The sequence below is a fragment of the Bidens hawaiensis genome, unplaced genomic scaffold (genome assembly GCF_021521415.1).
Source record: "Bidens hawaiensis isolate Kalapana, Puna unplaced genomic scaffold, B.hawaiensis_p1.1 tig00001582_1, whole genome shotgun sequence".
Classification (NCBI taxonomy): Eukaryota; Viridiplantae; Streptophyta; class Magnoliopsida; order Asterales; family Asteraceae; genus Bidens; species Bidens hawaiensis.
Genome location: NW_027491091.1, coordinates 88,095 through 158,777, shown reverse-complemented (window position 1 = coordinate 158,777; position 70,683 = coordinate 88,095). Strand labels below are relative to the sequence as shown.

The window sequence follows — 70,683 nt, the reverse complement described above, 5'->3', positions numbered from 1 at the left end:
AACAAAAGTGAAGCCGAACGCGCCCGTAACCAAGCTCAAGCTGCCCTCCAGGAAGCTCTGGTTACCAAGGAATGGCTTCTTCGAGAAGCGTTGTCTCAGGTATGCGTAATTTCATATCTTTACACTTTTCTTTGCACATAGAAAAGGTTTTGACACTTGTATTTTTTCTTGTAGGTTGTGCATCGAGTCTTCACGGACACATCATACGACGATGCCATGAGCGCAGCCCTCAACGCTTCTCATGAGGATTGGGAAAAGGCCGGCTTCCTGCTTGGTCTAGGGTTCGTTGAGAAAGGCATCCCGCCTTCCAACTTCCCTTTGTATGATGTGGATACTGAAGCTGTTTATGACCAAGCAGTGAACCAGTATGCCGCCTTCCCGCATCCGGTGGTGGAGAAGGTGAACGAAGTTGCTGCTGCTGATGATGGGCTAGCTATCCTTAAAGCTTTCCTTGAACCGCCACGCTCTACTGATGGTGCGGGTCCAAGTGGAAGTGGTCCTGAAGCTTGATCCTGAAGATCCCTTTCCACCATTAGAGTAGATTTTTATTTTTGTATAGCTTCTTTTGTATGCGGGTATGCACCCAGCAATCTTTGTAATATTTGAATTTTGATGGAATAAAGATTATGTGCTAATTCCTTGCCTTGTTTATTTTACGCATGTTTTGATTTAACTTAGCAATTTCTTTAGTACTTAGATAAGTTAACTTTTTAACGTGGCAGATTATAAGTTTATGCTTCCTCTTTCATGATTGTGCGGGTATGACCGTCACTTACACTTAGGATGGCTTAACTTTACTTATATCTGACCTGCGTGGAAGTTTCTAATCTTTTCCTTTGAAATTTTCTAAGTGTTTAGAATAAGTTAACCTTTGAACGTGGTAGATAATAGGTTGAAGTTTTGCTTCCTCATTCGTTATTGTGCGGGTAAGACCGTCACTTGCACTTAGTAGGATGGCTAAACTTTGCCTACATCTGACCTGCGTGGAGGTTTTCCTCATTCTTCTGTTAGAAATTTTCTAAGCATTTTGAATAAGTTAACCGTTCGACGCGCGGTTGTCAATAGGTTAGTTCAGTTTCCTCTATCATGATTTGTGCGGTTAGGACCGGCACTTTCATTTAGTTGGATGACCAAAGTTTACCTATGACTGACCTGCGTGAAGGTTTTCCTTTTCTTTTGAAATTTTTACCGTTTTGTGTTTATGCGGGTTTTGCCGCCTTCCACACGTAACGATTTACTTCTTCCCATATTTATGCGTTGAATACCGGCACATCAGTGTGGGAAGTTCATAAGTATAAAGGTAAGGCTATCAACACATTGTGAAAGGAGAATCATTTCCATTAGAAGTGGCTCTAGGCCTTTTCTTTACAAGTTTGGAATTGATCTACATATAACATTTGCGTAATTGAGCTCCATTCCATGTTCTTGGGATGGGAGTGCCATCGAGCCTTTCGAGCCGGTATGCGCCCTTTCCCAGAACTTCTTTGATAATGTATGGCCCTTCCCAGACCGGGGCCAGTTTTCCTGGGCGTTGTTGGTTCGAAGCCTCGTTGTTACGCAGTATGTAGTCTCCTACATTGAAGTTGCAGAGTTTTACCCGCGTGTTGTAGTACTTTTGCATTTGTCGCTTGTAGTTCTCTTCACGCACTGCGGCTAAGTCTCTGCGTTCCTCGGTTAGCATAAGGTCTAACCGTCTTTCCGCATCATTGTCTTCTGGCTGAATCAAGACCCTTGGTGAGGGTAAACCAATTTCGACCGGGACCATGGCTTTAGTGCCATAAGTGAGACTGAACGGGGTTTCTCCCGTACTGGCCTTTTTCAGCGTTCTGTTTGCCCAAAGGACGTGCGGAAGTTCGTCCACCCAGCCGGATCTGTGTTCCAAGAGTCTTTTCTTTATGCCTTCGACGATGCTCTTATTTGCTCTTTCTACCTCACCATTACCCTGCGGGTGCGCCACTGAGGTAAAAGTGTGGGTGATTTGAAGTTCTTCCAGCCATTTTTGTAGCTTCTTGTCAGCAAAGTTGGTGCCGTTATCGCTCACCAAATTCTGTGGAAGTCCAAAATGACAAATAATAAACTCCCAAATAAATTTTTTGATATGTTTCGCGGTTGTTTGGGCTAAGGATTTTGCTTCTATCCACTTGGTGAAGTAGTCGATGGCTACCACTAGGAACTAAACATTTCCTGCTGCTGTAGGAAATGGGCCTGTCACATCGATGGCCCACTTCTGAAATGGCCATGAAGAGGTGACTGGAACAAGTTCATTCTTCGGGCGATGCGTGTTGGGTGCGTAGAGCTGACAAGACCTGCACTTTCTGATGTATGCCAGCGCATCCATATGCATCCCCGGCCAAAAGTATCCCGCGTTGTTTAGCTTAGCTACAACAGCGCGTGGACCTGCGTGTACTCCACAGATGCCTTCGTGTACTTCCCTTAGGAGGTAGCCAGCATCTTGGTTGTCCACACATCTTAAGAGTGGGCCAAGAAAGTTACGTCTGTAAAGGATGTCATCGATGAGTTGATAATTTAGTGCTTTACAGCGTAGTTTTCTTGCCTGTGTTTTTGACTCTGGTAGTGTACCTGCCGCAAGGTAATTTATTATTGGTGTCATCCACGTTTCTGTGCCGGTTTGGATGACACAAATTTCCTTGTGCGGGACTGAAGGTGCCTCGAGGAGTTCAATGCGGATGTCCTTTCCCAAGTGGGTGAAGGCTAATGATGCAAGCTTGCTTAACGCATCCGCAGATTTGTTTTCACTACGCTTGACGTGTATGACTTTGCAATCGTTAAAATCGCGCATAAGGGTTTTTGCTTGTGCGAGGTACAGGGCCATTGTGTCGCTCACAGCCGTGTACATCCCGTTGATTTGGTTGGCTACTAACATGGAATCCACGTGGGCTTCCAAGTGTTTCACCCCCATCTTACGCGCAATTCTCAGCCCGGCCAAGAATGCTTCATACTCGGCTTCGTTATTCGTACTTGGAAAATCCAGTCGAATAGCGTAAGTGTATTCTTGGCCTGCTGGGTTGGTTAGTTTCAGCCCTGCGCCTGAACCCTCGTTACTGGCTGCTCCATCAGTGTAGAGTCGCCAGACATCATTGATGTCCTGTGCTGGAGAGGGTTGAGCCTCTTCCTGGCACTCTTTTTCCCGTGATGCAGGCACTTCCGCAATAAAGTCGGCCAAAACCTGGCCTTTTATGGCTGGTCTTGGCTTATACTTTATCGCGTATTCCCCCAACTCAATTGCCCATTTGGCTAGGCGTCCCGATAACTCGGGTTTGCGTAGAACGTTTGCAAGTTTGAAGTTGGAGAGAATGGTGATTGGGTGACCCTGGAAATATCGTCTTAACCTGCGTGAAGCGTGTATAAGTGCTAAGACTAATTTTTCGAGGGTAGAGTACCGGGTTTCTACGTCTGTTAGGATACGGCTGACATAATAGATTGGCATCTGGATGCCTTTCCGTTCAACTAGCAGGACCGCCCAGGTTGCTCTATCTGTTGCGGAAAGGTATAGGATTAACTCATCCCCCGCTTTTGGTGCTGTGAGCGTTGGGAGTTCGATCAAGCGTGACCGAATCTCCTAAAAAGCTGCTTCCGCTTCTGGTGTCCAGCGGAAGTGCGTTTTCTTTAAACGGTTTCTCAACGTTGACACGAAAGGAAACGACTTATCCGCGTGGTTTGCCAAAAAGCGATTAAGTGCGACTAGTCGTCCATTCAGTGTCTGAGCCTGTTTGATGGTAGTAGGTGATTCCATTTTGATAATGGCTTCGACCTTTTCAGGGTTCGCTCTGAAGCCATCTTTAGTGACGATGACCCCCAAGAACTTCCCTTATTCCATTCCAAAGGCACACTTGCTCGGGTTGAGCTTCATGTTTATCTTCCTGAGCGTGTTGAAAGTTTCTTCGATGTCTTTCAACATCGCTTCTGCGTCAGGGCTTTTGATGACCAAGTCATCCATGTAGACTTCCAAGTTCCTCCCAATTTGGGCATGAAACTGGTTGTCCATCAGGCGTTGGTATGTGGACCCGGCATTCTTAAGTCCAAATGGCATCATTTGATAACAAAATGTGCCATCGGGCGTCCGAAAAGCGGTTTTGTACTGATCATCAATGGCCATGTGGATTTGATGGTACCCCTTATACGCATCCAGGAAGCATTTAAGGCGAAACGGTGCTAACGAATCCACCTTAAGATCAATTTCGGGTAACGGATAACAATCTTTGGGGCATGCTTTGTTTAAGTCCTTGAAATCTATGCACATGCGCCATTGTTTGTTATTCTTCGGTACCATAACGGGATTTGCAACCCATGTTTGATATCTGCTAACGCGTACGATGCCTGCGTCAAGGAGTTCCTTGACTTGGGTTCTACACGTGTTAGTTTGTTCTGGCCCCATTACTCTGCGCTTTTGTACGACTGGCGTGACAGCCGGATCGCACTTGAGCTTATGCTCTGCCTTTCTTCGGGGTACACCAGTCATGTCAGCTGGTGTCCACGCGAAGATGTCAGCGTTATTTTCTGTAGTAAGCGTTTGAGTAAGGTGCGTGTGGGATCAACAACTGTTGGGCCAATGGTAACGGCCTGGTCAGGGTATTTGCCATTTAAGGCCCATCTTTCTGGTTCGGTGATGGTTGGTTTAGCCATCTTTGGTTTGGGTTTAGATGAGACAGATGCGATGCATACCTGGGGAATGCCGGTGATCATCGCTACACCCTCAGCTGTTGGCCATCCCATCATGCCGTGGACTGAAGATACCACGACGTTGAATCTTGCCATCCCGTCTCTTCCGAAGAGAATGTCGTATGTGTGGTGTGGCTTCCTCATCACGACAAAATCCACATCTTCTGTGCGTGAGTGATTCCCGTCCGTAAGAGTGACGGGGAAAGATAGGATACCCAGGGGGGTGTTTGTGCTGCCGTCGAACCCTTCCACCGAGGCGTAGACCGTTTCCAGGCGTTCCTTGTCTTCGTCATCTAGCTTGTCGAAGAACTGCATGTACATCACCGTTGACGAGGCGCCGTTGTCAGCAAGAGTGCGAGAAGTGATGTAGTGCCCCAGCTGGCTTTTGATGACGATAGGGCCTTCTTTGCTGGGTCCTCCTGGCACTCGCGGGAAGCGCACCTCAGCTTCCTTCCACGCGCATGGTTCTGTCGCTCGCCTTTTTCTTCCTCTAATGTTGCCATGAACCATGTTGATGCTGATGTCAACGGGCTTTCATCCGTTGCCTCTGTACCGGTTATCATTCCTTCCTCCCTTCTTGATTGATGCCACGAGGTGTGTAAGTCTTCCATCCTTGACGAATGTTTCGACAATATCCTTCAAGGATGTACACTCCTCCGTACTATGACCCTTTGTCCTGTGGAAGTCACAGGATTTGCTTTGATCCGCATTAGGTCGCTGCCGGATCATTGGAGCTTTTGGCCATGGTAGTTTTTCGGTGGCAAATATCTCCGTGACGCTTTTGGTGAGTGGCGTCCATCGGTGTTTTCGGCTTGAAGGGTGTGTGTTATCCCTTCCGCCAACAAGAGGGCGAGAGCTGGATGAGGTGTCAAAGTTCACCCTTGACTGCCAAATACCTAGCTTCCTCTTTTTGTTCTGCCGGGCGATCCGAACATTGTTTTCTCTGGTCCTCTGCGTGTAGAGGTGTGTACTCTGGGGAAGATCCCTACCCAGTTGCTTCTCTGTCTCGGCAAAGCGCTTGGCCGCCGTCATGATGGCATCCCATGTGGATGGCATGCCGTCCTTACCCGTCAACGTGCGGATAAGCTCTGGGTATTCGGCGCCCTGGATGAAAGCGGCGCGAACAAGATCTTCACTTATGTTGCCCAGACTCAGTTTTTTGGAGTTCAAGCGAGTGATGAAGTCTAGTAAAGATTCATCTTCCTCTCTAACGCAGTTGAGGATCGTCCACTGTTCTTCAGTATATTTCCTCTGTTGGCTGAAGTGTTGGCTGAACTTGTTCTGAAAGTCCGCCCAATCATAGATGTGGTGGACCGGTAAACGATCGAACCATGCCCTGGCCGCTCCAACCAGTGTCATCTGGAACATATAACACCACGTGGGTTCCGTCCAGTTACTGACGGTTGCCCCCGCAATGAATCTGTTCAAGTGATCGTCTGGGTCGGATAGACCATCATAAGTGCCGATGTTGGACATTTGTTTGGCACTTCTCGGGGCGATTGCTTCCGCAATGTCCCTTGCAAACTTGGACTTTCCTGCATTTGTAGCAGTTGGTCTAAAGGTTTTGGAGAAGTCACGTGGGTTTCTCCCCGCGTTCGTTGGTTTAAAGGTTTCTCCAAAATTCCTTGTCGGTTGGAAGTTCGTTTCCTTACGCTTCCCTTTTGCCTTATGGCGAGGGTTTGCGTCGGTATCGGATTCTTCCCGCTCATCGTCTGAGTACTCGCACTCACTGTTCATGTTGAGATGTTGGCGAGTACTGCCGAATTCGTCAGCCTGTTGAAGTGAACGCAAGCGTTCATCCAACTCAGCTTGGAACTCCTTCTGACGTGCTTCGGCCCACGCCTTAACTTGATCGAGTGTTTGGCGAGGGACCCTCGTCCGTTTCTCCAACTGGGCATCAGTGAACCCCAGTGAAATATTGTTTACTGCACTTGTCCCGGCTTGGGTAACCGGGGTAGTGTTCGTAAAATTTGTATAACCGCCGGTGTTCCCCCCAGTTGCTGGGGTTGTGGTTACCGGGGTTTCTTGGTCACTTACTGGCTTTGGGACCGGAGTAACGTTAACCATTTCTTCAGAAATTTTGAAAAAACTAAGAATTAGTTCTAGCTTTTATGCACGGATGGCGCCAATGAAGAAACACTAATCGACCCCGGGCAGATTACGGACAATCTGGGGGTTAAATAGATGTTTCCCACGAGGATGAGGTCCAGCAAAGAAAGTTGTTCTTCAGGTGACCTGCAAAACAGACACCGTAAGCTCGTCACTGAGAAGGGGGGGTTCCTCCTTGTGACCACCCTCCGGCGTGAGAATCAGACTAGATTGCTCTGAATATAAGTGTATATTAAGAGATTGCTAGAGAAGATAAGATAATGAGATATCAGATGATGTCCTTACTATTCCAAGGTGTTGGAGTATTAATAGCCGAAGGTAGGTTTCCAAGAAGGTACAGCCGGCTGAATAGTATCCCTGTTCTACCAACAGTGGGCTACGCACAAGCCATGCTGGTTGGTGGATAGGCTGCGGCCGATAGTGACAAGGCCGGCTGTATACTGTTCCTTTACTGCCGGCTATGCACTGTTCCACCAACTGTAGGCTACGCACGTCCCACAGTGAGGGTTGGTGAGTAGGCAGCGGCTAATAGTGACAAACAGTACTAGAGGGTGCTCCTCCTCGTACTGTTGTCGGTGAGCTGTCACTCTGTGATTGGTTCATGGGCTGTTTTGGTCAGATCGTCTATTCTGCCCATACCTTGGCAGGTATAGTACAAAAGATCTTCCAGAAGCATACGGACTGGCTCATTTGGGCGGGAGTATTCCCGCCTTGCTCATTCCTTCAGGTGACATTACTGAAGTATCGAGTTAGTGCCTTGTGCGTGTAGCCTTGCTATCAGTGCGGGTAGCCTTCCATGATGGCTTGTATCCGCAGCTGCGGGAACAAGCAGGGTACTTCACCATTGGGAGGCTTTCCCTGCGGGAACAGCTGGCGTACTGCGCGTAAGGTCTTCTCTGAGCATGGTGGGTCCTGCGGAAGCAGTTGGTCCTTGCGCAGACATCCCTCTTCAAGGTGAGTCTTGCGGGTCCAACTGGGCTCTGCTAGGACCTACCTCTTCATTGACCATATCTAAACTTAGGTAATATTGGTAGTTCTTAAGATCATAACTCAAGGGGTTGACCATTGACTTTCATAGATTCAACTCATGTGGGCTCATAAAATTAGATTGTGTAATCAAAAATATGTTTGGACCACAAAATATATCAATATGAACATCTAACATCAAGGGGGACAAAAGTGATGAGACAATCTTTAGGATTATGACATGCTTCTTCATGGTTCATGTTTTGTATGTTTGACTTTGACCCAACAAGATAAATAGAATCTAGGGCCAAAATCTTTGAACACTTTTCACTTTTTGATTCGAACATTCTTGTAATTTGGATAACTAGGATGTTATAAGCATGTTTGGTACAACTCAAATGAAATCCTAGACTTCATGTTTCATAGATACGTTTAGATTTAGTGTTGGGGCTAGTGGGTGTTGGGACTAGCGTATCAAAGTTCAATACTAATTATGAGATTAGGACTTAAAGTTATCATAATTATACAACTTTAACGTCATTCTTAGTAGACATTTATCTCGTAACCAACTCTAGATAATTACACATTTACACTACTAGAAAATATACTTTTACCAACAAATAGAATAAAAACCAAGAAAGAAGGAATTTTTTTAATATGTCGGTTATCAAGACGTATCACTGTGAGATTAGTCAACTTACCTGACGACTAGACGAAAGTTAAGGTTTTCCAATAGTTACATATGGATTATGGACATCCCCAATCTTCATCGACGGATATGTGTGTGATTTGTATTACAAATAAAATTTGAAGGTAAAATGAAATTACACATATGCTAATCTTGTAAGTTAATCCTAATTTTCTCTAGTTATTCACAAAAATGTTTCAATTTATTATAATTTTATTATGCTTTATGTATATTTCAAATGATTTTTTTTATTTACCGAGTAAAATTTGAATAAAACTACCTCGTAAGATACGTATGAAAACAATATGATTTATGGTTATGAACAAAAATGTCTCTCAGTTTGGACGTGATGAAAAACTCAAAAATGCAATTGGTGTGAATTTTGAATTGAAAAAAAGGCAATCATGTCGTGATTAATTTTTAACAGAACTCCAACACGACTTAAATATTCATTTGTATCAAAGACATCAACTCCAATTTAAGCATATTTAAAATTGTGGATTCAAGAGACTACTCATGTAACCCTATCTATCTAATCGAGTCAGGTTGGTTGGCATATTGTAAATGGATTGTAATCCAACTGTAAACCAGTTAAACGTGCTGCCGTAAATGGCCTGAAGAGTTGAACTTTTACATATATTTATTTTTATTTTTTCAATAATATTATTTTAAACAGGTTGACGTGTTTTAGCTTTAGTTATAGTAAAACCCAAATTCAACCTATTGTCACCTCTTGAATACAATTTTGTTTCCCTTTGAAAACCTTATTTTGATTCCGACGTCTGATTTTAATTAAATTGTAAAACGTGTGAATCATGAAGGCTCTTAATTCACATGTTTAATCAATTCTTTCATCCTATAAATATTTAACTTTGAACATTTAAGTTTCTCTTTTCTTATTTTACTCCTAAAATTACATTTTTTTTTCACTTCGATGATTATACGTTAACACTTAACATTTGAGAAAACAAAGTACTATCCAACCATTATAAAAACAAAAATAATGTATCATTTAAATACTTAGAAATAATATTATTTTTCTCAAACAAACTGTTTTTAATTTTTTTTTTTCTAATTCTGTTCGTCATCAATTATGCTAAATCATTTATTAAAAAAAACAATATAGAACAGAAGATTTTGGACCACTGAGCATTCTCCACTTGGGAGTACTTTCTAGATACATTGTAACTGAAATTGCAAATATTTGTGAAGTTAAAAAAAAAAAACATTAAGTCAACAACTCTTAAAAATTATAAAGTCTACTCGTGATGATGTAATTTAAATCTTTTATAGTTGATTTGATGACGCTATTAATCAAGTCTTCTCTTTGCCGGCTCTATTTAACTATGGTAACATTTTATTTATTTATTTATTTATTTAAAAATAAAGATTTTAGATTTATGACAATTGCAATATAGAAAAGTACTTGAGAATTATTATGCTCGATTATTTGTGACAAACTTCTGAAAAGGTTAAAAGGATTCAAACATTTATGTCAAAACATTTTATAATGTTAGTATATCATAAAAAAGTTTAAAATGTTTAAGGAAATAAAAATCACTTTAGATTTTAAAAGTTACTAACAAACACGCTGGTTGAAAAATAACCGATTAATTTTCATTTCAGAGGATAAGGTCATGTTCAAAAATTTACTAGAATTATGTTTTTCATTAAACTTGTATACAAATAAAGACATGTAATCATCGTTAATATAGCTATTATTAGCGAGTTTAATTACTTTCTCTTCCAAGAGAGCTTTACAACGGACTATTAAGTATCTAAAATAAAGTTACAATGAATAAAATATCGATGCTCAAAATAGTGTGTTTGGAACAAAAGAGTGTTGAAAAAAATGAGTAGGAACTTGTCTCATATAGAATAATAGAATAATAAAGTAACGTGTAAAGTGTAAAAAACATGATATGCACACATTTTTATGTAAAGTAATGGTAATTTTATTTTAAACATTTACCAATATCTATACTTCCAGTCCTTTTAATAAAAAGCTACAAGTTTTGACACTTGTCACACTCACGTTAATTTCAAAATTTATCTTAAGTTATATTTTTTATCACAACCTATTAAAAAGGGCGGATAATAAAAAAACATATCGGGTACTCCTTAGTCCTTACTTACCATTACTAAAATTTATGTTTTAAAAGTTGTTAACTTAATATTTACTTTTTATTTATTTGCAAATATGTGAAATTATAATTCTCTCTTTAACTTAGGAAAAAATAATGTTATTCAATATATATATATATATATGTATATTTATTGAACGTGTAGCACACATATTTCTTTTATAATATTAATTTATTAAAAATTATTGGATTTTTTCAATTGTATTGCGCTTAATTATTGACTTTCATGAATTACCTGTGCATGTGGTACACAATCAAAAACTAGTTTATTCATAAAATCGTGTACTTAAATCGCGTGCTACAAAACATTCATATTCATACATGACAATTTGTATAGGTGTATTCAACGTAATGCTAAAGACATCACAATATATTTTCGCATTCATTTCCAAATTACAGTACTATGATATTGATTCGGTTGAAGACATTAAACATCATATCATGATGCATTGTCGTTTTCAACATTGGTTGAAATTATATGATTCGAATCTACATCATATACAATCCGATCTTTTTGAATAACTGATGGATGTTTGTTTATAAATGCTTAGATTGTTACTTTAAATACAAACAATTATTGAGTATTGAATTGAATTTAGGTTACATTGGCCAAATCTTTGAACATGATTTGCTGGCATCGACACATTGCAAATATCCATTGTGTGTCATTGTCTTGATCGTATATTGACGTTTGCCAAATTTCATAAGATCTACAAATATCTTGGACTTTTGGGATTATTATATCAACTTTATAATAACTATGTCCCACATTCCATCAACGGGGATACACAATAAATCTTTATTGGACCAACATGTGAAGCGAGCTAAATGCATTAAATATTTGAAAGCTATCATGTGTTGTGGTATTGTGATAGAAATACGACGGGAGTTAGTTGGTATCGGTTCGATACGTTATAGTAAAAATAGGAGTGTGCAAGAAACCCAAAAAACCTGTTAGATATATTTGTAATTTTAATTTCTTTTTAACCTGGCAGAGATTAATCTCCAAGAAACTCAAAAAAACCTACTAGATATATTTTTAAAATTTTTAAACGTTTACATACATATGTGGAGTTATGTGTATGTAATTTACACCGCACATGATTTGCGCATGTGTGTGTTTTACAACATATATAACGGATTTTTAACCTATTAACAAAAGTGATTCCAGCCTTGGCATACCTGCTATATATATTTGTTATTTTAAGTTCTTTTTAACTTGGCAAAGATTAATCTCCATCTAGGCTGACATTATCTATCTAAATAAATTTAATCAAAATCAACTTAAGCCGGTAAACGAATCTTTGAATCTTGATTTAGTCCAATCAACTATAAGAAAATCTTCAATTAAAAAAAAACAAGAAGACTCCCCAATTAATTAGTTGTATGATGTTATCTAAATCTTTTGATGTAAAACTTTAGCGACTTAGCGACTTGAACGGAGTTATAAATGTAAAAAAAAAAAAACGTTTTTGTTGATTGAAATATATATTATACACAAAGGTCAATGTTTTGGGTAGTCTTCTTTTAATACCAAAAAAATAATAAAAAAAAGTCTTTAATTCTTATTCAAATATGATCCGATATTTCTGGTAAGTAGTCATGAGATTAAATCAAGCAACAAAGAGATCTAAAAAACATTATTCTAATCCTCTAAAACTGTTTGCCCTTCAAAAATTATGTGATGAATTTTAATCCTTGCAAGTGTACCTTCAAAGAATTTTAAGTTATGTCTAAGTTATAACTAGTTAGGGTGTTAGTGAGTAAAGCTCAAACTCGCATCATAAGTTACTTTCTAGCTGGAGTACGGCTTGGATTCGTTTTGTCTATTATTTATTAAATATTTTACTACTATATATACATATATAGTTTATTACGTTATATAAAAAACTAGTATACATATGTTAATTGTATGCTCGCAAACTCAGTTAACTAGTCAAGTTTGACAAATTATACGAAACTCCACTTTAACTTAGGTTTGAGCTTGAGCACCATTGGAGTTTTGAACAAACTGATCTCGGGTAGTTATGACCAACGGCTTGGCTCATTAGCTACACCCTTACATTTTACATTTTTCAGTTATGTAGATATTATCCTAACTGTTGTCTATTAATGTAGTTATATGTTTATTATCAATAATTAATCTAGGATATTGTAAGGTCTTGTTTCTTATCTAGAAGATCTTTTAGCAATATTATTGATTATGACCAGACCTAAGGTCAAGTTAGAGGGAAAAACTCCACTCATTTTGTATTCACATTTCACACAAATATATTAGTAAGATTATGTAATTTAAGTAGTAGCTAAACAACTTTTAATTTATTAGTAGCACTTAAAAAGTTAAATTTGATATGATTTAATATAATTACTTTTATCCAACCCTAGAATTACATAATGATACTTTTTACCAAATTTAATTTTCATCCTACTATTGAAACTTTTGAATTTATCACTAATGATACAAAAATATTATCCTTTTGAAATATTTTGAATTCATAAGTGATGATGTTGCGTACTATTTCGAAAGGAACCTTTGCTATTCCCAATCATTTCGGGTTAAGAATATGTCAAACCACAAAAACATGAATATATAGTAGTGTTATGATTTTACGTTTTATAAATGTTACTTTTAAACGACTTAGGGTATGTTTGGCAAAACTAGCTGGTAGCTGTTAGCTGTAAGCTGGAAGCTGAAGGCTGGAAGCTAAAAGCTAGAAGCTGGTTGCTGTTAGCTGTAGCTTTTAAATATTTAGGTGTTTGGCAGAGTAGCAGAAGCATTTAATAAAACTAGCTGGGTGCCCGTGTGGTGCGGCGGAATGGGCGCACAACCTAACATCAACCGCATAATCAGTGTCGGTACATGATTCACCTGACGACAGTGCATACATAACCTAAATGTAGACGTGTAATTCATGGAAAAGCAGTAAGCTTGTAAATGATGTCGAAAATCAAGAAACAAAGCTGAAATATATAGTAATTTTCAAATAGATAATTTTTTTAAACCAACATATTTTGATATGAATCCCTTTCTGAACATGCACTGTTTTAATCTGAAATATGTTCTGACCTGACTCCTTTCGACTCTAACCGATAATCACGTAGTATGTTAATTTTTTAAAGTTAAAGAAGTATAAGAATATCATACTCAAATTAAAGAGAATAAAATGCTCGTTTTTATGATGTAATTTGTTTTAAAAATTATTAACGTGTGAACAAGTTATGACTCCTAAAAAAGTCATGTGGGTAGTTAGTTTTGAATAAGGGTTGAATGTGTAACTATTATATAAATTAACAAAAATTGATATAAGTTCAAGTACCAAACTTGTAAATTCAAATGTAAAAGCTTGTAGAGCTTTTTCTCAAACGCTACCTATAGTAGCGTTTCAATTTAGAGCTTTTTCTCATCCTCTAAAAGCTTTAAGCTCCTCTTACCAAACAATACTTTTTATTAGATAGGAGCTTTTTCTAAAAACTTGTAGCTTAAAGCCTCTAAAAAGCTCCTAAAACCCTTTGCCAAACACAACTTAGTCTTGCTATAAAAAATGACAAGAGGTGGCTTTTGGCCTGCCTTTTATGTATAGATGAAAAAGAAAAATAAAAATTAATGCATACAGGAGGAAGTCAATGATCATATGTTTATTCTAGATAGAAAGTGAGGGGAAAAAAAACAGGTCAAGCATGGAGTCTACCAAAATAAAAGATTATTTATTGACTATTATTTGCATTTGAACAAACTATTATACTATTATATTATATCTTCTTTTAAATAGTATAGTGTACAATACTATGTAACATTCGAAGGGGCAACATTTTTCCTTTTCTATTGTAACAAATTTAATTCACATTTAATTATGTTATTTCTTTTCTTCTTTTTTAACAACACTTTATAGATTTTAAAAATATATATATACATCACAACTTGCACTTGCACTTATAATTTAAAACCTCAACCTTTTGGTTGTGGAACATATTACTTAACCACCACGAAGCCCTCTTAAGGACTATAAATATCTTTTGATAAATCAAACACGTTGAAGAGGTATCTACCCGCCTCAGCATCGAGCGGGGCGGGTCAACCCACAAGATATATACAAGACATTAGAAATCAAAGATATTATCAAGGCACAAAGCCAAAACTTATGCTCAAGCATCACATGCTTGCACATATCACATATGCTCAAGCATCACATATGCTCACGCATCACATGTGCTCATGCATCACATGTGCTCGCGCGTATCACATGCTCACGCATCATATATGCTTATGCATATCACATCGTGCGTGGCGCATCCGCGCGCGGCGCATATCACATGCTCGCGCATCATACATGCCCACCCATATCACAGTTGCGCATGGCGCAGCTGCGCGTGGGGCATCCGCGCGTGACGCGTATTACATGCTTGTGCGTATCGCATCTGCGCATGAAATATCTGCGCGTGAGAATAAAGAGAAGACCTCGCGCATCCTCAGGATGGGCGCATATCACACGTGCACATGATCAACCTCGTCCTTATCCAAATCAGGATTAGGGCAACCTTGATTGTGCACGTCAGACAACCTTCCAGAAGGCATCTTTTTAAGGAATAAGGATATGCTGATGTTGACAGCTGCTAAATGAAAGGTGGACAGCTCAGCATGACTCATGGGTTACCACGTGATCATAACCAATGAAAAAGCACCAGGTGTCTCCAGGGACACGTGGCGCAAATCGATTGGAGGAGGCCAACAAAACCCTAATTTGGTCTCAGCTCAATCAGTGGAAACCCTAGCACTATAAATACATCATAACGTACACAGTTACAAGAACACACATTGATTCACATTGAAGCATATTCAATTACATTCACTGACAGGCAGCCCTAGTCAGTTACTTTCTCATACACAGAGAGACAATCATAACAATCATACAGAGTAACATACAGTATTCAGCTATTAAGCAATACTTTCCCATTTCCTTACTCACACATTATTATCTTCTCCTACACATGCTTATTCTCACGCCGGAGGGTTACCCCAAAGAGGACCCCTCTGTCCCTTTCTGAGGGGTAAGTAACGGCGCTGTTCGTTTTGTAGGTGGAAGAACATTGATCCAGACGAACCATCGGTGAAATAGTACAATCACACCCGAGGAAAGTAGATCTGCTACCAGTGAGTAGATCCACGTTTCTTCATTGGCGCCATCCACTGTTACAAACGGCAATCAGATCTACAAAAAAAAAAAAATCAATCACCATGGTTTCTGGCGTTCATAACGTTGATCAAGTTCTGGAGGATATTGAACGTGGGGATGTTAATGAGGGACAGCAGTTCCTGAGGGGGCCGCGTAATTCTACGCGCCCCACCAGTAGCCGTCCCTTCATCACAACTCCTCACGGGCAGACTGAAACTCCTCCAGACGATCTCACGTTACAAAATCTTGCCGGCGCAAAACAAAAAGGACCAATGGGTCCAGAAGATGAAGCTAATGATCCTAAAGAATGGCTCATAAACGAGCAGCGGCGTCTAATGGAAAAGTACAATGAAATGGTCAAACAGAAAAAGCCAGCCGACCAAACACAAAGGCAAGCGTTTGATAAGCAGACTACAAAAAGGCCGCGCGCGCCGGAAGACGGACATTCTGTTCACACTGCACAGACTGAGTTCAGTGATGAAGAAGTGCATAGCATGAGGAAGACACGGGATACTCATGCAGGAGGCTCACAGCTCCGCGCGCCTGTGAACATGGCGCCTGGAGCCAGAGCAGACCTGGATCTGCACATGCCGTACAGCCCGCCAGTGAGGGGGCAAGTGGACGTAACCACGCCGTACAGGCCGGCCATCTTAGTGAAGCACTCAAAGTTTACTGCGCGCATCGCGCAGGCTCCCATCCAGCACAAGACCAAGATGCCAAGTGGTCTGGGCAAATATGATGGCACAACAGATCCAGTTGACTTTTTGCAAGGTTTCTATAACACGGGAAACCTAGAGAGCTGGACGATGCCAACATGGTGTCATATGTTTGCTCGCTGCCTCACGGGCGCAGCGCGGGTATGGTTCGAGAGCTTGCCGACTGGGCAAATTGATGGGTTCGAGGAACTATTAGAAAAGTTCCAGGCCCACTTCGTACAGCAGCGCAGGCATATGCGCGATCCTGATGACATCATGCACTGCGTACGCAGGAATGATGAAACGATTGAAGATTACATCACTCGTTTCAATCAGGAGTCCCTGGCAATCGGGGGTATAACTGAGCAGCTCCTGCGCGTGGCCTTTATACAAGGCGCGCGCAGTGATCAACTCCGCCGAGCTCTCGTAAGCAAAGATGGTATGCCCACCACTTGGGCAAAATTAATGGAAGCATCGCGAGTCTTCGCGAGAAATGAAAAACAGATTGCCCAAGATAGGGCAAGAGAAAGAGCGCATCAGGCTGAATCACCGCGCAGCAAAGAGAAGAGGGCCAAACAGAACTCTGTATGGTCCAGGTTGCAGCCAACAAGTTTTTCTTCCGCAGAAAAGCAAGTGCAACCAAGCTCACCCCAGCCCCAAAAATATGTTCGTAGTCGCGGGGAGGGTGACAAGAGGGAGGGCGACAGAGATCCTAGCAGACCTCTGCCAAGAATATGGACTTCCCTCACTAAAACACCTTCACAGGTGTTAAGTACTGAGAATGTCCAATTCAAGCCCCCAAAGCAACTACACTACAAGGGACCGCAAAACAGTGGCAAATATTGTGAATTTCACAAGTCCCCGGGCCACAACACCGACGCATGCCATCATTTAAAGGATGCGATCGAGAAGGATGTAAAGTCAGGCAGGCTGGCTCACTTGGTGAAAAACCCAAGAATAGAAGATGAGCAACCGGAAGGAGCCTCTGCCAGCAAAAAATACAAAAGAATCTGTGTGGCTGAGGGGGGACGACAAGGGCAGACGTCAAAAAAGAGAAGCGCGCAAATCAACGGAGATTGGCGCGAGCAGCAAGTTATCTTCCCAAGAATCAGGGGAGGCCCTTCAATCAGCAGCCCTCTCGTCATCACCGCACACATTGCTCATTACGAAGTGTCAAAGGTCCTGGTGGACACTGGAAGCGAATCTGACATTATGTATGAGCAATGTTTCAGAAAGTTAGACCCGGCAGACCAAGCGCGGCTCGAAATTGTGAACGCACCAATCTGTGGTGTTTCAAATGAAATCATCCATCCCCTTGGTCAGATTCAGTTTGAACTAACTATGGGGGATGATGAGCACAAGCGAGCCGAAGTTGTCAACTTCTTGGTCTTGCCCACCACGTCATGCCACAATATGATCCTGGGTAGGGGAACGATTGCCCAATTTAATGCTGTACCGTCGCCAGCGCACGGCGCATTGGGGTTCCCTACACCTACAGGCGTAACATTTGTTTACCGCGATCATTTGTGCGCAGTGACAAGTGCGCCGCGGGAAGAGAGAATGAAACTTCCAATGGTGGACAATGCGCCAGAGAAGTGGATTTTAAACCCAAAATTCCCAGAGCAAACGGTCACAATTGGCGCTACCATTTCAGACGAAACGAGATTGAGAATGAAAAGGTTGCTCACAAAATACACGTCGGTCTTCGCGTGGCAACACTCCGATATGACTGGGGTCCCGCGAGACTTGGCGCAACATTCTCTTAACACGTTCAAGTCGGTGGAGCCAATTGCTCAGAAAAAAAGAATCATGGGGGATGAAAAGGCGAAGGCCATGAATGAGCAAGTCGAGGACCTGTTGCGCGCAAACATCATCCGCCCGATCCGATACCAGACGTGGGTAGCCAATCCTGTGATGGTAAAGAAAAGCAACGGGTCATGGAGGATGTGTATTGACTTCAAGGACCTCAACAAAGCATGTCCGAAAGACTGTTACCCCCTCCCAAACATCGACGCAAAGGTGGACTCCGTGGCGCCATTCAAGCTCAAATGTTTCCTGGATGCCTACAAAGGCTATCACCAGATTCAAATGGCATCACAAGACGAAGACAAGACTGCCTTCAGAACCGACAAGGGTGTTTTCTGTTACACAAAAATGCCCTTTGGTTTAAAGAATGCGGGCGCCACCTATCAGAGACTTATGGATTCGGTTTTCGATGAACAAATTGGAAGAAATCTGGAAGTCTACGTTGATGATTTGGTGATCAAGAGCAGGGAGGAGAGACAAATGCTCAAAGACATCGAGGAAACTCTTCAGCGCCTAACGGAAGTTAACATGAAGCTCAACCCGAGCAAATGTACTTTCGGCGCGGAAGAGGGGAAATTTCTTGGTGTAATGGTCACTAAGGATGGTTTCAAGGTGAACCCTGAAAAGGTGGAAGCCATCCTTGACATGCCTTCACCATCCACCATGAAAGAGGTTCAGAAGCTGAATGGTAGATTGGTGTCAATCAACAGGTTCCTAGCGAACCACGCCAGCAAATCTACTCCATTCGTTAACACTTTGAGGAATTGCTTGAAGAAGAGCCAATTCAAGTGGACGCCTGAGGCTGAGCAAGCTTTCAGTGAGATAAAAGAATGTCTCATAAAGCTGCCCGCGCTCACAGCTCCACTTCCTGGCGAAACCCTTACATTGTACTTGTCAGCTGGAGACCGCGCCATCGGCGCAGTATTATTGGTGGATCGCAAGGGGATCCAAACGCCAATATACTATGTGAGTCGGGTGCTGACAGACCCTGAGACGCGCTATTCCATCATGGAAAGGTTAGTTTTGTCACTAACACACGCGTCGCGCAAACTTCATAGATACTTCAATGGTCATCCGATTGAAGTTCTGACTGGTTACAACATCCAGCAAGTCTTGCGACGCCCCGCGCTCTCCGGAAGGCTGACAAAGTGGGCGCTGGAGTTAGGTGAACACACGATCACCTATAAGCCCCGCCCAGCAATAAAGGGTCAAGTTCTGGCGGATTTCATCACGGAAATCCCAGAGGGAAAGATTGAAGAAGCTCAGCGCGAGGTAGATCCTCCGCGAGCAAATGATGAAGAAGATGTTTGGAGGCTATTCACTGATGGAGCCTCCAACAGCGAAGGATCCGGCGCGGGCCTCAAACTGGTGGACCCTGATAATCATGAATATACTTATGCTATTAGGTTGGACTTCAAGAGTACCAACAATGAGGCTGAATATGAAGCCCTGCTGGCCGGTCTGCGCATTGCGCGCAAGTTTGGAGTTAAGAAGCTAGAGGCCCATGTTGATTCGTACTTGGTAGCAGCACATGTCAATGGCCTTTATGATGCCAAGGAGAACACCATGCCTCTATATCTAGAGCAGGCGAAAAAGCTCACTGAGCAATTTGACAGCTTCAGAATCATTCATATCCGCGCAGTGAAAACAAATCTGCAGATGCGCTGAGTAAGATGGCATCAACCAGTTTTGATCACTTTGGCAAAGATGTCAGGGTAGAAGTGATGAGCAACCCGTCGGTGGTAGCGAAGTCTGTCTTGGTAACCCATATAACTCCTTCATCATGGATAACTCCAATAATGGAATTCTTGAAGGAGGGAAAGGTACCAGATGATCGAGCACAAGCGAGGAAGATAAGACACAAGGCGCAGAACTATGAACTGCTTGACGATACGTTATATCGACGCTCTTATCTTGGGCCGCTCATGAAATGCTTGGATGCTGAGGAAGCAAGCTATGTGATCAGAGAGATACACGAAGGAATCTGTGGAATTCATGCTGGCCCGCGCATGGTGGTTGCCAAGGCAATGAGCGCAGGCTACTATTGGCCAGGCATGTACTTGGACGCTTTAAAAGAGATCCAAAAGTGCAAAGCATGTCAGAGCTATGCGCCAAACACCATGCGGCCAAAGAACAACTTGATTCCGGTAACCTCAGCATGGCCTTTCCACAAATGGGCAATCGACATTGTGGGTCCCCTACCGCAGGCGCCTGGGCGAGTAAAATTTTTGGTTGTGGCAGTAGACTATTTTACAAAATGGGTTGAAGCCAATCCACTAGCAAAAATAACGGCCGAAGCAATGAAGCAGTTTATCTGGAGCCACATCATATGCCGTTTTGGCTTGCCCATGGAAATTGTTAGCGATAATGGCAAGCAATTCACTGACAAGAAGATTTCCAGCTGGCTCAAAGAATTGCGCATTAACCAAATTTTCACTTCAGTCTATCACCCTCAGGGGAATGGACAAGTGGAACGCGCAAATCAAAGTTTGTTAAATGGGCTGAAGAAAAGGTTGGAGGGAGAATCCCATTCTTGGGTCGAAGAGTTACCTAATGTCCTGTGGGCGCACAGGACATTAAGCAAAACTAGCAATGGCGAATCCCCGTTCAGCCTAACCTATGGGACAGAGGCTATGATCCCAGCAGAAATTGGATGCCCATCCCATAGGGTACTCATGATGAGCAAGACTGATAACGAGCGCGAAAGAAGATTGGACCTCAACTTGCTTGAAGGGCGCAGAGAAGCGGCTATCATCAATGAAGCCAAATACAAGAAAAAGATGGAAAAATATTATAATCAGCGCGTTAAAGAATGCCACTTCAAGAAAAATGATTTTGTCCTTCGAAACAATGAAGCTAGCCGCGCAATACCCCCAGGAAAAATGTCCCCCAATTGGGAAGGACCTTATCAAATCTCAGAAGAATTGGGGAAAGGCGCGTACACTTTAAAAGATTTGAATGGAAAAAAGATACCGCGCGCGAACGCAGCACAGCTTAGAAAGTGCTTCATGTAAAAATTCAAACATGTAATCAAGGCTTTTAAGCCATCATGAATGATGATTCGCGCTATCTTTCAATATTTGTTCTATTACCTTTGCATACATGGTTCACACTTCCTTTATTAATTTGGAGCAATATGACAACACTATATTGACTTCAAAACAAAATAAAACGAAGTAAAACATACATGCGCGAGCCTTAGCTCAAACGCGTTAACGAGTCTCAACTCTAAAACGTCAGGGCCTTAGCCCAAACCTACGAGCCTTAGCTCAAACACGTTAATGGGTCTTAACTCTAAAAACGTCAGGGCCTTAGCCCAAAACAAAGAGCCTTAGCTCAAAACACTCACAAACATCCATCTTACATCCCGCGCAGCCTGATCATAAAAATCCTTAAACACAACTAAGGCAAAGTACATGCCCTATCATAGTTGTTAAGGTCTCAGGTCGAGGTCGCGCGCGGAATCATAGTGGATATCTGAGTAACACATGCTGACATGTAATGGCTAAAACTCATACTTCCATATAAAAACCGCGCGACAACGACGCGCAAAAAAAGGAGTAGCGAAAACTCATCGCGCATGTCAGCATAAACAAGATACTGCAAAACCACTTACAAAATAGGACTATGGTTAAGTGAATAATTTCCTTACAACCTTGTTCTTATTTTAACGTGCAAGCATATCTTATATCTATACAAGCAAACATGAAGAGATGAATGGAAATGCGCAAGATGTGAAAAAGAGAACAAGTTTCATTCCATACAATTGAAATTTACAAGTATGATGAGTTACAAATTACAAGTAAAAAAAAAAAATATATAAAATTTGATGAAGGGCTTCTCAAGTCTCCACGTCGACGTCAGCCGCTTCATCACCCTCATCATCTCCCTCAGCATCTAGCGCGGCCCGCTCCTCATCTCCGAACTGACCATAGTCAAGTTCTTCCTCCTCAATGGAGTCTTCTATCACGACGGTGTCAGGAGCAGATTCTTTCGCCGCGCCAGAGCTGCTGGCAGGGGCAACATCCCCCGCGCCACCATCATCGCCACCAGCCCTCTCGCATTCATCAAGCAACTTCTTAAGCGCGCCGAGGTCGGGCTGGTCAGCAAGCGCAGCTATCTGCAAATCAATAGAAAAGTACTGAGTACAAAACACTTGGAAAATTAATCAAGTAAAACTCATTAAGGTCAAGGTACCTGCATAAGGATGGGGATGGGAGTATTCATATACTTCTCCCCCACCGCGGCCATGTCCGCGCAGGCCGCCTCGCTCTTGTAAGGGTACTCGGATGGGTTCTTCTTCAACATACCATATTCGTACCCATCCGTAAACCCTTCAGCTCGACCCACCAAGCGCGCGGCAGCATTGCAGTCCATCACAAGGGCCTGAAACTCGCCAGAATATTTCATCGCCAAAGCGCAACGAGTCATGCCCTGTGACATCAGCCATTGCCGATCCTGCGCGAGGCCAGCAACAGACGTCTCGAGGGCAGGAACCTGGGAGTTTAATAACTCCACAGTTTCCTTGGTCTTTTTTAGCTCCTCTCTATCAGACGCTGCTGCCGCCAAAATTTCTTCTTTTTCCGCCTGCGCAGCATCAAGTGCTTCCTGGCTAGACGCTGCCGTAGCCAGGGCCTCATCTCTATCGGCCTGCGCGGCCGCCAAATACTTCTTCAGGCGCGCAACCTCGCTCTCCAGTGATGATTTCTCAATGATACTCTGGACGATAGCTTGGTCACGCGCCTCCGCCTGCTGTTCCAAGACACGCACTCTCCGCGCGTACTTGGCAACTTCGGCCTCTGCCACCTGCTGCTTCTCCCTAGCAGCTTGGAGCTCATGCCCGCGCTTAGTAAAGGCGGTGTTGGCACTTGCTCGGTTTTCGCTGAGCTCCGCCTGGAGTTTCTCAGCTCGAGCGCGAGCATCAGAAAGGTTCCAGGCGGCCACCTTAGCCTCTCGCTGGGCTTCCACAAGAGCATCGCGTACTTTAATATAATCACGATGAACCTCTTGGGAGGCAGCAAAGAAAGCTGACCCAGCGAAAATGTGATCATTAAGCAAGTCAGCGCGGGTGCGCTCCTCCTGATACCTCCTTTCAGTAGGAGGCACGGCAAGAGCCCAGAAGTCCTTGCATACGCCCATGGATTGGAAGGAACTGTCTTCATTAATATTCCATCTCGGGCGGTAAACGTGGTCACCTTCCTGCAAAACACAAGAAATTTTCTAAGTCATAAACATACTTATATGGAGGTACGCGCAGCGGAGCAACAAATTAAAACATACCTGCGGGGATGAAGCAGAAAAGTCAGCGCCAGCCCCACCAGAAGTATGCGCTGCGAAGACTTGTGGCATCGCAGGGCTGGCGCGGTCTCCCAAGGAGTCCTCAGCTTGAGCCCCCTCATCCTCCTCATCTTCTTCAATAGGCCTCTTCTCCTGCGACCTGGGGGGCTCCAAACCAGCCTCGCCGAGAGGGCTGCGCGTAGGAGGAGGCGAGGGAGGTCTCGACGCCGCCAGTTCGGCGCGCAATACGGCTTCCTGCTCCTTTGTAACCCCAATAAGGGGAGAATCAGCACTAGCAGGAGCAGGACCAGAACCAGCGGCGCCGCCAACGGCGCCAGGAGTGTCACCGGCAACTTGTACGCCAGCTACAACTCCTATGAACAAATCAACAAGGAAAATTGGTTTATGACTAAATCCAAAAGAAAAAATTCAGAAGACAAATGTGCAAAACATACCTTGGCGCAATTCTGTTCGCGAAGCGAACATCGCCATAAAGTTCATTCTACCCTTCTCAGAGGGTAGAATGGGGGACTTCGAAGCAGACCCCGGCGCAGCCTCAGCACCTTGTGGCGCCTGCGGCTGATCTGCAACCGTCGCCGGTCCTGCAAACATTCAAAGGAGCAAAGGTTTAATAATAATTCAATCAGATGAAGATAAGCAAAGTATACCTGTCGCAGGCGCGGCACTGCTTCTCTCTTCAGCCGCGCGAACGGAGGAGGTGACGCCACCATACCTCAAGTGGACAGGAGGTCTGCCCACTTTCACAGGCAGGGAAGCTAAAGAACCCTTGATGGTAAACACCTGGGTTTCCTTAGGTCCCTTCGTTTGAGCATGGGGATGAGCGACAGGGGTGTCATCTTTCTTTTGTCTCTTACTGCCCCCTGCGCCAGATTTCCCCTTAGCTTTGCGCTTTAGTAGGGGCGCCTCCTCTTCCTCCTCCTCCTCCTCCGCGAGCTCCAGCTCGTAGTTCTCCAGAGCATCTACAATACATGCAACACAAGTGTTAGCAAAATTTGGTATTCTAAAGGAATAAGCGTAAGTGCGAAGGCTTACCAGGCGCGTCGCCATCAAAGTCAAATTCCAGATCCACTGGGATGAACATGTCATCGAAGCGATCTGGGAAACCAACCTCCCCAGCGCCAAGCGCGACGGAGCCACCCTCCACTTGATCATCATAAGCGGCGTGGATATAATCCTTGGTGACTGCGCAAAAACAAGTCAAGTGATATCAGAAAAAGAATTATGTTCGCGCAGAAAAAGAAATAAAGCAATAAACTTACACAACCCGTCGACTTGGATAACGGGCTCAAGTGAGCTGTCCGCCCACCTCTTGCTCATACCAACCCCCACCAGCGCCTCCTCACGAATGCTCTTGGCGGGGGATGGTTCAGTGGACAGCTTCTTAACCCAGGCGCCAGTTGGGTTCTTGAGGACACCCACATCCGCAGGCGCAGAAGAGATGGAGCGCATGGTCATACGGATGGGTATCACACCAGCCCTAATGTAGAAGAACCTCTCAGACCAGTCATGAAGGCTCTTGAATGAAACAGTGGAGCACTTCACCTTCTGACTGCGAGGAATAAAAGAGAACCAATTGTCTTGGATCTTGGCCTTATAAAAATACTGAAAGCGCCGAGGGGTAGGCTCCTCGCGCTGGGATTTGCACATGAACTCAAAGTGAGTCATGCGCACAAGTCCAAAAGGATGGACTTGGGATATATGAATCCCATAGAACTGCAGCAGTGCACCCACAAACCTTGTCATCGGGAGACGAAGGTTGCAGTTGGTGAAAAAATGGCTATATAAGGATATATAACCGGCAGGCGGGTCCGCCGCCGATTGCCCGGCCTCAGGCAACATGCAGCCAAACAGGGTGGGAAAGCCCTGAGAGGCGATAAGGCTGTCAAGATCAGCCTGCCTCAATTTGCAGGGGATTTCATTCCACCTCCTCACCACCTTGGTCGTCCTTACCTCCTCCGATGAGCCCTCAGCAACCTTCTTACCCTTGCCTTTCTTCATCAACGTCGACATCACTACGGATTTAACGCGGCGTTTTCGGGAGACGATTGAGGTGATCGACAGGTTCGACGAGTCCGAGCTATCAGACATACAACTGACAAATCTAACAACGGAAACTTCTGAAGAACAGATATTTCAGAAGACAAAGAAAGAAACTCAGAAGAGAAAACAAGAAGATGAAGGATAAAGAACTCCAAGGGCTGGCTTTTATAGGCCGAGGAGAGAGAAATTTGGGTGCTGAACGGACTTCACGCGCCCCCACTCGCAGGTAATAGCCAACGCGAGCGCGACACGTGTCCCTGACAACTGTGTGAGAGGACACGAAAAGAAAAATACGGCGGGTGCCAGAGTTCACACGCCCCCACTCGCAGGTCTTGGCCAACACGAGCGCGACACGTGTCCCTGACAGCTTGTGAGGGGACACGAAAGGCAACTGTAGCACCTCGAGCACACGAAATGTCTGACACGTCTCCATCACTGACCCACGTCAGCAACCGTCACGTACATGGACGATTCGTTTCAACCAAATGGATAGAACTTCGCTTAATGATGGAAACAACCAAGAAAACGACAAAACCCCTTTTAAAAGACCAAATCAGTAAGTCTAATATCTATCTTACCGCGCTCGCGCGAGATAAGACACACATTAGACTGGGGGGGCTTGAAGAGGTATGTACCCGCCTCAGCATCGAGCGGGGCGGGTCAACCCACAAGATATATACAAGACATTAGAAATCAAAGATATTATCAAGGCACAAAGCCAAAACTTATGCTCAAGCATCACATGCTTGCACATATCACATATGCTCAAGCATCACATATGCTCACGCATCACATGTGCTCATGCATCACATATGCTCGCGCGTATCACATGCTCACGCATCATATATGCTTATGCATATCACATCGTGCGTGGCGCATCCGCGCGCGGCGCATATCACATGCTCGCGCATCATACATGCCCACCCATATCACAGTTGCGCATGGCGCAGCTGCGCGTGGGGCATCCGCGCGTGACGCGTATTACATGCTTGTGCGTATCGCATCTGCGCATGAAATATCTGCGCGTGAGAATAAAGAGAAGACCTCGCGCATCCTCAGGATGGGCGCATATCACACGTGCACATGATCAACCTCGTCCTTATCCAAATCAGGATTAGGGCAACCTTGATTGTGCACGTCAGACAACCTTCCAGAAGGCATCTTTTTAAGGAATAAGGATATGCTGATGTTGACAGCTGCTAAATGAAAGGTGGACAGCTCAGCATGACTCATGGGTTACCACGTGATCATAACCAATGAAAAAGCACCAGGTGTCTCCAGGGACACGTGGCGCAAATCGATTGGAGGAGGCCAACAAAACCCTAATTTGGTCTCAGCTCAATCAGTGGAAACCCTAGCACTATAAATACATCATAACGTACACAGTTACAAGAACACACATTGATTCACATTGAAGCATATTCAATTACATTCACTGACAGGCAGCCCTAGTCAGTTACTTTCTCATACACAGAGAGACAATCATAACAATCATACAGAGTAACATACAGTATTCAGCTATTAAGCAATACTCTCCCATTTCCTTACTCACACATTATTATCTTCTCCTACACATGCTTATTCTCACGCCGGAGGGTTACCCCAAAGAGGACCCCTCTGTCCCTTTCTGAGGGGTAAGTAACGGCGCTGTTCGTTTTGTAGGTGGAAGAACATTGATCCAGACGAACCATCGGTGAAATAGTACAATCACACCCGAGGAAAGTAGATCTGCTACCAGTGAGTAGATCCACGTTTCTTCACACGTATATTGTAGTTACCTACGTGTTTGTCTAAATGTTCTTTTAAAGAAACATAGTAATTATTATGCATTTGATTCATATTATAGAAGTAACTTGTAAGTTTGTACATATTATGGTTTATTTCTTCTTAACTTTTAAAAAAGCGAAATCCAAGATATATAAACTTAACTGAATGATTAGACTACTAATCGAACATTGCTCTAGTTCATGTCGCATGCTATCCAATTTCTTTTGGTTGAACTGGAAACCGTGTATTTGATTGGTGATGTTCTATGGATATATAGAAATAAAGAAACTCGATTACTCAATGAGTCAATGAATCAGTTGCTTTTGTAAGTATTGGATTTAATTGTTTGAACCGATGATATAGTAATCGTGTAACACATTCGATTCTTATCCAAGTTTCAAAACATCGTCTAAACTTTATATGCATATTTAAATGTATTATGATTCGAAAGAAAAAAAAAAGTTAAGATCTTAAAATGATACAGTTGCGAAAGTTATACAAAGTAGTGTTTAACCTTATGTACGTGCATTAATTTATAAAAATATTGATTTTCATATCTTGAAGCCTTTTTATTTTTAAGTTTTATGTTCTATTTAAATCGAATTGTCAACAACGGTATGACTTTGGCTCCTCATCAAATCAAGGGCGTGACTCATGACATATCCCTTATTTAATATTTTGTTAATTAATATTTTATTCGGAAGGTTTTCTTATTGTTATTACTATTATTTTTATTAACTTTTTTAATTGTTATAATTTTATTTATAAGTTACCATAAAACTTTATTGATGTAACATCTTAACCATTCCATTCTATTAACATGCTACATACTTAAGGGGTCATTTTAATTTCCTTGACCTTTTAGCTGTTTAACCCCCTTAACTGCTTTTTCTAATAAACGACCAGATTTATAGAAGCGAAGTCCAACTAGCAAAAAACTAAACGAGCAAAAGTCCAACCGTTATACATATATTAGATGGTTTCGCAACTACTCGACCCAGCTTAAGTTATTATGATTACTATTGCATAACCTTAAGAAAGAATCATTTATTATGAAATAAAAAATAAAACATTATTCGAGGCGTTATCTTTCTAAAACACCACTTGCATTTCTAAACCTCCAAATCATTCACCAACTCGACATGATGATAGCCTCACGCATCTTCCTTTTGGGCTTACTCAATTTATACGACTCTATCAAAGAGATAAACTGCGTCAACTCCAAAGACATGTAAAATAATTTGCAACCATTTATTAAGAACATTCAAAACTCTAAGAACATATACAGCAGTTCTAACGCATAGTAAAGAACTGGCATGTCACACCATTCACCGCACATCGATGGTGGTATTCCCACACTAGCCACATCACCACCACCTTGCCTGCACCCTCATCTCATTATCTATTTTCTTCAATCTGCAATGCTACTCCCTTGCCCTTCAATCTTCACCCATTTCATATTGTGGTTTTCTACGGTGGCAGTGCCACGCAACCACTCAACTTTGCACGGTGGAACCATTGCACATGGTCTAACCTCAACTAAGCAAGCATCAGAAATATGGTCCACGTTTTTCATCATGTGGCAAAATGAGAGGAGACAAAGAGGAAGGAATATCGATACATTAATCCACCAAAGTGGACCTAGTAAGAAGGAGATTTAGAAGCACACACCAAGCAAAAATAGTGACTTTCTATCAATAAACCTTATACTTTATAAATTTATATTTTACTAAAGCTCTATATTTAAATTTATTTAACTAGTACTATTATTTTTACTATCTATACTTTATAAACTTATTTAGCTAAAATCCATACCTTCTAAATTTGTTTAACTATTATTATTATTAGTATACAATATATTAATTCAAACTCATTTAAAAATTATTCAAGTTTCAAAATTAATATAGAATATTTAATATTCAAGATTTCTAAACATGTGTTATATTAAGATATGATCTTATTATTCTTCAAACTATACATTTGTTTTTTAACTTATTTTCTAGAACTACTTCACAAGTGGTTCCCGTGGTTTTCCTAAATTACAAATTTAATTACGACCATGATGCAACACGCTGATATTCAATACTCATTAGTCATTAGTGTTACAAATAATTGTTGGCACCTTTATAAATACAACATTATATTAAAGGCAGTTGAGCACGTTTGTTTTTAAAAGAAAATTGTTCTAAAAATAATAATATTAATTTCTCATATAAAAATAAATTAAAGAATACAAACTTTTATAAACTAAAGCATATTATGCTACTTTTTGATAATTTTTCTTTTGAGAAACTTTTTTTTGTTTTGTTTTTTTGTTTAATTTAAGAACCGTATCATTGCTTGTAATTATTACTTATCTTTTTAAATTTTAGTTTGTTTTTACATACATATTTAACCAACATATTACTCTTTTCACAAAATCATTTCCACCATTTATAGTGATTACATTTCTTTTTAATTTGTTCATGCTAAAAAAAGAATATTTTTTAAGGATGGGCAAGAGAAAGATACTCCAACACTCAATAAAAACATTGTTGTTTTAGGACATCATTACCCAATCTTATTGCTTGCCTGCTAGGTGTGAATACTAAATAAAAATTTAATAGTAACAGTAGGCCCTATATGTTTGCATAAAAAAGGAAATTAAGAAACCTATTTGATGAATGTGAATGACAGAAATATAAATCAATAAAAACTTTTTAATAAATTGAAATATATAGGACATCTATACATATGTATGTATATGTAGGGACATGTATATGTATTTGCAAATATATGAGCATGTATATTATATGTGTGTTAATAAAAAAAGTCAACTTAATTCACTTTAGCTTTACCGGTTTGGAAGGCTATGTATGCACCGTCCATATTGGCACATATGTTCTGACTTTTAACTTGAACCATATATATCAATTAAACTCAAACACATACGTAGCAAATACATATTGTTATGTTGTGCTACACACATCGATACTAAGACTTGATTAAAGTATTAAACAATATTATATCTTAATTAATAACAAAATTTAGGCAATTAATTAAGTAATTTGTATTTAAAATATTTGAGATATTGACACAAATGATAATATACAAAACATATATTGTCCTATGACGAAATCGTATATTGACCACATCTATGCACAAATGAAATCGTGTAAATAACATACTCTTAATTAAAGCACTATTAAATATAAATTAGTGTTTGAATGTTAATATATTGTCCTCTTACTAATATGTATTAAGCTTAAAATAATATTCTTTAAATATACAAATTAGTGTTTGAATGTTAATATATTTTTACTCAAAGATGCATCTTTGATGTGACACCCGGCTAAAAATTAGCCTAAGCCGCAACTAATATAATCTCGGTTAGCAATAAAATTTCATCATTATGAGAAAAATCCTCTTTATTAGTGATCTAGACATTTCAAAGTCAACAAAAAGTGCAAAAATTGTCACGTAACGAGCCTGACGTGGAATAACCTCGGGTAGCAAGTCAAAAAGTAAATAAATCCTTATAGAGGCTAAATGATCTCGAAAAATTAAAATACTTATTAAAGTATTAGAGACAATGTATAAACTTAATTTTAGAAGGCTTGAATCACTAAAATTGCAAAATAAGTAAACTAAGTGTCGGTGGACGACCCGGTACGGACCCAACGACAACTATTTCCAAAAATTAGTTTCTTAGGCTTCTATTATCTAGAATCCAATTTCGTTCAAAGTCTGACAAAAATTATTAGGAACGGGATTCGTTTGATTAGCTAAAATTCGTTAGACGTTAAAACGGAAACTTAAAATTATTGTTTAAAACCCACATTTTTCCCACCCTTTCCCCTTTGGACCGGCCCCACCCCTTAACACCTCATCAAAACCACCTCCTTCATTCTCCAATCCCCAATCACCAAATCACCACACCAATCATTAACACCTTCTAGAAGGTGTTGTGTTGTACCAACCCCACTCCTCCACCTCTCACTCTACTAACACACTCACAACTCTACACACTCTTTCTTTCTCTCTATAAAACCCACAACACACACACACTTTTTACACACACAAATTCAAATCACAAACACACATACATAAGCACACACAATCTATAATTAAAAATTTTGGAGCTTTAATCAACAAACAAGAAATATCAAACAAGATTAGGAAGATTATGAGGAAGATCATCACATTCACACCCACCACACTCTCATTTTCATCTTTAGATCTTCAAGAACACAAGTAAGTTTTGTTTGTGAGTTGATTTATTGGGTTAACTATGTTAAATTAGGTGTTCTTGAGTTGAGATTGAGCTTGAAAGTTTGATAATGTGAATAAGTATGTGTATATGTGGGAGCCGTGGGTATGTATGTATGTGTAAAAGGAAGAGTCAAACTCATTTACACATGCATACATGCATCCTAAAGATCCTACATTGATTGTTAGATTTCATATTAAGTATTAGTATTCTCTTGAATATTTGGTGAAATTGAAGAATTTGATATTAGGGTTTGTTGTTCGAATGAAGTTTGGATTGATTATTGGTCTTACACTTGTTAGTAAGGACTTAGATTATTGAAAATTGTTGTTAAAGATGAACCAAACAAGGATATGTTCATAATTATAAATTTGGGGATTTTTGGTTTTGGATTAATTAAGAGGTTTTGATGGATTGTTGAATCAAAAAGTGTTATGGGATAAATTAATTTAAAATAAGATAGGTTATATGCTAGAATTAATAGTTGAAACTTGAAAATTAACCAAAGATTGGTAAAGTTACTAAATAAGGAAACTTTAATTTAAGAAAAGTTGAATTTTTGATTTTGATGTGAATACTTGTGATGAATGTGATCAATTTATTATTAATGGCAACTTGAAACTAAGATAGGATGCATGATTAAAGGATTGATTGGCTAACACAATAATTGAATTAGCAAACAACTTACTAAATAAAGAAACTTTGTAAATTGTACAAGATGTTTTGCAAGATGATAAGTGAAAATAATCTTTTATGGATGATTAAAGACTTGTGGTTATGATTACTTTAGTAAACTCTATTGTGAAGATTGTTGGAATGATAATAAGGTTATTAAAAATTTCTACTTACTAGTAATAGAAACTTTGTTGTTAAAGAATCAAGAATGTGGTTGTTTAAAAGATGATAATGGGATGAAATAAGAGGATAATAGGGGTTATTAAGATCTGGAAATTTTGGTACATAAACACCTTGTAGAGATTGTAGAAATAACATGTATATTGTATAGTTGAAAACTTAAGCTAAGGCTTGAGCATGTGTAGTTAAAAATTTGTTTTGTGTGCATACTTGGTGCTAGATGATCAAACATGGATGTGATGATATATTACTTGTTATTATATGTATATTTGCTGTACCAAATGGTTTGGTTTTGACATTGTGACTTAAATAGCTTGTCGGTGACTTTAACGGTCGGAAAATTCGACTTTAAGGTGAACCGACATGAGTTTTTGGAACTGAATTAAAACAGCTCCTAAAGTCATAATATTCTTATATTTAACATAAGTTAAAGTATAAGAAAAGTCAAGAATAGCAAAACTTAAACCAACACGGTTCGTGTCACGAAAACCGACACGAAAACGTTAAAAATTGGCATTTTTAAGAAATTGACAACAAAATAAAAACCAAAACATTTTTATTGAAAAACCAATAAAACTTGACTAAAAACTATATAAAAAGTGTTTTAGATAATTTAAAACTAAAAGTTTCATAAAATAACAACCGGTTCGTTTTTAAGCTCAAAACCAACGAAACCGGCAAAACCGTCAAAACCGATTATAATAGAGTCAAAATTTTAAATAAAATAATAACTTGAATTTTTCTAAAACACTCCAGCAACTAAAGGTAATAATTTTTATAAATTTTAATAATTAAATTAAATTATTAAATAAAACAATTATTAGTTGATTATTACTTGTTTATATTTTTAAGTATAGAATTATAAGATTATAAGTAGTAAACTTTATGTGTTGTGTGCTTGTGTGGATTTTTAGAATAAGAATATATATATTTTAGTCAAACCCAAATTTAAAATTAACGAACGTGTACTAATATAGGAACGAGCGTTTATTCGAACACCGAAATCAAAGGTGAGTTCTTCCTCCGAAAAGCATATTGTATATCTATATTCGTATTTATATATATGTTTTGAAAGCGCATTATACTACAAATTGTCGTTATTGTGGGATGAATTAATTTGGTTAAATAACTGTTAACCGAATTGAGGGCACAGAAATGTTGGTAGATCTATCGGGGTGACGCCCCCCACTTCCATTCGCGTTGGGTTAAAAGTGGGAATATTTCGAGTATGGTACGTTTCGAGTTATCAAATTGGTAGTCATACACGCGTTGTATACGTAGCTAGTTTACAACTAACGCTTTTTGTGCTTAAAGGTAAAATGCGGGTTTCGTTATTGTGTTGTACCGTGTATAGTTCGGTATTGTTGGGAGTATAATAGCCGTACACTATTATATTCATGTTTTATTTTATATATAAATTGTTTATATTTATATAATAAGTTTTTCTTCTCAGGAATAACTCACCAACATTCGTGTTGACCCAAATATTATTTAAATATGCTTTGCAGGAAAATGAAGGTTTCGAGGTGGCATGGAAATGAGAGCGTGGGGTGTTTGAACAAAAGTGATGTGTTGTAAACCGTGCATTAGCACGTGTAATAAACTCTGATTTTGTAAAATATTTATTATAATAAAAGATGATGCTTTTATTATTAAATGGTTATTATTGTTGACTATCGGCATCTGTCATAACCCGAACGACTTAAAGTTAAGACTTCCGCTGTGTTAAGTTAAGGTTTTCGGGGTGTGACATTTTATACACTCAAGTTACATTTTTGACTTTTTCTATTCCATGCAACTTCCCATTTCTATATATATTCACATATATGTCACAAACCTTAATACTTCCACCCATTATTACAAATCTATATTTTCTTTCTTCTTTCAAGTTTCAAGTTTTAAACTCTTCTAATCTTTTCATGGGTTATTATTCCCTAATACCCTTGATAATAAACATTATGGTGTTTATGACACTTGTGTCATCAAGGCCATTGCCAAATACTAGAGTCTTGTTATCTTCAAATGAAATTACAAATAATAATAATATTTGTACATCAACTAGTTGCATAAAAACAGCATCTTCTGATTATGGGAGTCTCATTCAAGAACTCCCTTATGGTTTACTTCAACCTTCATCCATTTCTGATATTATCCACCTTGTGCAATCATCTTACAACTCGTCGTCTCCATTCCCTATCGCGGCACGAGGCAATGGCCATTCGGTTAGAGGTCAAGCCATGGCCAAAGATGGGGTGGTCATGGATATGTCAAGTTTGAATAATAATAATGTTACCGGTACCGTGATTAGGGTTTCTGGGAACTCTTCTTTAGGGTTTTATGCAGATGTTGGAGGTGAGCAACTATGGATTGATGTCTTGCGAGCCACGCTTCCGCATGGGCTTGCACCGGTGTCGTGGACTGATTACTTGTACCTCACGGTTGGTGGGACACTCTCTAATGCTGGGATTAGTGGACAGGCATCTTTTCATGGTCCTCAAGTTAGCAATGTTCTTGAAATGGATGTTGTTACTGGTATAGTTTGATAACTTGCTTCATCAAAAACATATTTATACACTTCATACAAAATGGTCCCTTAAATATAAATATTTTTTCGAAACGATAACTGTGATAACAATAAACAGAAGAAAGTTATTGTGAACTGAACTTATATATATATCTTATTGTTTCAATTGAATATATATAGATATAAAAAAAATTATGTATGTAGATTTTTGTTAAAAAAAATACAACACCCCCCGCGCGCGCTGAGAACGACAATGTTTTGGATGATGTTTTGAAGTTGATTATGTTTGTTTACTTTGTACGTAGGGAAAGGTGATTTGATAACTTGCTCTAAAAGCATGAACTCTGATCTATTTTATGCTGTTCTTGGAGGTCTTGGCCAGTTTGGTATCATAACTAGAGCAAGGATAGTTCTTGACCATGCTCCAACAAGGGTATGCCATCTTTATTATTAGAAAATGACTTGTAAATGATAACCAATGAATAAGTCAAACCAATTTTCTTTTAGAAAGATATACTTGTTCATTACTAGAAGATTGACTTTGAGTGATGAAAAAGTCACCAACCTTTCTTTTAAGAGAAACATTTAAATATTTAATAATATATATGATAAGTTGATAATCAGTATACAAACAGTTAATAATATAGCATTTGTCATGAGTTCAAGGTTTTGTGTACTAATTTATTTGTTATTTTTTTTGGAGTGTAGGTGAAATGGTTTAAAATGGTATATGATGATTTTACCAAATTCACAAAGGATCAAGAACATTTGATCACAAATGAAGGGTTTGATTATGTGGAAGGCTCTTTGATCTTGAAAAATAGTCCTGCAAACAGTTTTTTCTCATCTTCTGATCAATACTTGATAAACTCTTTAGCATCCGAAAATGGGATTTTGTATTGCTTAGAAGCAGTCAAGTATTACCATGATGAAATCATATACACCATTGAAGAGGTTAGTATAATTTATATATATATTAAAATACATAAATAATTGCGTAAATTAAAGCGATTAATAATTTACATGTTTTACACTAAAAATAAAAGATATACAAATGACTAAAAGTACGGGAAAATTTCTTATGTTAAAATCAGAGCTTTAATTGATAGAATTCAGGTCTGATAGCTAGATCAAATAATTCGTCAAGACCTTTTGTAAATTGCTCATGGGCCTAAGGCTAAACTCCACTTGTCGCACAAATTATGCATTTTTACATGTTGGGCCTTTTGTACATTCTTTTCCACTTCTAGCCGATCTAAGTAGGAGTCGGCTAACTCTAAGATCAGCTATGTATCACGTTGATTTTCAATAATTTCTTAACAAAATGTTCTTTTTATAGGAAATTCAAATGATATTCAACACGTTAAACGTCAATCTTGGACTCATATTCAACAAAGATGTAACCTTTTTCGATTTCTTGAATCGAGTTAGAAGCGAAGAGTTGGTGCTTCAGTCATTAGGACTTTGGGAAGTCCCTCACCCGTGGCTAAATCTCTTCGTGCCAAGATCAAGAATCGCAGATTTTAATCAAGGCGTTTTAGTTGATATTGTTCAGAAACAAAGCTTGTGCTCAGGACCATTCCTTATCTACCCAATTAACCGAAAAAAGTAATATATATATATATATATATATATATATATGAAACATCTTTAAGATTTTAACTATTATGTGTTAGTTTTCTAGTTTATTTACTTTCTTGAAAATTTTCAGGTGGGATGATAGAATGTCTGTTGTTACACCAGAAGATGATGATAATATGTTCTACACCGTCGGGTTGTTGAACGCTGCAGGGCCCACCACTGATCCAACGGTTATCGAAAAGCAAAATAAAAAAATTTTAGATTATTGCGAAAAGGCTGGCATCAAGATCAAACAATACTTACCACATTATACAAACAAAGCAGGATGGATGAACCATTTTGGCAACAAATGGAGCGTTTTTAAGGCGATGAAAGAACAATTTGATCCAAAAATGATATTATCTCCCGGACAAAAGATTTTTAATTTAGACTGAAGTTTTTTACTTTTATGTTATTGTAGGAATAATATGCATAATGAAGATGTGTGTTAAGATTTATGTATAAAGTAATATTAATTAGGTAACTCAGTACTTTTGTATGTTTATGTTAAATGTAATATATTTTCAAATGTTCACACTTTATGCATATTGGTCTTTATAAAATCCAAAACAATGGGAACTAATATGTGTCATAGGTGGTTGTAACTGCGGTCCCCGTGGATCCAATGAACAGTCAACACTCGTAAATCTTGGTCAACTTTAAGTCCCGCTTCATGCATGTTCGTGTTCAGTCATTCCATCAAGCTTTCTTCCGTCACACGAAGTAAAACTTCTATATTATAAAAAAAAATAGTTGTGGGCCAGCCCGACCCGATTCATTACCAAAAGCACCCGGGCCCATCAATATTATCACCTCAAAACTCAAAATAATGTAAACTTTTAACCTGTATGGAATTTGATGTCAATAAAGCCATCTTTTTTCACTCTTTCCAAATAATCTTTTCCTAAATGCACACATTAACGGCTGTCGGTGTATCGTGATGTAAAGACACATATAAGACCACTGCATTGCCTCCTGCAAAAAGGTTTAAAAAAGCAATGTTAAAGTCAAAAATTTAAATCTTGTTTGCCCTCAACAAGTCAAAAGCTAACACGATACGTACATGTACATACCTTTACTGTGTCCATTGATAGCGGTTACAACACGATTTGCTGCAGTTAAATGTTGAATGACTGCATGTAAATCATCAACCTCCTTACGGTAATTTGCGAATTGGAACGTGCCTTCATTTCCCCTGAATGATAGAAAAAATATATATTTTGACTTTTGACTTTTGGATGTTTAAATATGTTATTGTAGGAATAATATGCAGAATGTCAATAACAATTAACAATATAACACCATTTTTATTGTTATGTTTAAATATGTTATTGACTTATTGTAGGAATAATAGGAAGAAAGTCAACAACAATATGGTACCATGTTTACAATAAACTGTTTCTTGAATTAAGAAAGATGTCAACCAGATTTGCAGTTGGCAGTTAGTCTATTTGACCTCAAAAGTCAAAGTGTATCGTTGACATTTCGCATTTTGACTTGCCCGTTCCTTGAAAAATCGAAGTGGAAGGCACTTAGTACATGTTCACAATAAAATCATTTCATAATAACAAAGTTATTCTTATTATTATAAACAAGATTCCAACAAAGCATGTAGTATGAAGCGCTAAAATATGATATTTCAGAAGCTAAAGTTTGTTGCTTTTTGGTTTATGATATTCATTTCATTTGTCCGAAAATTAACATTTTAAAAAAACATGAAAACCGATCAGAAAATTAAGTACCTTGATGCATTGGATGCCATGGCACAATATTACAATCTCGTTGGCCTTCGTTAAACGGATAAACTTACATAAAAAAACTTGGCTATATTGAAAAATGAAGTTAAGCTTCAATAAAACCATCATATTTGCATAAATGCAAGAAACTTGCTATAGTTTGCAGCAATTCGTGGCAATGAAAATATGAATAAATAGTTCAAATGTTATTATGTAGCAATCAAGTTTCATCATTGGTTCACAACTTCACATATAGGTCACTTAAACCTTTTTTAAAGTGGTTTAATGTTATCAAATTCTTTGAACAGTTGACTTGAAAAGTGTAGTTTTTATTATGCATTCTCACAAAAAAGCTGGCTTATTTGCAAAGAAAACCAAATAAATCTAGTTGAAAAGGTCAGTGACTTTAAGAAGAATCTTCATGCTTTATAATATTATTCAATGGCTTACAAAATTTGATGAAAAAAAGGCTAAACTTTAACTTTATGAAATGATACAGATTCTATAACTTTATGACAGAATTTAGACCACAAGCCTGACAACAGTAAATATTAAAAGTCAAAGCTTACTTCCTTATTGCTATATGTTATTCATGTGTGGGTGTGAACATATGACACCACAAAAACAGTGAAAAAATCAAAACTCAAAAACCAAACATGAAATTCACAAGTTTGTGTCTGGTCTAAACGGGTTCACGTCGGTTTCGGATCGAACCTGCGAACACGTTCACCTAGACGTGTTGTGTTCGTGTCAGCCCCATTCGACGGGTTCATGGTTGACCTGTTTAACCCGTCAAGTATCTACTTTGATAAATTTATCTTCAAATAAACCTTATGCAGGAGTGATCATTGTTTGTTATGTTTGGTTATGAGTTAAAGCCGGACCTATAACTAATGTTCAGTCTACAGATTTTCATGATAGACAGACGGTTCAGTTATTTTAGTTATTGCGGTAAGTGGTTCGTTTAATCGTTTGTTCTTGGGGCGGTCCGATTCAAGCTCACTTTAGATGATAAACATTGAAATGAAAATTTTCCAACATATATTATAGTATTTTATTTAAAAAAAATATAAATGTTAGTTTTAAAGGCAGTAGGTTATGGAATAACCATAAATTATAAATTGATCATTAGTTTATCAGTCAATTAAATTTTGTGAATTTACACAATAAACATTAAGTAAAATTACAATGACAATCAAAAGTAAATTTTCTTGCTATATCATATAGATTTAGTATTTTGAATCTTGAATACAAAAATGAATATAGCAATTATTTTGAGTGAGCATTTTGGTTGTGACATAGAGGTTACTTTATGAAAGACAAAACAATGGAAATTAGCTCATCTTTATGCATTGAGAAACTATGGTCTGCGCCTTCAATGATCTCTAACTTGTGATTTGGTATAACTTTTGCAAACTCCAACGCCTCTTCAACTCGAACAATTGAATCATCAAATCCGTGAACAGTCAGAACCCTAAAAAACACAAAATTTAATCAAATAAAATAGAAAACAAATGATCAAAATCAATAATAGAGTTTGCATTTGACTTTTGTGGGTCAAACAAGTTGTTTCTTAACTCAAGAATTCGAGAAGCATCATGTTTTATGTGTAGAGCGTTTACAACTACATATATATATATAATATGTGATGAAAAGAATATTTTTGAGGTTGAAATACTATAAAATGGTTTGTCGAATTTGGATATGAAAATTAGTAGGTTTGACTCTTTGCTATACAAGACGAGAGTACTTTTGTTTATCTTACTTGCAATCTTTATCAATTTGCAGGCATGCTTCATGCATATTTGTATTCAACCGATCCATCAAACTTTCTTCCGTCACACGATATAATACCTCTCCTGCACGCAGAAAACTAATTATTGCACATTTAATGCATAAGTTTCAAGATCTTGGTAGCATGAATACCTGTTTTGGATTTAACATCAATAAAACCATTTTCTTTCACTTTTTGCAAATACCCTTTTCCCAAACGCTCCTCAACACCACCTTCTGTCTTATAACGGCCCGACACATTGATGACACGGTGCACGTCGTGATACTTAGACGCATACAAGAGCACCACATTGCCACCTGCAAGTAATAATGTATAATCAATCAGCTAAGAAATTATAGTAAGAAAACAAGCTACTGAAAAAAAGAGGGTCAAAATAGTCAAAGTATTCTAGGATACCTTTACTATGTCCAAGAATTGCACGTGTTACACGATTATTTCCATGAAAATGTTGGATAACGGAATGTAAGTCATCAGCCTCTCTACGGTAATTACCATATTGAAACAATCCTTCACTTTCCCTGAAAAATAATATGATTAAAAAAAAGTTATTATACTCCTTTCACGTAATTAAGGGGCGTTTGGATACACGTTTAAAAATGATCTTTGCGACTAGAAAAATCAACATCAGATGCATTGATTAAAACCCATTGAAAATTGATTAAATATGTACATTGATGTCTTGTCTATATGTTATTATGTCATAAACAAGTTTAAAGAACCTCAAAACATTTAACAGGAAATTTTAATTTTCCATTGATTAAAACCCTTTGAAAATTGATTGTTCATACATGTTTAGATGATAAAATTTATACTTTTTTTTGGTAACATCAGAACTCGTTACTGGAAAACTCACAGGACCCCACCAATACATTATACTCAAACTATTTCACTATATGAAATAACATCAATGAAATAATAATAATCTAACTTACCCATTACCAGCAAAATCAAAACGAAACGCGCTTATTCCTTCCTTCTCTAGTGCAGAAGCAAGGTTCACCATGGTGTTGCTCTCCTACAAAATCAAGATCACTTTTTTATAATGATTTGGACTACAATTTACAAGGGTGTAAACGAGTCGACCCGAGTTGAGCCTCAAGCTCAGCTTGTTATGACTCGCCAGAGTTCGAACTCGGCTCGTTTCGAGTTGTTTTTAATTATTTTGATATATTTTAAGAAAAATGATAAATAAACCTAGGCTCATTGAAAGGTTCTAAAGAGGTAAACATAAAATTACACAACGCTCGGCCAATAACTAAACAAGCTTTATGTGAGGCTCGGACTCAGCTTGAGCTCGAACAAGTTAACATTTTATTTATTAACATATATATGCTTTTAATTATTTTGATATATTTTGAGAAAAATGTTAAATAAACCTAAGCTCATTTAAAGGTTCTAAAGAGGTAAACTTAAAATTACCCAACGCTCGACCAATAACTAAACAAGCTTTATGTGAGGCTCGGGCTCAGCTTGAGCTCGAACAAGTTAACATTTTCTTTTTGATCAATCAAAATTTCATATATTAAATAGATGGATCCAATAAAAGTATACCTTGGATGATTGAAATCCATGGCACAAGATGACAATATCTTTGGAACCAGTTTCATGTAATAAACCCACAAGATTCTCCCCATGATTGTTCCTTATAACAACTTTCTTCTTCTCACCAATTCCTAAACAATATAAATAAAACCCCCAAATATTATTATTATTATTATTATTATTATTAATAAACCCCAATTGATTTACTGAATAATAAAGATTAACAGTAAAACATACCTGGGTTTTGCTCAACAGCAGCCATTACTGTTAGTCTTGTTTTGATTTGATTGTGTTTGTGATTGTGAAAGCTTAATTGCTTGATTTGAAGTGAATCTGAAAATAAGTGATTTTTGGTGTTAATAAGAGAAGTTGAACAAGGGTTTAAATGGTAATTATTATTATTATAATTATGGATTACATTTACAATCCCCATTTTTTTGGGTTTCACCAACACTGGCTAACAGTCTCAGACCAATGACCATATATTAAGTGAGCTGTTTGTGAACTGTTCATTTATGTTCGTTTATTTTATTTAATAAACAAACGAACACAAATAAAAAAATTTTAATGTTTAAACTCAATTACCCAACGATTATCGGAGACGGCCCTGGTCACGAGACTAGAACTTGTGTCCATGTGCTCATGATGTGTGATATATGATTTAACATGAGTACATGTTGTTTGAATAGTTGGTACGCGAATATTTGACGCTATGAGTCCCTAAAAGCGTTTCCAAGTATCTGAAACATGTGGTCGAGTAATGGCGGAACTGGTGGCCTTGGAATATGTGGGTCTATGAGTGCCCCAAGATTCCACTTATGTGTAATGTGCGTATTTGAAAACCAATTATTACATTTGTGGTATACTTTTTTTATAAGATCTAAACATGTTTCTAAATACTGAATATATGTTAATGTTCACATCATGATTTAATTAAAAATTAATCTTCATGCTTTTAGTATTATTCAATGGCTTATAAAAAGCCAGTGACATCTTAGTGCGAATTACGCTGACAAGTTGGGATCTTGGTTAAAATTGTTAGTAGCATCTTTGTGTGAATTATGCAGATACGTTCGGATCTTTGGGCACAATTTGCACTAAGATATCGTCGATGAATTTTGGCTAATGATTAAAAGCAGACAAGGATCTTAGCCTGCCAGAGTAATGGGCTACATGGCTTGGTTAATGTTTACCCTTCGGGTGATTTCGCACTTGGTGCCTGTTCATGTCAAGTGTCAAAATGCAATTAGTTGATTTGATCAATGTTTATAAATGAAAACAAAATAAAAGTTTTCCAGAATATATTATAATATTTAAATATAAGAAATAAAAATGTTAGCTTTAAAGGCATTGGGTTATAGAACCATAAAACATACAGGTAAATTATAAATTGACCAGTAGTATCTAAGTCAACTCAATTGTGTAAATCTAGACAATAAACTTCAAAGAAAAGGGATAAATGCCCAAGTAAAACTTGGGGACAATTAAGTAATTATACATCAACCATCTTGATACAAAAATGAATCTAGCAAGACTTGTGTGTAAATGCTCGTGCTAAAATTGTCAAATGTGTGTAGTGTCATCCACAAAATGTTTTTTATTATCTTCTAGTCAAGTTATTTTCATGTCGTATTTCAACACAAAGACACATTCACATTTTTGTTGGTTTATTCCAAAAAAAAAAAAGAATATGTCATTGTAATGCACTAGTTTATGTTATAAAATAGAGTGTTTAAAGAGAAATTAAACTAATTTGGTTTTATATTTAGCTTATTGTGAAACAGACTATAAAAATATGACAAGTACGATTTTAAAAAAGGCCTAAAATTTTTTATTTGCTTTAGGCCGCCAAAATTGTTGGGCCGCCACTGTAGCAAGTATATTGATTTAGAGGTTACTTAGACAAAACAATGGAAAGTAACTCATTTTGATGCTTTGAGTATCCATGGTTAGCACCTTCAATGATTTCCAACTTGTGGTTCGGTATAACATCATCATACCGAGAGAGAATCTCTGCCACCGCAAATAATTGAACCTGTTGCTCGTGTTGAGGAAGATGATATTTTTGTAGGAGAAGGAATCGACTATGCCATCCCTAGCAAAGATATGAGCCAGAGCCCTCTTTCACAAGACATGGAAGAATCTCCACGAAGGAAGGAGGAGGAGAGAGCTTCTTATTTTGATGAGCCCGCTTACGGTCCCGCTGTTCCACCCTCCAATGACTGGGAACAAATTGTGAGTTTTTTTTTCCTTTTCCTTTTCCTTCTGAATGTTATTTTTCCCTAACTACTATTTACAAATTATTTAGAATGGATATGACGCTTCTATGCAAATGGGTTATCAAGGGGAGTGGCAATATGCAACAGAGCAAATGGGCTATCCTGAACAATACCTCCAACAGCAAGACAACCAAGCATACGAGATGTCAGCAGAAGACCAACAGTTGTTAATGACCCAAGAAGAGAAAGATCGGGGTCTCGGGTCCGTGTTCAAGCGGGATGATGTGAGGCTCCAACAGCTACGAGAGAAAGATCCCAACTTCATATCAGAGAGCTATTCGGAATGCTATCCTGGCTATCAAGAATACAATCGTGAGGTTGTCGATAGTGATGATGAAGATGATTTGTCCAAAATGGATATGGGTGGGCGAGTAAGTGTTGTGCTTCTTTTCTGTGAAATTTGATTGATTGGTATGTAATGTGAGGGTTTCATTTTATTTGTAGGCCAAGGGGCGGCTTCATAGGTGGGACTTTGAGACGGAAGAAGAGTGGGCGACATACAACGAGCAGAAGGAAGCGATGCCCAAGGCTGCATTTCAGTTTGGTGTGAAGATGCAAGACGGGCGCAAAACAAGAAAGCAGAACAAAGACCAAAAGATTACAAATGAGCTCCACAAGATTAACAAGATACTGGCCAAAAAGAATATGCACAAAGACGATGGCGGCAGCGGTGATGATGAATCTCATCCTGGTAAGAAGCCCAGGGTGTAACTTACTTTATCTTATCACGGAGTGTTTATGCACTAAACTATATGCTATCTCATTTGTCGTATCGTCATGTATCTTCCTCAAATTTTTAAATGCACCTTTGCTGACAGCCAAGTGGTTGTGCGTGTATCTTTCGAATAGATCATATCCCAATATAATTTTGTTTTATTTTAGATTCGGTTTCTATTTGATTGATAAAATTCACAACTAATGAGATTGTACCAGTTGATTAGTTATGTGTGTTCACTGTTCACTTTTGAATTCGGTAGTAATAATCGTAATATATGTGAATCCGAGTAACTGAATGCAATATGTATTTTAATTTCGTCGTCATGTGAGCAGACCTACTAATGTTTCTATTTTCTCATTCCTCTTCGAGCGAGGGTAACCAAGGCGTTTTTAATTGGTTGACCCGTCATGCTGACCAACAACCTTATTTTCCTGCTGGATGATCTTTTGCGATACCGATAAGGCACTTTAAAAAAGTTGACTTGCTTGCTTTCGGCTCAGTTCACTCTTGAATCGGTTTAAAGCGAATAATGTAGAGTTGGATTTTAAGATTAAATATTGAGTGGGACAATGGCCCACACATTAAACTGATAAGAATAGATTTGGAATGTGTTCTATTGGGTGCAAAAAGTTTAACTGAAGTGAACAAAATGAGTGAGCCAACCATGGCTCAAGCTCTGCTCGTTTACAAACCAAGCAAGCTCGGCTTGTCTTGTTTACGTGCGACCTTCATTAAAAGTTTTTTCTTAGAAAAGCTTCGAGCCACGAGCTACCTAGACAAGCGTGGTTCATCGTATTCAAATGTCAAAATGTATGATTTGTGTATAGTCAATAATCACCATATACCTCAACTTTTGGTGTTTGAAGTTCCAAGCCGCGTTACCATAGCTAAATACATTTTCTCATACGTCTCGTCATTGTTGAATCAAAATTTCATACACGAATAATAACATACGTGAATGTCTAAAATATCAAGGAACTTATTAAGCTGCGAAAATATTCAAATAACAAGATCTGCAAAGCTGATGGTACTAATATTAAAACATAACTTCAAAATACAACTAAAATCAAACCAACAGTTGGGAAGTTAACATTGTGTACTTAAGCATCTACTGATCCATTTGTTTTAGTTGGTTGCTCAGGCAACAAGACCCGTCCACTCAACGGGTCAACTGGGCGGTTGTCACGGGGTCCACCTTTCCGACCCATTGCAACCATGGGTGGTGGTGGTAGCAGCCCTGCTCTAAATAAAAGACGTTGAACCGGATCCGATGGTTGTGCACCAACTGATAGCCAATATCTGTACACCAAAAGGAAAACATCCAAATAAGTACAAATATATGGATTTTACAATTGCAAATTGCAACACAAATTTTTCCAATATGATCATATGAAAACTGATATTAATACGTAAATGATGTATCAAAAACTTACTTCACACGTTCAAAGTTGAGGCCCATTCGTTTACCGCCATCTTGTCCTGTATTGACAAGGCAATCAACAACCAATTAGCAACTCATATACCTAATAATGACTTAAATTCTTAAGCTTATGGATGTTTGGATGTTCATGTAACTTAATAACCATCTTATTATCTGACTGTTTACCAGTCAAATAATGATTTCAGAATAATCAATTTGATACCAGCTGCAACAATACTAATAATCTTAGGGCTGCTAATCCCTTAAAAACCGAAACCGAACGGTTTTCAAAATTCAATAATTGAAGTTTTGGTTATTGAATTTTTTTCGGCCCAAAATTTTCAAGCACAAATTGCAAAACCGAACTAAACTGAAAACCACAAAAACTGAAAATGAAAAGTTTTCAAAAATTGAAGTTTCACTTTTCGAAGATTTTTTCGGCCCAAAATTTTCAAGCACAAATGAGAAAACCGAACTAAACTGAAAACCAAAATAATGAAACTGAAAAGTTTTTAAAAAAAAGTTTCGGTTTTGGAATATTTTATCGGCCCAAAATTTTTAAGCTCAAATGACAAAACCAAACTGAACTAAAAACCAAAAAAACTGAAACCAAACGGCTTTCAAATACAAAAATTGAATTTTCAGTTTTTGAATGTTTTTTCGGCCCAAAATTTTCAAGCACAAATGACAAAACCGAACTGAACTAAAAACAGAAAAACTGAAACCAAACGGCTTTCAAATACAAAAATTGAATTTTCAGTTTGTGAATATTTTTTCGGCACAAATTTTAAAGCTCAAATGACAAAACCGAATAAACCGAACCCGAACGGTTTTCAAAAACTGGAGTTTCGGTTTTTGAATTTTTCCAGGCCAAAATTTTCAAGCTCAAACAACAAAACCGAACCAAACCAAAAACTGAAACTATTTTCAAAAATTCAGAATCCGAAGTTCCGGTTTTTGAATATTTTCAGCCCAAAGTATTCAAGCTCAAATGACAAAAGCGAAACCGAACCGAAAAGCCCGGTTTTTGGTTCAGTTTTAGCTAAAAACTGACCCAAACCAAAACCTATGTTTGGATGTCAATCTGTCATGATAATAATCTGTTCATATGATCCTGATAGGTAACACTAATTAAATAAACAATCAAAATCCAAAATGTTTATACAATTAGAAGAATGAATAATAATAATAATATTATTATATGAAATGAATAACGAACCTGGTAAAGGATTATAATAACCGAGAACCTCTATATGTTTTCCGTCTCTCGGTGATCGGCTGTCGGCGGCCATAACCCGGTAAAACGGCCGGTTCCGGCATCCTAACCGAGCCAATCTCAACCTAACCACCATTTCTGAGGTTAATTCTCTCGACTTACTAGAGAGCGAGCTTGGCTTGTAAAGTATTTTTAAAGCTCGGGTTCCACTAATTTAGTGTGTATATGTTTCTAACGAGGGCAACGATAAACCCAGACGTTATCAGTCCCGGATGTTGACAGTTGAGTCGGTAAATCGACGCTATGTCATCGGTTTCGGTTATAGACACCGTTGGTAAAACTTAAACGTTAAAACCCGAAAAATAAATTCGTCAAATTAACATATAAGAAAATTAAATGATTCGACGTTTATCAGTCGGTCCTAGGCATTGAGATGGTAACTCGTCACGAGTTCGGATGTCGTTTTCGGTTACTTTTGTTACGGTACAGAGCTAAAAACGGGGGAAATATAAAGATTTAAGGTGTCGTTTGGTAAAACCGAGCGTTGATAAAACCCAAGTGTTATCGATTCCGGACGTTGATATTGTGAGTCTACACGTATTCGGTCGGTCTGTTATGTTCGTTACGGTACAGAAATTAAAAAACAAAAAACTAAAAAAAAACCATAGTACCAAGAACCATTTTGGTGCCGCCAAGTGGCCCAATCGGCACTTAGCGACACCAAACTTCTTAAATGTTATATATAATAATTAGTTTAATATATTTTAACAAAAACTTTAAATGAGGCTAAGTTCGGTTTGAGTTTGTAGAGTACATTAAACGAGTCAAAGTTCGGCTCGAGCTCGGTTGTGCAATGTGGTAAGACTTAAATATAAACAAGCTTCATTAAGGTTTGATGAGCCCAAATGAGCTTTCCATGCATGGCTCAGGTTAGACTCAATCTCGAAAAAGCTTGGCTCATTTTCAGATTTTTAACTATTCTGTTTCAAGTAGCTCGGAAACAGCTCTGTCCTTTTGCACCCCTACGTACAAGTTTTTTGTTCTTCAACTAACATTAGCTATTCCAATTTTGTTCATTTGTTATACATGTTTTATTCTTTTAATTATTTTATTAAATAAGGTAAATAAAGCATATGCAAATCTTGGTTACTATCTAGGGGCTGTTTGGCAAGTGCTGAGTCATTAAGTGTTGAATCATTAAAAAGTCTGAATGGTTAAGAGACTCTGAGTAAGTAATTGCTGAACCAGTTTAGTCTGTTTGGTTGGACATCTGAATAATTGTGCAAAATGACTATCTTACCCCTTTAAACTATTTCGTGCTGAATGAAATGTATCTGTTTGGCTCCACAATTGAACAATTATAGATTTTGGTTAGTATTAGTATAGTAAACTTTTCTCTTCACTGTTGCCTTATATTTCAAGTTAATTGAAAAAATGTCACTACATAACAACGACGATTTTATTATATGTTTATACAAGACTTGATCGATCTCCGGAGACACTTGATTATAGTACGTTTATTAGAGATGGTAAAAACACAAAAAAGGGTCGATTCAAAACACGTTTATATTCTTTTTTCTTTTTTTATAATATATATACTTGTTGCACTAAATATGAATCTTTTTGAGTATTAACCATTTAACTTGTTTATAAAAATAAATCACAAATTCATCTCAAAATGAATCTTAGGCACCTCAACTGATTTAAAAGAAAATAAAATATTATATTCGGGCTATTAGATCTGGAAAATGGGCCATGCCTCAGTTTCATTAGTCTATTTTTTTAGTGAAAGATTATATATTAATTAAAAAAGAAACTTTAGTTAAGAGATAGTAAAGTTACAATTGTTTTCAATTTGATACTATGCATAATTGAGTAAGCTTACATGCTATAAAAACTCTTATTTATTAATCAAAAAAACTAAAATCACAAGTTTTTACATACTATCATGTCCTATGTACCCAAAAAAAAACTTTAACCTGTGACTACATATACAATACAATAGTACACATGTATCGTCAAACGACTACTATTTTTGGAACGTAAATGGAACGGTTTGTGGATTTAATACACTGGATGTGGATATAGATGAAGAAGAGATGGTGTATTTATCAAACTCTTTGTCTTCATTGAAAGCTTTGTTTAGAGTTTCTTGAAGTTGCAAGTACTTTTGTTTCTTTGATTCCGGCTCTTCTGGGGTGTTATTCTCATTATTATCCCGTTCTGAGTCGATTATCTTATTTAGTACTTCTGAACACCGAGGGAAGTAACGTTTCCCAAGTTCCACTGTTCATGTCACAACGCAAACGCACAATTTAAAAGGCAATACAAAAATAAAAAAATTCAACATAGAGGCCCGGTTGGACATTTAGAATAACAATTCAAACGGGTCGGGTTGACCTGCCAAAACTTACTTTCATTACATTTTGGATACTATATATAACTAATGTCCTAATTATGGTCACAAAAGTTATACAACTAAATTCATAATATAAATTTTTAATAAAGCAATTTGGACGGTTTGTAAGCATGTAGATACAGTTGCTACCAATCGACACATCCGAACCTTATCATTTTCAGTTAAATTTTCAAACTTTACCCATTTCGCATTTGACCCGTTAAAGATAAAATAAAACCCAAGTGGGCCCATCTACCCATTTCAAGTAAATAGATAGAAATCGCTAATCTCTTGTTAAATAATTTTTTTTTTTCAGAATCTCTAATCGACACATCCGAACCTTATCATTTTCAGTTAAATTTTCAAACTTTACCCGTTTCGCACTTGACCCGTTAAAGATAAAATAAAACCCAAGTGAGCCCATCTACCCATTTCAAGTAAATTATAGAAATCGCTAATCTCTTGTTAAATAATTTTTTTTTTCAGAATCTTGGGCGAACTTCTGCACTATTTAGCAAGAAAAACGCGTATAACGATAAAAAGGAAGAAATTTTACCTGTTTTAGAGAGTGCTTTTAACCGAGCCAGATGCTCTTCTTTGATCAAGAACGGTGCATCATTTAAATCAACCGTTCTTTGTGCATTAGCCAAATTCTGAGAGTACACGTTTTCTAATGTGAATTCAGAGGTTCCTTCAACTTGAGCAATCTCCATTGCAACCTTAGCTTCCATCGGAAACAAAAGACTAGCAAGCGCAACTGCAATATATAAAACTAGTATAAAAAAACAAACTTTTTCGAAAGTCAAACTTCTATACGGGCCCGAACTCATTACCTCTATTTTCAAGATACAACAACTTTCCACGCAAGTCATCTCCAGCCATTGCAAGAGAAGCGGAAGCTTCACCTAACAATGGGTTTCTTCTTTCGGCTTGTTCCAATATCTCGATGCACAAACGACCTTTCGTTGACTCTTTACCGTCCTTGTTTGACTTGTAATAGTCAACAGCTTTGGTCAACCTTTTTGATATCTGAAGTGCTTTTCTCCCATCTGGTGTGAGGTCAGCGGGCCGGGCTCCTTTAGTAAGAAGTGAAACGATAATGCTCGGTTCTTTTCTCATAGCAGCAACATGAAGAACCGTAAAACCCCTCGAGTTTTTATGATTCACGTCTGCAAGTGCTAAATCAAGTAACTCGGTTGTCGTTTTAGCATCCGCATACGCGACAGCATAATGTAGAGCACAAGAACCGTCTAATGTAGTATGACCTTCTCTTAGTAACATCGTGACTAATTCAACATCGTCTGAATCAAGAGCCCGGTGGACCCGTTTTATGTGTTTGTTAGGAAAACTACTGCTTCCGGGCTTGTCCATACCGAGGTCAAAACGGGAGTCGACAATTTGTTTAACTATATGCTCTGGTAAAGCCTTATCGAGAGTTACAAAATCAACATCCGATTTTACTAAAATGTCGATGCATTTAGAATAAAGTTCCTCACATGATTTCCCACATATGTTTGCAATTGATAGAACCACTAGAATGTCATCTACTGATGCCTTATCAAGAATATCTAGCAAGCGCCTCTACAAAACGTCAAAAACAAATAAAAAACCATTTTCAGGAACTCAATTGTGTAGATGCGTTTTACAATGCTACTAAACGGATTAGTTTTCTTGTTTCTTTACTTTGATATAAAAAGATAAATAAAGTTTTAACAAGAACTCAAACCGGTAGATGCGATGTGCAATGCTGTTTAATGACTTAGTGCTCTTTTTTTTGATTAAAATATAAAGTAATCTTTAGAATAAAAAGATTTAAACTTTTTTCAGGAACTTAAACTGATAGATGCCATTTGCACTGCTACTAAACGGCCAGTGTTCTGGTTTCTTGATTTTGAAAAAAAAAGTAACCTTTAAAAATAAAAAGATTTAAACTTTTTTCAGGAACTCAAACCGATAGACGCCATTTGCAATGCTACTAAACGGTTTAGTGTTCTTGTTTCTTGATTTTGATTTACAAAAAAAAAAGTAATCTTTACTTCTTTAGAAATAAAAAGATTTAATCTTTTAACAAAAACTCAATCGGGTAGATACGATTTGCAATCCTACCAAACAGGTTAGTGTTCTTGTTTCTTTAATTTAATTCAAAAAGCAATCTTTATGCTTTCCGAAAGCGACTTAAGTTAAAAGCACTACCTCCAAACACTCTACAATGCACCATATTAACTACACTTGATTAATTACTTACTCACTATCAAAATTTAAATCATTACAACTACATATCACAAAAATCACCTGCCAAAGTGCCACCATTTCTGCAATCTGAAACACATGAAAAGCATACACAACCTCCACCATAAAATCGACCGCGGGCCGACACGCTTGATGCAAACACTCCTCATCAACACAAGCACACACTTCCTTAGGCAACTCTTTAATCTTCCCACTATACAAATAATTCAACACACACATAACCGAATCAAACCCAAGCTCACACTCACTAGCCAACTCCTTCATATCCAACTTCACATCACACTCCTTCTCCTCACAAAACTTATTCTTGAAAAAAGGACTCCTTTTCGATAAAATACAGCGGTGCACGGGTACTTCTCGGCCACCCGAAAGCACAATCTTGGCATCTGAGAATGAATTTGAGGGTTCTAGTAGTATCAATTCTAGGGTTTCTGATAACCGGTTGAGTGATGTGATCTCGTAAGGTAAAACAGGTGGGTCAATTCGGTCAATGTCGCTAATTTCGCTTATAATATCGGTTGAATCGGATAACCCAGATCGTAATTCGGGTATCGGGTGATGGGTTGTGGTTAATTGGTGAAAAGAACTGGAACCCATTAAGGAATTGAGGTTTAATTGTGAAAATTGATATGGGTTTTAAAGATTGAGTATGAAGAAGCATGAATCTTGAAGAAATGAAAGATTTTGGTGAAGATTGAAGATGGGTCAACTGGGGTTTGTTTGATTTTGAAGATGTGAGGTGGGTGTATAAGTATATAATATCTATGATGAAGATGAAGATGAAGATGAAGATGAAGATGATGATGAAGTCAGAGAGATGATGACGGTTGATGAAAGCTAATTTGGGCAACAAACAGAGATTTGGAACAACTACAACTACAACTTGAGTTGAGTGATTGACAAATAATTGTCAAGTGTTTTGTTCCTTGTTGTTTAAGGTGGGCGTGGGATCAGGGTTTTTAACGAAGAACCTGGTTTGATTCTCACTTACTGCAACACTAGTTAGGTCAATTAGTGGTGAACTTTTGTCATTGAGTCATCCCGTACAGGGTATTTAGACAATTTTTTGTTTGTTGGCTCGTTCAGAAAAAAAAAAAGATGGGTATGGGACATGATCGGACAACAGGGTCGAGCTCGGCTTATTTTGACTTACATGAGCTCGAGTTCGGCTTATAAGTGTTTTTTTCAAGCTCGGGTTTGGTTTGGTACTCGTTTGTTATTTGTTAATTATTTTATATACATTTTGTATTGGTTTTATACGATGAGAAAAGCCTTAAATGAGCCTAAGCTAAGCTCGTCTCGAGCTCATGTTCATTGTGCAGTACCTTTAACAAGCCAACACAGCTCGAGTTTAGCTTTGCAGTGTGAAATTAATACATAGACGGCCAAAATATTTTAAACTTAAAAATAAACAAGACACGCTAAGAACGGTTAAGATAGGTTATGATCAGGTTCTAACACAACATAAAAAATGCTATCTTTAGCTTTCTCATTTCCTTATTTATTTAGAAAACGGTTAGGAATTGTTCTTTTCCTTTGATTAGTATAGTTGTTGATAGAAAGCAACAAAAAGAAAAAAAAAACTTTGGCAAATACCAATAGAAAAATATTCACTTTCACGAATTGATTTGGATTGGTATTGGTTCAAAGTTTACGTATTGTGTCAAGAAAGTAGTTGTGGAGATTTAGACATTGGTTATATATATATATATATATGCCTATGAAAGATAACATGTTAGGATTATCATTAAAAACAAGTGGTTTGGTTTCGGTCTTAGTCTCGGTCTACCCATCATTTTTAGCTCTTCTGCATCGTAGTAGATTGAAAACCAAAATTCTCTTAAACTCTAGCCTAAGGTAAAAAGTATGACTATTAGTATTTTTCTAATTACAAAACAACATATGAGTTTATATAGTTGATGACAGTTTAAAAGCTTTGAGGTGAATTCACTTGTAGAGCGATATTATAATTAACGTACTATATATTTTGCCAAAAATTGTTAAGTTACTTTTGAAAGAAAAAAGAGAAAGTACATGTTTAGTTTTTTCTACGATATTTTCCCTTTGAAAAATAACAAATTTGATAATTGATATATCTATTTATCAACTTGAAACATATATCGCGAACTTATGTAAAGAAATTGTGTTAGGTTTTAGAATATGACAATTTTACCATTTTTTAAATGGGTATTTTTGTCAAATAATAACCAAGTTTTAAAAGTGTTACAATTATATCATTTTGTACAATATGATAGAACTTTTGACAGAAGTTATTATTAGAAAATAAACATGTTACGATTTGACAACTACTATACATGTATTAAACTTGCTCTTTTTCAAAGAACACTAACATTGTTTTTTTATAAAACTACATGGACCATTGAATAGTTACGAATTTTATATGCCTCACGTTTCATAAAATATAATAAAACTTTTGACCGGGGTTACTATTAGAAAATAAACATGTTACAATTTGAAAACATGTTATAAACTTGATAAACTTTTTTAAGTTAGAACAGAAGGTTTTTATTTTATCAAACTACATGACACACTTGTTAGAAACTTAATAATTAACTCAAACTAGGGCCGTTCACGAGCCGAGCCGAATCGAGTGAAGGCTTGCTCGTTGCTTGGCTCGTTTACAACCGAGCCGAACCGAACGAATGAAATTCGAACCGAGCGGAAACCGAAACGAGCCAAAACTGAATCGAGCATTTTTCGATCGAACATCGAGCGACTTCGAGCATTATATGTTTTTTTTCACTTTAAAATTTTCAGTAAAAAACAAATTTGAAGGTTGTAAATAATATATTTTATAAATAATTTAGTAGTTTTTAGTCAAACGCGTAATAGATTGTACATTTTTATTAAAAATACGTTTGAAGTGAGATATAATGATCATGTAAATAAACTTATAGTATTCTAAAAATTTAAAGCGAACAAATAAAACTATAAAATAGATGGAATATGAAAAATTTTAAGGTGTAAAAATAATCGTAAGCTTATATTTATGTGTGTTGTCTATATATTTATATATTTGTTCATATATAATTATATATAAAATATAGTAAAAATATTCAAGCCGAACGGAACCGAGCGGACCTTTGCTCGTTGTTTGGCTCGTTTACAAACCGAACCGAGCAGAGTGGCTCGTTTTCAATCGAGCGAAAAAACAAACAAGCATTTTCCGAGCAATTTCCAAGCGAGCGACGGGCGAGTTCGAGTGACGAGCGGTTTGGATGGCCCTAACTCAAACAGATTATATATACTTCATTCTTCCTTGTTAGAAAATGTTGTACTTTATTTTATCATAAAAAACATACCATGAGAACACTCTAACGGGCTGAAGCAAACCAGGCCGATAGACAAGCTTGATCAGAAAGTGAGGCTAGTAGCCCATTGGACCTGAGAGAAGCCCAAAGTCCAAAACTGTTATATTGTATTTAACCATTTGGTAGTAAAAGTTATAATTTTCTTTTAATAACTACTTAACTAGTGCTAATACCATGTATGTTGAATATATTGTATGTATTTTTGGTGTCAAATTATAAGTCACTTCACGTATTTCGTTTCCGAGGTTTGAAACCTCGGAATGATGCAACCTTAAACCAAATTTATCGGTATGTCAGTGAGTTGGTCTGAATTGTTCTTGAGTTATTTCAAACCCCATAAACACAATATGTAAATTGTGAAAGGATAATATAGCCATGTACTTATACATTTATGTTTAACACGTTCCTATACCAACATATACGCTATACCAATACATACAATCCAGACAAAAAGAATTAATTTAACAAAGTTGTCCTGAAAATATAGTAGAAGTGTATAATATCATTCTTTTCATGATATATTATTATATTCTTCCGAAATATTTTATTGTGTATGTTAATATATATTATATACAATCTAGTCGCTTTCAAAATCCTATATGTTACATCATTCTTACCTTATCAAATCGTCAAAATATGTTAGTCAGGCTATAGGTGTAAACTTTTATGGAGTAGTTTGCTAAAAACTCAAATAAAGCCAAATTTCATTGAACCGTGTTTTAAATAAACTAAATTCTATGGTCAAAAGACTAAACACTTCACACCCATGGTTAAAATTAACCTTTATTGATTAATTAACTATTTATAAATTGTAATCATATGTGATAATGTTTAAGAGTTCAACAATCAAATATGATAATCAAAAACCTTTTTCATTATATATCTTTTATAATAAGCTTGTATGGTAAAATACTCATTTAGTCATTTTTCATGTTATTTAAATTACTTCGGAAATATTAACTATATATACGATACTTTAACATGTATACATGACGTTTCTAAGCCCGCCTCTGAGACGGTTATGATCGTACTTGAATATTTTACATTGGAGTTTTGGGTATCCGAACATATAGTTTTAACCATATAATTAAGTTTAAAATCTAGGACTCCCAATAATTATGAAGGAAAAACATTTTAAACTTATATATAAAACATATTGCAATGATAATAAAAACATATTTACAAAGTGATAAAAAGTATTAAAATTGAAACGTTGAAAATCATAAGTAGACAGGGATACATGCATGAACATACACATATGGTTAAATATACTTATTAAATTAGTGACAGTAAATATATGTTTGAATTAGAGACTTGGTAGCAGCCGTATGAGGCAGGTGTTCAAATATAAGACGTAAAGTTTTAAATCAGTTTACGCACACACACTTGATATATATATTATATATATTTATAAACATAAACATAAAACAATAATAATATTAATATGCAAAAAATGATCTAATGAAAGCGTGTGGAGTGAGTAAGATGAATTGAATAAAGAATATTGAAAGTTGACATTAGATTGCTACACACTATTATTATTATTATTATTATTATTATTATTATTATTATTAGTTTTTGTTACTATTATTATTATTATTGATTTGGTGTTCTATTGCTTGTGTTTGTGTGATTAGTTGCAACCATAGAGCGTAGGAACCATGACTATTACTTGAGACCATGTCCTGAAACGAGGGGTGTAGGAAAGAGTAAAGATAGGGAGCGTATATTGCGTTTGGCTTCTTGGAATGTAGGAACATTAAATGGTAAGTTGCTAGAATTGGTAGATGTGCTTAAAAGACGTAGGGTTCAGATAGCATGCCTCCAGGAGACTAAGTGGAAAGGACATAGAGGGGCTGAGTGTAATGGGTATAAGTTGTGGTACTCGGGGTCTGATGGAGCTAGGAATGGAGTGGGGTTTCTAGTGGCTAAGGAAATACACACTAGTGTAGTGGAGGTGATAAGACATAATGACAGGATTATGGTGTTGAAATTAGTACTAGGAGAGGAAGTAGCGGCAGTAGTCTCCGCCTACGTGCCTCATGTAGGCCTAGGGGATCAGGAAAAGAGAGAATTTTGGGATTGCCTAGACGCAGTGGTAGGGGGCATACCTAGGGGGGAGAGGATTTGCATAGGAGGTGATTTTAATGGACACATTGGTAAGGCTAACGATGGTTTTCAAGCCGTACATGGGGGTTTCGGTTTTGGTGATAGGAATGAGACCGGAACAGATCTTCTAGAGTTTGCGGTGGCACATGACCTAGGTATTATAAATTCTTATTTTAGGAAACAAGATTCTCATTTAATCACTTTTAGCAGTGGCGGACGCGACACGCAAATTGACTACCTTTTGATGAGGCAAGGAGACCGACGTTGGTGGAAGGACTGCAAAGTCATACCTGGGGAGGCAGTTGTGACTCAACATCGACTACTAGTGACAGATATAACCTTCAGAAATAAGCTGACTGCTCGAGAGAAGAAAGGTACACCGAGAATTCGATGGGGAAATTTGAAGGACGAAAATCTCCTACTGTTTAAGGATAAACTCATACTGCATACGCGGGCTCGACTAAATGGGGACTCAACTCATATATGGGAAGCTATGGAGACAAAGATCATCCAAGTAGCAAAGGAGACTCTCGGGGTCACAACAGGAAAGACAAGTGGGCATAAGGAGTCTTGGTGGTGGAATGACGCAGTGCAAGACAAGATAAGGGACAAACAAGGATGTTTTAGGGAGCTAATGAGGTGCACAAATGAGGAGGAGCGAGTGGAATTGAGGGACAACTACAAAACGGCCAAGATAGAGGCGAAGAAGGCAGTGGCGGAAGCAAAGAAGGCGGCCTTTAAACGGATGTATGAAAGTCTAGAAACAAAAGAGGGGGAACATGCTATGTTTAAGATTGCCAAAGCCAGGGAGCGTAGAAGGCAAGATCTAGGACCGGTGAAGTTCATAAAGGATACATATGGGCATGTACTGGTCAAGGAGCAGGACATCAAGCTAAGATGGCAAACCTACTTCCACAATCTTTTTAATAATGGGAGAGCTTACCAAGAAGAACATGACAACACAAACTTTCAACGACAACAATCGAGTAACTGCTGCTGCCGACGGATCACACGAGAAGAGGTGAAGGATGCACTTAGGAGGATGGGAAGGTCTAAGGCGGTTGGCCCAGACAACATACCCATCGAGGTGTGGAAGTGTCTGGGGGAGGAAGGAGTCATGTGGTTAACTACTCTGTTCAATAGTATTCTCAAATCAGGTAAGATGCCAGACCAGTGGAGGAGCAGCGTTGTAGTTCCTGTCTATAAGAACAAAGGAGACGCCCAATGTTGTGGTAACTACCGAGGAATCAAACTACTAAGTCATACTATGAAGCTATGGGAAAGAGTGATTGAGGTTAGACTTAGACGAGAAACTCAGGTTACGGTCAACCAATTTGGCTTCATGCCGGGGCATTCCACCACAGAGGCAATACACCTTATAAGAAGATTAATGGAAAAGTATAGGGAGAAGAAGCGTGATCTTCATATGGTGTTTATTGACCTAGAAAAGGCCTACGACAGTGTGCCACGATAGGTGCTATGGGAGTGCTTGGAGGGTAGAAGAGTGCCCAGGAAATACATAGAGATAATTATGGATATGTATACCAGGAGTGAAACAAGTGTCCGTGCGCCAGTGGGGGATACTGATTTCTTTCCTGTAGAGGTAGGTCTTCACCAGGGGTCAGCGTTGAGCCCGTTTCTTTTTGCAGTAGTCTTGGATGAGTTGTCAAAGTCGATTCAGGGGACTCTCCCGTGGTGCATGATGTTCGCAGACGATATTGTGTTACTTGCTGAGAAAAAACAAGATCTAAACATGAGGCTTGAGGAGTGGCGAACAACCTTAGAGACAAAAGGTTTAAAGATTAGCCGATCTAAGACGGAGTACCTCCACTGTGATTTTGGTGGGATAAACGACAATGAAGACGCACAGATCACAATTGAAGGGCAGGTGGTCCCGCAGGTAACGAAGTTCAAGTATTTAGGATCATTTGTACAGAGCGATGGGGAATTAGACAGTGATGTGACCCACCGAGTTCAGGTAGGATGGTGTAGATGGAAAGCAGCCACAGGTATATTGTGCGACAAGAGTTTCCCGACTAAACTAAAGGGAAAATTCTATAGGGTGGCAGTTAGACCTGCAATGCTATATGGAACAGATTGTTGGGCCATCAAGAAGGCACAAGTGCGGAAGATGGAGGTAGCAGAAATGAGAATGCTACGTTGGATGTGTGGGCACACAAGGCTAAACCGAATAAGAAACGTTGTGTTTCGCGAGAGATTAGGGGTGGCGAACATAGCAGACAAGATAAGAGAGTGGAGATTGAGATGGTTTGGACATGTAAAGAGAAGACAGACGACGAATCCTGTTAGATCCGTAGAAAACATTACTATAGAGGGGAGGAGGGGTAGAGGACGACCGAAATTGACTTGGGATGAGAGGATTAGGCATGATTTGATAGACCTAAACCTCTCCGAGGACATGGTTGAGGATAGGAATTCGTGGAGAAGTAGAATTAAAGTTAAGGATTTTTAGAGAGAATTGAATACCTTAGGGCTTAGACTTAATTTATTTAGGTCACATACCATAATGATATTTCCCTTACATATATTATTATTTTTATTATAATTATTATTAGCTTTTATATAGCTGTTAAACTGTGATCTTATTGTTAATATTATTATAATTAGTAGTAGTTTTTATATAACTGTTAAACTTTGATTTCCTTTATTTTGCTTCATACACATGTACTTAGAGCCGAGGGTCTCTCTGGAAGCCACCTCTTTATTCCTTTGGATAGAGGTACGGTGTGCCTACATCCCACCCTCCCCAGACCCTACTTATAGCTTTGCTGTCGGTGGGATTTTACTGGGCATGATTGATTGATTGATTGATTGAAAGTTGACATTAGATAAGAAAAAACGCCGTGCACACATCAACTAATATATGAAAATTAATAAAAACAAAAACACATTATTGGATATCATCTAAAATGAGGTTATTCTTTTAGTATCTATCACAATATATATAATATTAAGAACTTGAAAAATTCTAAATTTTGTGAAAATTACATAAATGAAGTAATGTTGGTTTTTTATATATCATACTACTAGGGTAGTAACTCATGTGTTAAAAGGATTTTATATAAAGAAAATATTAAATAGTTAACGATGAAAAAAACCCGAAATGCTAGAGCGGAAAGAGGGTATATCATGTGTGAGATGACAAGAGTTCTCTTTTTAAACTCAATTTGTAAGTTGTAATCTATATATTACAAAGCTTATACGGTTGTGATATGTGTCAGTGGATAATTACTTATTTATTAGGTATAGATTTCTTTACAGCATATTTGGTTTACAATATTCAATGAAACTGAAATATGAATTATATTTTAATGTATTTGGTTAACAATATTTGGTTAAGATATAAATTTCAGTAATTCACTTAAATTCATTTATGTAAAACTAAGTTTTATTCAATCTGTGAATGAATTCAACCAAATTAATTGAAATCTTCGACCGATCATTGTCATCGCACTGTAATCATGTTGTCGTGCACAATTTAATTAAATAAAACCTACCTGGTAGGTAAAGTACCACGAGTATTGATATCGACCAAGTTCACATCAAGTCTCCGCCACAAAGCATGGGTCGATGGCACAAGCTATGATTAACTTTGCAACCTGTCATTCTGTCAAGTGTCAACTAGTTTTAAGTTTTAACTTGTCAACCATTTAACCAGTTTAAGTTACGATTCGGTACCGGTACCAATAAATACATGTACTAGTCTTCAATATCTTTGTAAGTGTGCCTCCATACTGTATGAGTCACAAAAAGGTATTTATTGTAGCTGCAAGATGTCACAATTCTAAACCATGTTTTACTTTTACCAGTCGAAATCTGTGAAATTATTGACTTCCATTGTAACGCGGGTCATTCTACTGACTTATCGTGAACCCCATCACCTACTTATTAATCTTTTCTTTCTTTGAATATCAACCACGTGCTACCGGGTTTTCTTTTACTTGTTCACATAAATCAAAATCAAACACTCGGTTTCTAAACCTCTTTCTTTTTCTTTATTCAAGTCAAGCATTTATTTAAGCTACTCAAAAAAATAAAAATAATTTTTTTTATTATTTTTATCCCTTTTTGTACGGCCAAGGGGTCTTTTATAAATAGGTGACAAGAGGGGTTAGTTCATAATTATATCATTCTTTTCAATAAAAAGCTCAAAGCTTGAAATCTTGAAATTTAGCCTGGAAATCAAGAAACCAAGCATTTGGATTATAGGTCTTGCCTTTATTCATTGTAAGTAACTCTTTTTCAAGATTTTACATTTATTTGATTATTTTTAAAGTTTCTCTTAATGGATTTGGTAGTTTAGAATGATTAATCATGTTTTTTTTTTGGTTTAAATTAGATTTTATAAATCTAGTGCATGAAAAAAGATTTTTCATGCATTTGGTTATATTTCAAGTTTCCCTTTTTGGGTCTGGTTTGTAATGATTAATCATGCATTGTGTGTTCTTTTTTTCTTTTTTTAAATTAGATTTTATAAATTTAGTGCAAGATTATTGTCAGTTTAAACTCATAGTAAAGTACCCTTATGTGTTTTTGTGTGCTAATATGTTTTGATCTTGTTGTGATTATTATTATTACCGACCAACTCCTTAAGTTTTCACACACAATAAAAATAATAATAAATTTCCCCTTAACAAAAGGTTGAAATTGGTCTCTATATATGCCCACCTTCAATCCCATCAAAACCCCTTCATTATTATTATTATTATTATTATTATTATTATTATTATTATTATTTGCTCTTGTGGGATTTGACTTGGTCAAAATTCTTTGTGTTTGTGAAATTTTTAATAATAAAATGATTAAAATCTCTTGAAAGTTTGAATCTTTCTTTATGTTTTATGCAGAAAACTTGATTATTTCTTTTATGGGTTTGTCCTTATCATTATTAACATCAGCCTGGGAACAAATCTTAAACCATAGTTTCTTAATCTTGCCATATGAACTTAACATGGGATCACAAACCAATCCCTTAAACGAATCCGAATCCGAATCCGAATCTAAAGAATCCGAAGAAGAATCTTGTGTCGGTTTAAGTAGGAAGAATTCGATCGTTTTGAAGAACCGAGAACCGTTAAAGATAATGCTTGAGACCACACTTTCTTTCAAGAATCTGGTTCAGGACTTCAAGAAACCAGAACCAGAAAAACTGAATATAAAACCGAGTGGGTTGACTTCTCCCGGGTCAACTGTCTTTGTTTCGCCTCGGCCCGTTAGCGAACTCAATGCTGCTGCAACTACGGTTCAGAAGATATACAAAAGTTATCGAACACGAAGAAATTTAGCCGATTGTGCTGTTGTTGTTGAGGAATTATGGTTAGTTTCCATTTTCCACCATTTTGGGCAATAGTTTGATTTTTTGACCGAAAAAGTCAAGTCAAAGTTGTTTTTTTTTATTATTTTTTTTTGAATTTTGGTGATACGTTGTAGGTGGAAGGCTTTGGATTTTGCAGCGTTGGATCGGAGTTCGGTTTCGTTTTTTAACGTTGAGAAGCCCGAAACTGCGGTTTCGAGGTGGGCACGGGCCTTAACTCGGGCTGCTAAAGTGGGAAAGGGTCTTTGCAAGAATGAAAAGGCTCAAAAGTTGGCATTGCAGCATTGGCTTGAAGCTGTGAGTACTTTTCCATACAATCCAAATGATTTGATGTCAAAAAGTTTCAAACTTTATTACAATATCAAGATTTTTTGAATATCTTTAAAAAGTTGATTTGTTTTAACTTTTAAAGCATGTTAATTTATCAAAAGAAAAAAAAAACTTTTAAGAATCTTTTTCGAGTTTCAAATAGAAAATTGTCTCAAACTCATTGTTTGCTTGCAGATCGACCCACGACATCGGTATGGCCATAATCTGCACATTTACTATGATCTCTGGTTCAAAAGCGAAAGCAGTCAGCCTTTCTTCTATTGGTAAGTTTCTTTCATCAAATGTACAAGTTTTAAATCATGTTTCTATCAAAAAATTGGGTCCTTGCATTCACTTCATCTACTATGCTTGTGACAACTTATATGGTCAAACAATAAGAAAAACAATCATGTTATATCCTATTAATATGAAGTTTGACTGGTCATAGGGTCAACAAACACCATCTAGTTCTACATATTATTTAAGTTTGATAGACCCTTAATGGTTTTGCATTTTTGAATATATGAAGGTTGGATGTTGGAGATGGTAAAGAAATGAACGCCGAAAAATGCCCACGATTCCGCTTACAACATCAATGCATAAAATATTTAGGCCCGGTAAGTTTCCTTTTCGACAACTTATTATATCATCTTTATTTACTATACGTTACTAAACGACGACATTTACATTTAATTAAACAGAACGAACGCGAAGCGTATGAAGTAATAGTAGAAAACGGGAAGCTTGTTTATAGACAAAGTCGTTCGCTTTTGGAAACCGTTGAAGGTTCTAAATGGATCTTTGTTCTTAGCACTTCGAAAAACTTGTACGTTGGCCGAAAACAAAAAGGCTCGTTTCAACATTCAAGTTTTCTAGCCGGTGGTGCCACCACTGCTGCCGGTAGATTGGTGGCCCATGGCGGCATTCTTGAGGTACAAGTCGTTAATGCATAAGTACAATTCGGCATCCAAAGTTTAAATTTTTAACCATTTGTTATATTTTCTTTAGGCTATTTGGCCTTATAGTGGTCACTATCTACCAACAGAAGAAAACTTTAGGGACTTTATTAGCTTCTTAGAGGAAAACAATGTTGATCTCACAAATGTTAAGGTACATTTTATTATTTTCGAGCATTGTGAACTTGTACCTCGATGCATTGACGTGTTGTACATTATATTCATAATATTCGTGGCATGTTAACTTGTGTAGAAATGCTCGGTTGATGACGATGACGTGCGCTTTTCATTCAAGGTCACGCAGCCCGAAACCAAGCCCAAACCACTAGTCATTCCACGTGCAAGGCCGCAAGAAATCTTTTGTACGCCAGACAACACAGAACGTGCAACCACGCCCACTTTTGCTCAAGGGCCCATCTCGGCCCGCTTTCAAGAAACTAACCGTGTATCTAGCAAGTGGGCCTCAGGAATGGGGCCACGTATCGGCATTGTTCGGGATTACCCAACCGAGCTACAATTCCGGGCCCTTGAACATGTTCATTTATCTCCACGTATCTCACCCGGAAACTTTGGGCCGATCCCGTCGCCCCGGCCCAGCCCGGGTGTTAGACTCTCTCCAAGGATCTCTTACATGGGCCTCCCTAGCCCTAGGACCCCAATAGCTGCCAGCTAAGCAACATTTTTGGTTGTGGGCCCCTTTTGATCTTGACATTTTGTATAAAGTAGGTGACCCAAAGGAAAAAAAAAGAATCTTTTAGTTAATATTTAATATCTTGATTATTTATTAAATTTGTTGAAACATATATAATAAGGGTTGGTAGGTTGATCTAATGACATTGTAATAGGTCTTTTTGACTCATCAGATAATTAATATATTTTATTACCTGTGATCACGGGTTGGATTATTTGTTTAATGTCTTCTTATTATTAATAATTGCTCTTAAATTAGCATTTTATCATGATTTAGTAACTAAGTTATATTTTAAAAATTATTGTTGCACTTTGCTTACTTGTCATTTAAATAGACAAGTAGGGCCATTCAATTAAAACCAAATGTAAGTAGAAAACTATGTAAACGCGTATATACAAGACAAATATGTAAGAAGTGACCATAGACGTTGTATGGAGCTGCACAACGAAACTGACCAAGCCCACTATATAACCAGGCCTGACATAATGTGTTGGACACGATTACATGTATAGCTAGTTGAAAACACAAATCTGCTTAGAGGTAGGTTAACACGACACGACCCGGTTAGGGTCAATAATTCATATGTTTTGAATAAAAAAAATTACCAAAGTTCAAAAAAGTATTAATTAATACATTAATACATAAATAACCTTAAACATGATGACAAACATTAACAAAAAAAAAACAAAAAAAATCTTCATTAATACATAACTAAACAAAAAAAATATTAGATTTTTAAAATTAAAAAAAATATAAACAGGTTAGAACAGGTTAACATGCGTTTAACTTGTTAGAACACAAATTTAAATTGGTCTTATACAAGAAGATTTGTTTAAGACACGAAACATTTTGAGCTCAACCCAAACGACGAAACCTATTAATATCGTTGTCCCATTAACATGTTCGTGTAAAAAATTGTCAGCCTTACATACAAGTGTCGTCTACTTAAAAATGTTTATGTAGTGAGCAAACATTAAGTGAGTATACTAACATGTTTGATTTATTAAATAACTTTATTTGAAAAAGTTTATTTGATTTTTGGTCCCATTACTTCTATTTTTGGGCTTTGATTTGGTCATCATATGTTATTGTCGGGATTTGATTCACACTTCATAGGACCAGATGTCAATTTTGATTCCAGTCAATACACAAAATCATCCAAATATAAATTCTTTTTGGTCAAAGTCAATTTAAATATATTGAATGGACTATACAAATAAGTTGATTAACTGTCACGTAAATTTGGGGTTTCAACTTTCAAGTATAACCAATTTTTTTTTATTTTTACAAATTTTCAATATTTTCAAAGATAGAATTTTTGGTAGGCAAATTGCATATTAACTTTAACTAAATCATGAGAATTGTAAGGAGCTTTAAAAAGTCATATTTAATGTAGCATACAAAACTTTAAATCATTGGTATATGTCATAATAATGTTCCCAAACACACCTAATGTACCCAAAAAAAGAAAAAAACCTACCATACTCATCCATCAAGTTCACATGTATGACATCAACTCTACCACATTATATTATTATCTTATGTGATTAGCTTCAAATAATAACAAATTTCATGATTGTTCAAATTAAGTTAATCTTAAAACATGATTATCACTAGTTGTAACCAAGATGCATATATATGTTTCATTAAGATAAATTGATCTTATAAAAGGGTTAACATATGTATATATAATAAAAAAAGTATCACGCAATTGAAACATGTTATAAAAGTTGAGTAACTTTAGATAGAACATATATTCTTTCAATAACTTTTAACAATACACATATAAACTTAGTTCCTATTTGATTTACTTTTTACCTTTCTAAAACCGATAGAGCTATGAAATTGCATCGAATTGTTTATAGATTTGGCAAATATTTGATATTTCGTGAACTCTTGATATTAATAAACAACTTAACTTGTAAATAAATATTAGAATTATGGTTAACCCTCCTCTCTTTTTACCTGTTGCATAGGCTTAAAGTTATCATTTTCGTAATATTCAACTTAAACTTTTTATGAAGAGGATACAATGAAAATATTTAGTATTCGTTATCCAAACACCCATCGTGATCAAAACAAAGATACACATCATCAAAACCATAAGCATCAAGCAAATCATCAATATTCCAACATCATTTTCATACTTCATTTCCAACATCAAATTAACAAATCCCATTTTACAACTTTTCTCGCTTGCGGTACAACCCAACAAACCAAACTTTACGACAAAAACACAATGCAACATACGAGTCCTGTCAGGTCAGGTCAGGTCAGGTCATGATCTAAAACCATGAACCATCTTTGAGCATTTATCTTTAATCCACCTAAAGCTCTTCCTGATTGACCCTTTGACCTTCCCTTCAACAGCATAAGCATTGTAGCCAGCAATCCTTTTCTTTCTTCGCAATTCGGGATCAGTCAACCTTCACATTCTAGATATCGACTTTGCAACACTTGGATCGTTGTTTTCGATCTGGACTTGTGAAGACGATGATTGGTGGGTATTGTATGCTTCTATTTGCATCGTCTTGTCGTTGTAAGACTTTGAACTCGAATCTTCCATTTGGGTTTATGTGATTCATTCATATCTAGACTCTATCTGTCTTTATAATGGGCATAAAGTGAAAAGTGATGGGTATAATGGTGGATGATGTGGGAATCAATGGATAGATTCATGTGAATGTGTAGATTTAATATGATTCTTGTGTATGGATGTCATATTTTTATTTTATCAAGCAAATAAAATGTGACATTTTAGCAAAACTAAATCCCTTGTGGCGGACTATCACTAAGCCAGAGAGCCCGAATAAAATCAAAGTGTATTTCAGCCGGACAATTTATATTCTAAATTATTTTAAAAACTTTAAAGACTGACAAAACCATATTGTAAATAAATAGATAAATAAAATAATTGCTTGTTAGAAGTTCAGGTTCTTTAAAGTCTGGGTTTATTCTGTTTTTAAAGTCGATCAATGGACCGGACAATCTCGTTATTAGAATATTAATTCCAACAGAGAGCTGATTATCAACTAACAGAGCAGCATATACTATGAATTTGTATTTGTGAAACACTATATTACTATTAACAAGTTCGAGACCAACAACGCCTGATGACAGGTTTGATGGTTCAAAGTTAACCGGCACCTACCATCACAAGACCCGAAAACACACACAATACATGGTTACCACTGGACTAATTTCACATAAAACTTGCTACAAAATTGCTTTCTAAGAACGAGAATCGGCTAAAATTCACTTGGTACTATTCACCTTTTGGTTCATGACGTCATGATAGTAGAGTAATACACACATGGGTTGGCCAAGAATGCTAAAGATGCACCAAAAGATTATGTTTCCCACCTGCATTTGATTCAAGTTCAAGTTTCGTAATTAGACCTCAATTCATGGTCAACGAGAATACAATAAATTGATAAATAAAGAGACGCAGTATGAGATACCATTGAGTTTTGAAACTTGTTCTGCAAGTAGTTCGTCAGTTAAGACCAACGGTACCTGTCATTAGATTGGTAAATGGTTAAGAGTTTCAATCTGTTTTGACTAGGTATGGTCTTAGATGCTGATATAACCGACACATGAAGCAAAAAAGTAAAGAAGAACATTACCTGAATCATGATCCCGATAAAGGCCCAGAATTTGAAAATGTGGCAGGGAACAGCAATACAAAGCTTTAAAAAATAGAAAACAAAATTAAAAAAATATCCATTGTAAACGTTATGCGACTAAAGTAAAAGACCAAAGAGATGAAATGTACCTCATGGAACACAGCAGACATGAAAAACGCAATCAAGATGGCAGAACCCTGAATCCAAGGGACGGCACAAAGTTAATTATATATTATAAAAAACAAATATATAATATAATCAAGTGAAGGGTAACTATATTATTCTAAGCATGAAATGATACATAATTGGGACAATAAATCATTACCCTAGGTATCCCATTACGCAAGCATGGAAAATACAGATGCCTTACAATCCATTTATGAACAGGCTGCAAGAATTTATACAGGATATATTATATTATAATGTATGTCTATCATCTATGTGTATTCATGTGTATAAAAGCTCAAAGATGGAGGAATTTAATTTTGAAGCTGCTCACCATATTCCATAGTCTCCAGTACTATAACCACGCACCAATGGAAAAAGCATGAAAAGAAGTAAATTAGCAAACAATATTTGAATATAATAATAAATAAATAAATAAATAAATAATTGGTAAATAGGTCACACCTCTTCAATAGTTTGTGCGTTCCACCAATCTTTATAAAACTCGCGATCTCCAAAACGAAGAAGCTCAGCAAGTATATTTAACCTGTATTATAGTAATGCATGTAAATGACTAGATAATGATGAACAAAAGCTATCACTAGAGTGATAAAAGCAGCAAACACTTACCAAAGGTGAAAAAAACAGTAAAACATACAGAGCCAAACATATAAATTTGGAACTGAAAGCTTTAAAACCCGCTCAATTGCATATAAAATGTCTCCTTTCAGTGGATGTCGAGAGTTTTTGACAATTGGGTTGATATACTGTGGATAAATATAATAGTTTGAAATGATTAGATAGTGTTTGGGAAGCAAAGAAAGTACAAATTAAAAAAGTGTAACATCCTTAAAAAGGACAGACTTACCTGTTCTATGATGAATCCCATGAACCCTGTAAATGTTACCAGCTTGATCAGTTGTCGTAACACCCAACCCTTTCGAATAAACGCAGTCCGAGGATAGCTTACCTACAAGTAAAATGCCTCAATATGATAACGATAACGATATTAACAACAGCAATCTAAATAATAACAATAATAATACTAATGGTGAAGGCTGAGCATTTTATACCTGGTAACACAAAGTAGGAGCAACTATGAAATAAACCAAGCTATTGAAGTCCACATCATAAAACAACTCAATATTTTTGGACTCTACTTCTCCCTAGCAACATAACATATACGCATGTACATTAGAAAAATAAAAGCATTCCCATAGGGACATAGGGTACAATTTGAAATGTTTTGGCCAAACAGGATTGATTTGTGATGAAATCCAAAATATATCCTATTAACTTACCTTATCAGTTGAATTTACAAGGGACCGCATGTCGTAATTTGTATGCACAAAAGATGTCAGCTTTAACCAGTTAATGCAAGCACACAGCATCAATGTAACACCTGACAGAACAGCTGAACCAAACCTGCATAGATTTGAAGTTTAAACAACCACATGAGAATGCGTGTCTTGCATAAATAAGTCTCAACTTCAACCGTAGCCTTTTATATGCATCAATTGATTCTATTTATGTATAAGCCTTTAAATTGTATTTAAAAAAACACAATAGTATGGGTGGTAATTTCAATTCATTATATAAAGTAGACAAGCTATACTGCTAAAGACAGGACTTTTATTTAATATTTCCAAATGACTATCCGATACAATAATTAAAACTAGGTTAACTGAGACTGTATTTCAAAAAGCACAAAACAAACTTGTAGCATTTAAGGGGGTAAACAAACTGACCTCAAAATCATGTAAACTGGATACAGAATTGCAGTTGTAGTTATTATAACATGGAGAGTAATTACAAACTACAAAAGATCAGATTTAATTAGTTTCTGTGAAATTAACAAAATTTTCGCATGACTATAGGAAACAGTTCACTTACAGGGTCCGATATACGTTTTTTCCAAGCTAATTTCTCAACGATGTAAGCAGCAAGAGGAAAGAGCAGAAGAGACATGCTGCAAGATCAGAAACCAACACATCCATACAAATTATTAAAATGGTGTAAGTATTTCTTATATGGCTTTTACAAAAGTGACTAAAAAAGAATATTACCAGCACATCAGAAGTGGCCACTCTCTTAATGATCTTGAACTGAACCAAAAATTGGAATTGATCAACAATCCATACTGCACATGTAATTGGAATAATGTTAGCTATAACGCATATGATTCACATAATAT

General features: G+C 37.3%; 7 protein-coding genes across 8 annotated transcripts in view; 3 read left to right on the top strand and 4 right to left on the bottom strand.

Moving 5' to 3' along the window:
- The first annotated feature begins 34,387 nt into the window (after positions 1 to 34,387).
- LOC143589270 (cytokinin dehydrogenase 2-like) lies at positions 34,388 to 37,113 on the top strand. Its single transcript, XM_077070091.1, has 5 exons — positions 34,388 to 35,000; positions 35,298 to 35,425; positions 35,701 to 35,946; positions 36,332 to 36,600; positions 36,704 to 37,113. Exons 1-5 carry the CDS (start codon positions 34,388 to 34,390, stop codon positions 37,005 to 37,007), a joined length of 1,560 nt encoding a protein of 519 aa, XP_076926206.1. The 3' UTR covers positions 37,008 to 37,113.
- Positions 37,114 to 39,528: 2,415 nt separating this feature from the next.
- Positions 39,529 to 42,012, bottom strand: LOC143589260 (uncharacterized). The gene is made up of 7 exons (XM_077070085.1): positions 41,923 to 42,012; positions 41,695 to 41,816; positions 41,076 to 41,158; positions 40,540 to 40,661; positions 40,275 to 40,439; positions 40,114 to 40,207; positions 39,529 to 39,822 (listed from the first exon to the last, which is right to left on the bottom strand). Exons 1-7 carry the CDS (start codon positions 41,945 to 41,947, stop codon positions 39,654 to 39,656), a joined length of 780 nt encoding a protein of 259 aa, XP_076926200.1. The 5' UTR covers positions 41,948 to 42,012; the 3' UTR covers positions 39,529 to 39,653.
- A 1,695-nt stretch (positions 42,013 to 43,707) lies between these two features.
- Positions 43,708 to 44,929, top strand: LOC143589249 (suppressor of mec-8 and unc-52 protein homolog 2-like). The gene is made up of 3 exons (XM_077070076.1): positions 43,708 to 43,920; positions 43,994 to 44,335; positions 44,409 to 44,929. Exons 1-3 carry the CDS (start codon positions 43,792 to 43,794, stop codon positions 44,673 to 44,675), a joined length of 738 nt encoding a protein of 245 aa, XP_076926191.1. The 5' UTR covers positions 43,708 to 43,791; the 3' UTR covers positions 44,676 to 44,929.
- Positions 44,930 to 45,637: 708 nt separating this feature from the next.
- Positions 45,638 to 47,454, bottom strand: LOC143589237 (small ribosomal subunit protein bS16m/bS16c-like). Its single transcript, XM_077070069.1, has 3 exons — positions 47,322 to 47,454; positions 46,116 to 46,161; positions 45,638 to 45,981 (listed from the first exon to the last, which is right to left on the bottom strand). The coding sequence occupies exons 1-3, from the start codon at positions 47,452 to 47,454 to the stop codon at positions 45,783 to 45,785; spliced, it is 378 nt and encodes a 125-aa protein (XP_076926184.1). The 3' UTR covers positions 45,638 to 45,782.
- A 1,893-nt stretch (positions 47,455 to 49,347) lies between these two features.
- Positions 49,348 to 52,688, bottom strand: LOC143589292 (BTB/POZ domain and ankyrin repeat-containing protein NPR1-like). Its single transcript, XM_077070106.1, has 4 exons — positions 52,009 to 52,688; positions 50,550 to 51,297; positions 50,273 to 50,473; positions 49,348 to 49,604 (listed from the first exon to the last, which is right to left on the bottom strand). The coding sequence occupies exons 1-4, from the start codon at positions 52,561 to 52,563 to the stop codon at positions 49,348 to 49,350; spliced, it is 1,761 nt and encodes a 586-aa protein (XP_076926221.1). The 5' UTR covers positions 52,564 to 52,688.
- Positions 52,689 to 62,285: 9,597 nt separating this feature from the next.
- LOC143589222 (IQ domain-containing protein IQM1-like) lies at positions 62,286 to 64,757 on the top strand. 2 transcript variants are annotated; one of them, XM_077070061.1, is made up of 7 exons: positions 62,286 to 62,744; positions 62,859 to 63,039; positions 63,247 to 63,335; positions 63,581 to 63,668; positions 63,753 to 63,983; positions 64,060 to 64,161; positions 64,261 to 64,757. In XM_077070061.1, the coding sequence occupies exons 1-7, from the start codon at positions 62,296 to 62,298 to the stop codon at positions 64,678 to 64,680; spliced, it is 1,560 nt and encodes a 519-aa protein (XP_076926176.1). In that variant the 5' UTR covers positions 62,286 to 62,295; the 3' UTR covers positions 64,681 to 64,757. The 2 variants fall into 2 exon arrangements, with proteins under 2 accessions (XP_076926176.1, XP_076926171.1); XM_077070056.1 differs by having other exon boundaries at positions 63,581 to 63,983.
- Positions 64,758 to 67,804: 3,047 nt separating this feature from the next.
- Positions 67,805 to 70,683, bottom strand: part of LOC143589281 (diacylglycerol O-acyltransferase 1-like) — a 4,554-nt gene continuing 1,675 nt past the window's right edge. The window contains exons 3-16 of the mRNA XM_077070097.1: positions 70,556 to 70,629; positions 70,383 to 70,458; positions 70,238 to 70,305; positions 69,791 to 69,914; positions 69,563 to 69,655; positions 69,358 to 69,459; positions 69,120 to 69,256; positions 68,955 to 69,036; positions 68,824 to 68,844; positions 68,650 to 68,712; positions 68,474 to 68,521; positions 68,325 to 68,387; positions 68,160 to 68,214; positions 67,805 to 68,061 (exon numbers count right to left, since the gene is read on the bottom strand). Of these exons, the coding sequence (XP_076926212.1) occupies positions 68,030 to 68,061; positions 68,160 to 68,214; positions 68,325 to 68,387; positions 68,474 to 68,521; positions 68,650 to 68,712; positions 68,824 to 68,844; positions 68,955 to 69,036; positions 69,120 to 69,256; positions 69,358 to 69,459; positions 69,563 to 69,655; positions 69,791 to 69,914; positions 70,238 to 70,305; positions 70,383 to 70,458; positions 70,556 to 70,629 (1,038 nt within the window). The 3' untranslated portion in view covers positions 67,805 to 68,029. The remainder of the gene's footprint in view (positions 68,062 to 68,159; positions 68,215 to 68,324; positions 68,388 to 68,473; positions 68,522 to 68,649; positions 68,713 to 68,823; positions 68,845 to 68,954; positions 69,037 to 69,119; positions 69,257 to 69,357; positions 69,460 to 69,562; positions 69,656 to 69,790; positions 69,915 to 70,237; positions 70,306 to 70,382; positions 70,459 to 70,555; positions 70,630 to 70,683) is intronic.

Excerpts from the sequence above, each read along its gene's own strand:
- LOC143589270 (XM_077070091.1), top strand. The coding sequence starts at position 34,388 with ATGGGTTATTATTCCCTAATACCCTTGATAATAAACATTATGGTGTTT. Across the intron at positions 35,426-35,700 it reads TTGACCATGCTCCAACAAGG|GTGAAATGGTTTAAAATGGT; the intron begins GTATGCCATCTT and ends TTTGGAGTGTAG. Across the intron at positions 36,601-36,703 it reads TACCCAATTAACCGAAAAAA|GTGGGATGATAGAATGTCTG; the intron begins GTAATATATATA and ends GAAAATTTTCAG.
- LOC143589260 (XM_077070085.1), bottom strand. The coding sequence starts at position 41,947 with ATGGCTGCTGTTGAGCAAAACCCAG. Across the intron at positions 40,662-41,075 it reads TTTGATTTTGCTGGTAATGG|GGAAAGTGAAGGATTGTTTC; the intron begins GTAAGTTAGATT and ends ATTATTTTTCAG. Across the intron at positions 40,440-40,539 it reads AATTCTTGGACATAGTAAAG|GTGGCAATGTGGTGCTCTTG; the intron begins GTATCCTAGAAT and ends TATTACTTGCAG.
- LOC143589249 (XM_077070076.1), top strand. The coding sequence starts at position 43,792 with ATGAGCCAGAGCCCTCTTTCACAAGACATGGAAGAATCTCCACGAAGG. Across the intron at positions 43,921-43,993 it reads CCAATGACTGGGAACAAATT|AATGGATATGACGCTTCTAT; the intron begins GTGAGTTTTTTT and ends CAAATTATTTAG. Across the intron at positions 44,336-44,408 it reads AAATGGATATGGGTGGGCGA|GCCAAGGGGCGGCTTCATAG; the intron begins GTAAGTGTTGTG and ends TTTTATTTGTAG.
- LOC143589237 (XM_077070069.1), bottom strand. The coding sequence starts at position 47,454 with ATGGTGGTTAGGTTGAGATTGGCTCGGTTAGGATGCCGGAACCGGCCG. Across the intron at positions 46,162-47,321 it reads TTATTATAATCCTTTACCAG|GACAAGATGGCGGTAAACGA; the intron begins GTTCGTTATTCA and ends TTGTCAATACAG. Across the intron at positions 45,982-46,115 it reads CTCAACTTTGAACGTGTGAA|ATATTGGCTATCAGTTGGTG; the intron begins GTAAGTTTTTGA and ends TTTGGTGTACAG.
- LOC143589292 (XM_077070106.1), bottom strand. The coding sequence starts at position 52,563 with ATGGGTTCCAGTTCTTTTCACCAATTAACCACAACCCATCACCCGATA. Across the intron at positions 51,298-52,008 it reads AAATGGTGGCACTTTGGCAG|AGGCGCTTGCTAGATATTCT; the intron begins GTGATTTTTGTG and ends GACGTTTTGTAG. Across the intron at positions 50,474-50,549 it reads GTTGTATCTTGAAAATAGAG|TTGCGCTTGCTAGTCTTTTG; the intron begins GTAATGAGTTCG and ends TATATATTGCAG.
- LOC143589222 (XM_077070056.1), top strand. The coding sequence starts at position 62,296 with ATGGGTTTGTCCTTATCATTATTAACATCAGCCTGGGAACAAATCTTA. Across the intron at positions 62,745-62,858 it reads GTTGTTGTTGAGGAATTATG|GTGGAAGGCTTTGGATTTTG; the intron begins GTTAGTTTCCAT and ends GATACGTTGTAG. Across the intron at positions 63,336-63,580 it reads AGTCAGCCTTTCTTCTATTG|GTTGGATGTTGGAGATGGTA; the intron begins GTAAGTTTCTTT and ends GAATATATGAAG.